The following is a 72,089-nucleotide window of genomic DNA, read 5'->3' as shown; positions in this document are numbered from 1 at the left end:
GACGGGCTTGAACAGGCTTTTTGGCCTGCAGGCTTAACCTCGGGCCAAAAAGCCCAGCCCGCATAAAATTCCAGCCGGGCTCGGGCTTTGTCAAAATAGCCCGGCCCGAGCTTGGCCCGGCCCGACCTATAGTTAAACCTAAGTAAACCCGACCTGACCTATAGTTAAACCTAAGTAAAAACCCTATGTGATGTCCATTTGAATATATTTTTTGATTTGAGAATGTTGTTGATTCACTTGTAGTCTCAGTGTTCATTTAATTAGGGGAAAAAAACATCTAAATTTAAATAGAAAATGTCCATTTGAATAGGGAAAAATTTAAATTTCTTTTATTAGGTCGGGCTTCAGGCTCGGGCTCAGGCCTAACATTTTTCTGTTAATAAAGAGTCAAAGCCCAGCCTGGCCCATGAACAGGTCTATTGATAGCACCACGAGGGGACTCGGGATTCGAGGACTAGTCGGATTAACTCATTTTATGAATCACTAGTCAAGACCCGTGCAACGCACGGGATTTATTTATTTGGGATTAAATTCCTCCTTTCACTTGTCTCTTCGGTAACAAAGACATTAAAGTTATCAAAATACCCTTATTAATACATTATCATGTATAATTTAAAGTTTCAACTTTATCATCCATTAATTTGTTTTGCTAGAAAACTTTTAAAGAATAATTCTATTTATTCTTCTTGGACAAATGTAAAAAGACTGAAGTGAAGCAAAATTAATGCTTTACATCAACATTTTTTATTTCGAATGCTAACTAAAGTAATGTATATGCACCTCTTATCAAAACAATAGGATAGGTTTTTTTTTTTTTAAGGTCAAAACACTAGAGAGTTTCATAGTGATGAGGGCAATGAGGTCGGCTGAAATGAGGTCATATTGCAGAACCCTTTGATAGTCACATCCCTAATAAGGTAGATGACCTCGGGGTACCTACTCATCCCCAAAAATCAAGACGGTGAGGTCCTACTTAAGGCTACAAACACTCGAATTCTTTTGATTTGAGAAGCAAATTGGACCAACGCTTACAACTAAGAGCTCATCAAACAGTCATTCTAGGCCAAAGGAACAATCTACTCCCTTCACCAAGCTACTCTCAACTCGGGAGTGGGGGGCAATTGATGAGGGCAGATTTGGCCCTCCAATGACATCGTGACACATGGCATCTTGAAACAACTGGTTGACACATAGACACCACCTAAGCAATGACTTGGAGTCCCAAATCGTGGTTTCTCTTCTCCCCGACTTGGCAACTTGATTTCACTGCCAACCTAGCGACCTCGACAACAACTCAGATCGGCTAGAAGCACCTCGTCCAGGGCCAACCTGTAGCACCTCGTCACTAGTCGAAGTGACCTCAACGCAAGGAGCAACCTCCCTCGAGGGCTTACTGGCCTAACTGAGGCCAAGGTGGCGACCTGCGAGATGTGCTTGTCGACAAAGTCAACATGCATATCCCAACACCCATGTTTCTCCAAAGTGGGCCCACATACCGAACGTTCCAGAGGGTGGTCAACGTACATGGTAGTTATCTCTGAGGATTTCAGACCAATTAGGCACGACCTCCTAGGAATCTCAGATGCGGTGTGTGAAATCCGCACCAAACAAAGCCTATATAAAATCACCAACCCCAATAACACAAGGAAAGGAAAAAAAAAAATACGCGTGATTATTTGCTCAATAGCATTCTAACACTCAAGCATTCAGCTCACAGCCATAATACAATACTACTTAAGCATGAAAGTGCTTAAATATAAGTAAATTTCAAATTTCTTTTGAAGAAAATAAAATCAGGTGAAATGGGTACAGCTATCAATAAAGATTACAAAGTACTTATAACCCAACCATGAAACAACCAAACATTATACAGGTTACAAAATTACCGTAGCTCTGCAATGACTTCGACTTCTAGGCACGTTCGCGGAACTCACTTATGTGAATCAAATTTCAATAATTAATTGCCAAGATGCCAATAATTTTCTGAATTCTTGTGGGCACCATCCCATACGCATCACGTGTGTGAACGATCCCATCACGTGTAAAGATATAAAATTTTGTAAAAGCAACACAAGGATTTATTCTTTGTGGCAATGCAGTGCAAACTATTGTATATTTCCAAGCTTGTCCAACAAAGCTAGTAGCGGGTTTATTCTTAAGGGTGTGTTTGTTTGATTTTGTAGTGCAAATTAGAACTAATACAAATTTTGCATCTGATTTGGTTTTATGTCAGATTGTTGTTAAATATGATTTGTACTATTACCTGATATAAAACTTGTAGTTTTAGTCTCATTTGTACTCTTTCATTGTGTAAATTTTACATCATAAAACTGCATTCTACTTAACTTGCACTACCACATCTTAAATCAATTGTCTCTCATTTAAAATGGAAATAAAATTATCTTGCTACTTATTCCACTCCTATTTCACAAACAAGATAAAATCAAATTGCACGCCCCAAAGAAAATCAAAAGAGAAAACTAGACAAATACGCAACATCTTCAATTCAATGCACAGGCACATATCACAATGAATTAAGTCTGGCCCTTGTAAATTATATAGATTGGGTTACACGTGACTACCACTTAATGATTCGCACAACTAACAATTTTGCACACTTACCTACAACCACTTCGACTTGATTAAGTAGCCACTGCCCACTAGCTTCATATTTTAATTTAATTTGAGGATTTGGTTTGTGATTGGGTGTTGTTAACTCGATTCCCTAACTTTTGTCAAAGGTGGTTTATACTTTACAATCAATTAGTGTAACGGTTCTCACTTCTAAGAAGCATGTTAATCAGCATACAAGTTGTGAAATCCTCGTATACATCAAAACAACTGCAACTATAACTGTTCATGGGCCGGCCCGGCCCGGCCCCTGGACGGGCTTGAATAGGTATATGGGCTTGCAGGCTTAATCTCGGGTCAAAAAGCCCGGCCTGCAATAAATTCGATCCGGGCTCGGGATTTTCCAAAATAGCCCGACCCGAGCCTGGCCCGACCTGACCTATAATTAAACCTAAAAATCCTAGTCGAATACCCCTCTTTTTTTCACCTCTTTCCCTTATTTTTTCAGTCGAACCCTTCTTCTCCACATCCTTTTCCCCTTCTTTATATTCTTTTTTTAATGTAACTAAATTTTGAATTTATATTCTTTTTTAATGTAAATAAATTCTAATTTATATTGATTATTGAATAGGAAAAAATTCTAATTTTTTTTATTAGGTCGGGCTTAGGGCTCAGGCTCGGGCTTTAGGCTTTTTATCAGGGCCAGGCTCGGGCCCAAGTTGTAGGCCCGTTGGTCGGGCCGGGCTCAGGCTCGGGCCTAACATATTTCCATTAATGAAGAGTAAAAGCCTGGCCCGGCCCGGCCCATGAACAGGTCTAACTACAACTCAAGCATGTGGTTGCATAAGTCAAAATCAATTTTATATAATTAATAATTATATATATTTTATATATTATTTTCATTAATACTTTTATAATACAAAAATAACAATAATTAATTTTAGCTAGGATTATTATTTGATAAAATTGGCCAACCCAACCAACTAAATCTACGTTGGTCACTTTTCTATTATTTTCAATCGGCTTTGGTTCAACAATTATCCAACCCGATCAAATCGGATCACTTTTATTTTGGCCATTTGTAAATAATTAATAATTATATATATATTTTTTATACGAAAAAGTGGGAAAGTTCCCATGTTAGTCTAAAATATTTTATATCATGAATTTATTTTTAATGCCATTATAAATTTTTTTAAATTTAAATTTAACTATTTAGGTTTAAATCTTTTGAACTAACCGACCAAACCGATACAATCCAAGTTGATTAATTTTCACAAATGGTCAATCGGTTTCGGGTGACTAACTCCCCAACTTGACTAAGTCAACTTGGTTGGCCAAATAACCTACAAATGAGCCGAAATAACCTGTTAACACTCCTAAATTCAGCTAAATTAATAGTCTAATATCTAATAAATAACAACAATTAAATCTCCAATAATAATGGAAAATTAATTGCAAAAGTACATAATTATTGAAAATATATTGGTAATGAAAATACAATAATACAATAAATACGACAAATTACACTTAAAAAGTTAAATAACTATAGTTAAAACTCCAATAATTATTGAAAAGTTTTTATCAAATAACAAAAAAAATAAACTTACACATAATTATTGAAAATATATTTATCACAAAAAACAATAAATAATTACTAAAAATACAATAAATATCCATTTTAGTATAGATAAATATATAATAAATATAGATTAAGATTTTAGAATTATTATTAAAAATATTAATATTTTGAAAGTTATTTTATAAAATTATTAAGTGATATTAATGAAATTAGTTATTTACAATATTATTTAGTTATTTACATAATATCATTACTTCAATTTTAAAATATTAATTATTTATTGAATTTAATAATATATAAATTATAATTTTAAATATTATGTTATATTTATTTTTCTACTTTTAAGAAAAATTTTAAATTTATTACATAATTTTTCTATTTTCACTATTCAAAATCTAATTATGTTAAATATTTTTTATTTGAAATATTTACTTATATAAATATTTAAGTAATATATACAATAGTTAAATTTTTTTGATATTTAAATTTTATTTATTATAAATTTAGTACATAATATTAAATATTTTGTTATATAATTATGTAGCTATTTTTAGTGTTTTTTTTATTTAAGATATTTACTTATTCAAATATATAAATGTGCCTTGTATCAATCAGAGGTCCATCAAATTTCAGCTTAATGTTGTAAGCCAACGACTCTCTACAATTGATGCATTTGGAGGAGTAGGCACAAGATCCCAAGTGTCATTCTCATGTAAAGCATGAATCTCTACATCCATGGCTTTCTTCCAATGAGGGCTACTATTAGCTTTCTAGTATGAGCGAGGAACATTTGTGGAGGATAGGATAGTAGAGCTATGGTTTAAAGGAAAATCATACCAGTCAAGAGGTCTATATGAGTAGAACGATGAAGATGAACAAAAGTATGAAGTGTTTGAAGTAGAGGTATCACTTACAGGAGCAATGGTAAGATGATTATCTGAGTTGGGATAAAGGAGAGTCGCAGGCGCAAGGGCTAGAGCATATAACCACTTGCAAGCGAAGACGAGAAGGTCCATATCAGTAGAAGGAGGTGGAGCATCTTGTGAATTCAAAGTTTGGCAAAACAGAAACAAGTGGTGCAAAAAGTCTAGCAATTTCAGCCAAAAAGGAAATGTGCTCAAGGAAAAAACATTATGTCATATACAAATGCAACGAATAGAGGGATCATAACAAGGAAATCCTTTATGGTCAAGACTGTAACCCAAAAAGGCATACATGACAGATTGTGTGGACAATTTAGAACGTTCACGAGAGGGAAGATGAACAAAGCACACACATCCAAAAACATGACGCATAGATAAATCTGGAGAACGACCAAACAACTTCTGAAAGGTGGAGTATGAGACTCTTGCAATCTAGACAACTTTGTTGCACTTGTATTCAATGATTCTTCAAATAGGATAAAAAATCTCAATCAGTGTATTCTCCCCTTGAATCTGAATAGAGAAAACACACTTGTGATTGAAACCAAACCCGTACCATAACATGAAATAGCTTAAATGTTAGGACACCTCAGACTTATGGCAGAGAAAGTATATCCATGTGTACCTGGTACAATCATCAATGAATGACACAAAATATTTATATCTAAGTTGAGAAGCGGCAGATGAAGTCTAGACATCATTATGTAAGTTCAAAGGGAGAGGTAACATGCTCAAATATGTGAGGAAATGCTAAGGTACGACTCTTACTTAAGCAACAAGAAACATAAGATGTATCAAAGGTGTGCAAGGAAGGAACTCTATTCTTAATAAGACCTGAATCAAACAAAAATTCTAATTTTTCAGCATGTATACGATCCAAACGTTTATGCCATAAGTCCCAAACATTATTTCTATGACTCAAAAAGGAATTAGAAGTGGAGGAACCGAAATAAGCTGAAGATGCTACTATTTGAGACTTCTCAAACTCTAATGCAAATAAACGACCCAACATATGCCTCTTCCCGTTCACCTTCTCGATGTTCTAGTCTTGAATCAAACATCCATCTTGAGAAAAGATGAGAATGTTACCTTCATCAACTAATTGGGCAACAAAAATCAAATTTGTGGTGAGATTAGGAACAAGAAGGGCCTTAGTAAAAAGGAAATATGCAGTGGGTGAAAGCTTAAGAGAGAGATCGCTACTACCAATGATGTTTAATTTTTCACCATTGGAAGTAACAATATGTTTGTGATAGGTTTTAGTAAGGTGGGATATGTTTGGTGATCAAGTGGTTGTTAAAAAAAGTACTTATTGCACAAGTACTTCTTAGAAGTGCTTATTTTAACAATCACTTAAGATTGTTTGGTAAACACTTGCCAAATCACTATATTACGTTTTTTAAGCACTTATTGAGGTGAGATGTTTAGTGAGCTACATTCTCCACAAGTGCTTATATTGACACAAATGACAATTTTAGCCCTCACTTCACTCATACATATAAATGGTGCTTTTCACATATTATACTATACATTTTAATGAAAAATCGTCACATCATGACACATGAGAGTCCACGTGGGCCCATACATGGAGCACCTTGTGGACCCAATTAATAATAATAATAATAATAATAATAGAAATAATAATATCATAAATAGTAATCACAAATCAAGAAAAATATAAACATTTAGCTAATTATTAGTACAAAAAAATCAAGAAAAAAATATGTAACCTACATATTTCAGCATATGATTTACATAATTTTTAACAAAAAAAGAAAAAAAATTAATCATGCATAGGAACCATCACATAGACAATGCAAAAAAACATGTAAATGTTCTGGATTTCTCACATGAAAAATCTAAAAAAACAAATCCAGACAAATATTCACCACAGTAAACAAGAAAACAACATCAAACATGGTGGGGAGGAGTTTGGGCAAACTCACCTTCATTCACTGGCGGCTGGATGGTTGGGTATCGCTGGTAAACTTGCCCAATGACAGATTTGCAAACAAAGAGACGAGTGCCTTTTCAAGCATTAAAAAAACTCAAGAAAAATGTTTCAAAATGGATAAAATAAGAAAAAACATAATCATAAAGAGAAAAATGGTAGGTCTACTAGGCATATTTTTGCACTGTCGATCATTATCAGTGGACTTACAATTGGAGGTGTCGCCCTCTACTTACTTTGGTTGAATAGGATGAGAGGAAAGAAAACCCTCGTGTGGGGGGAAAACTAGTATTAAGTAAATTATTTAGGGACTAAATTGTCCCATTCGTCTTGAAAAAGCACTTCTCCAAGAAGTGTTGAAAAAAAAGTCACTATCAGGTCACTTTTTCTATAAGTACTTCTTTTCAAAAAAATTACTTCTTTGTGACTTTTTTAACACACGTGTACTTTTTTACCACATAATGTGAGGTCCCAACACTTAAAAAGTACTTATTAAAAGAAATACTTTTTAGAAGTGAAATTAAACAAGGCCTTCATTGGTTAGGGTAGGCTCTTATCATGTGGTTAGTAGCTCCTGTGAACATCGGAAAAATCTGGGTTCACTTGCCACATGGGCTAGAAATGGAGTCGCCACCCATCAGATTAGGAAATAGAGGTGTTAAGACCCCCGATAATGGTATCAAAACTGTTTTGGTTTAATAGTGACTCCAACAGCCCAAGGCACTGGTTAAACCAATCTAGGTAGGTCTCAGATGGGAGAGTGAAGGGGTTAGGTACCCCTCTCCCGGGTCCAATAGGTGGGGCCTACATGGTGTTTCAAATAAGCACAAGCACAGAAAAAGCAACTATATAAACTGACTAGTAGAGAAAGCAAATCATAAGAACAAGCCATCACAAAAGAATGAAAACTTCCTACATTGTATTATTCTTTTCTTTTATTATTTTTTATTTACATTTTTATTTGTTTTTAATTTTTCATATTTCTTATTTATCATATCTATTTATTTATTTTATTTTTTACTTTCTCTCTCTTTTATTTTTATCTATTACTTACTTTTTATTGTTATTATTATTTTTCTTTTTTTCGTTATTTTTCTGATGAAACCTTATTTATGTATTCACTCACTAATTATTTACTAGCATATTCTCATTATTTCTTGTATTTATTCATTATGTATTTATTTATTTTATTCATTACTTTTTTGTTTCTTTTCTTTCACTATTCTAGATCGATAGCTCACTCTTTCCCTTTACTGATTCACAAAAGCACCAACTCGGCTCCCTTCTGGTGATTCACTTACTTCCCTCCTTTCCCTTTTTTTCTGTTACTTTATCATTTTTTTGTCATTTATTTCACATTCTCTGTGATCAATCAAGTTTCCAACCGAGAGGAGTCTAGCATCAACAGCCTACTCTCATTCTAATATACCAATAGCCTACTCTTATTCTGAACATATCATTAACTATCGAAGCTAAGAACATCACTGCTTTATCAATCCTTAACATGTTAACACAGCAAAACTATCCTAATGAAATGCCTAAAAGAAGGAATACTTATTAGCAGGAATAACATGAGTGGAATAGCAATAATATGATTATCATTAGAGAAAGCTACAACAAAAAAAATAAATAAAATAAAATAAAATAAAATAAACTGCATAAGTTTGAAATCTAAATCTCAAAGAACTAGTAGAAACAGAGATCTTCCACTTGAGATAAAAAAAAAAATAACAAGCTAAAGCAATAGGAAGGAGCTGCGACAAAACTGAGCCAGTGTTGGAGATTGATGATGCGCAATCTGGCCACTCCTAGATAGAAGTGATTGTGCTTCTAGCTGACAACGGGCAAGGGATACCTGCGTGAAAAGAGACGAAGGAACCCGGGGGTTGCTTACCTGGCAAGAACACTCCGATGCTTAAGTTAGTACTCAGTTGCAAGTTAGAAGAAAGCGAGTTTACAAGAAGATGAGAAAGCTAGAGAGTGGTGAATATGCGATACCTTGGCCCCTGGGGGGGTTGAAGTCTTTATATACTAACATTCTGGCAGGTTTGGAGGGGTTGATCCCAAATCTCTTCCGCGGCGATCTATTGTCAGGTAACACCTTGGAGTGATTGGTTGTTATCGTTAGGACTGGGGAGCAGGTGGGCTAATGCGATCGTTGTAGGGTATAGTCCCACCAGGCAGGAGACAACCTCTGGGGTTGGTAGGCACGACGCCGCTAGACAAGAGGCAATGAGTGCAGTCCTCGGAGTTGTCAGATACTGCACTGTCAGACAAGAGACATGAGAGCAGCCTTCGGGGTTTGGCAGGTACAGTTGTCAGACAGGAAGCTTCTCGCGGGACACCGGGCTACTTGATAATGAGCAGCCTTGTAGCGAGCTACCTGGTAGCGAGCTACTTGTGATGAACTATTGGTGACATGCCGAGGTGGTTCTGCCCGAGGTGAGTCATCTCCGAGGCGGCTCACTTGCTTGGGTCTAGACTGCCGTGAACTTGATCATTTTAATTCGCGAACTGGGATAAACTCGTCTTGAAGTACCTTCAGCTTGGGACATTATCGTACCTGAGCTCATTCCATAGCAAGCTGATACTTGCTAAGTTGTCATCTAAGTTGTCATATCCACGTGCTGATCTGCTCATGTCGAGTTGCGTACACGTGTCGATTGATTATGAGGTCGGGCCAAATCACCCTTCATCATTGATTTTACGGGAATTGGCTCAGTGATAAATTAATCGCTAGTTCAGATCACTCACCCCCTTTTCAAGCCTGAATTGTCCTGCAGCAAAATGAATAGAATAATTCATGTTTCCGCCTAACTTCACTACTAGAACAAGGGAGCTTCAGTTGACCTCAGCTCGAACGACGATGATGACTGAAGGTTGTACCTGAGATGTTAATGAAAATAGTGGTAGTTCCAGTGTAGACTTCACCTGAACTTGAGAGAAATGCTCCTGGTGGGTTATGGGTTATATTGTGGCTAGCTCTGAGGGATGGATGTCCTGATCGTAGATTTCTTAAGGCTGCAAATAAGGACCCGAAAGGAGTTCGATATTCTTCGTGGAACAGGGGAGATCGTGGTCTCTTACTGAATGCTAAAGAAAATGTAGGAATCACTGGAGATCGACGAAGAAGACTTCACTGATTCTGATAGCACACAGGCATGTCGCGACGACTGATTCTGCGTGTGAGGACTAGTGAGATTAGCTGAAATGGAATGTTTTTATATGAAAGAGTAAATGAAGGTTGTTTAGGCTGAGATTTCATAAGATAGGGTTTTCGGACATTCCAAATTGATTGGTAGGGTTGTATTGGCCCAACTAGGCCCGGATTGGGAGGACCGGAAGAGGGCTTGGTTCGGTTAATCCAGAAGCTCAAAATGAAATCTTTATGTAATCGAGGGTAAATTGAGGTGTTTGGGGCTGAAATTTCTCAAGGAAGGGTTCTTGGGTAGTCTAAGATGATTGGTGCAATCAGATTGATTCAACTAAGCTCGGATCAGGAAGATTTGGAATCCAGTCAATTTGGAGCCTTGAAATGGAATCTTTATGCAATTAAAGGGTAAACTGGGGTATTTTGGGTTAAAATTTTACAGGTAGATATTTGAGAGTGTTTAGGATTTGATGGTGTGGTTTGATCTATCTTTAAAGGGTCAAGGTCATAGAAATTTGGGTCAATGGGATGTTTCAAAGTGGAATCTTGGTTTGATGAAGGGATAAATGAGGGAATCTAGGGTTGAAACTATAGAAAGGTGTTTTTCTGTGTCGGCATCTAAAGGTGCGATCTGGTCGGTTCGATTTTGTCAAGGTCAAGGTGATCTGGCTCTGGGTGTTTAAGTTAATGAAGAAGGTCAAAATGGAATCTTCGTTTGATGAGGGGGGCAAATGAAGGCACTTTTGGGTGAAATTTCATAGGATAGGGTTTATGGGTAGTCCAAGATGATTGGTAAAAGCATATTGAGACAACTAGGCCCAGATCGGTTAGATTTATAATCTGGTCAATTTGGAGCCTCAAAATGAAATCTTTGTATGGTTGAGGGGAAATGAAGATTTTTTGGGTTAGAATTTTATATGTAGGGGTTTTTTGGTATTCCGAGCTAATAGAAAATTTTTGATTGGTTTAGATGTGTTCGGATCAACTGGATATGGGTTATGGGTGTGAAAATGATCGAAATAAAATCTTTGTTTAACAGATGAGTGAATGAAGGAATCATGAGTTCAAATTTCATGGATAGGTGTTTTGGGATATCCCATGTCTGATGGTTGTGTCTGATCTAAGTTGAGGTATAAGTGGGGTTGATTAGGGCCATTAGATAGGTATTGGGTAGGTTTAACAGTAGATCTGAGGGCTCTCAGGGTAAAATTTGTGTCTTTTGGGTTTGTTGGTGTTTTAGAGAGGTTGAAAGGGTCTGATCGGGTGTTTGGGGTGAATTTGATGCTCAAGCAATGGACCGAGCAAAAATCGGGTGCTAACAACTCTAGAGTCAATGATCCAAATATAAGAAGGAGAAGAATAATAACCGAAAAACTCACCAAGTAAGCCAATAACAGAAAGGGCAGAAGAAATAGCAGATGTTACGAGTTGTTGAATGTTAGAGATTCACCTTTAACAATAAAATCACCACCGGTAGTAGATTTCTTACTTTCATGTGCTACAGTAGTAGTGTCAATTCCATAGGTTGACCATTCTAGATTTAAAGGAATAATAATGTCTCTATCAAAGGCCATTTTAGTAAAAAACAATAGTCCAAGCACAAGGATATTAGAAAAAACCAAATTCAGCAATCAAGAATTCAAGTTGACAGTCCAAAAAAAAGCAAATTTTAAGACTATCGAGTCTAAAATATTTCAAATATGAATTTAAAGTCTAAAGAAAATAATGGGAAGCAAGAAAACCCTAGGATGACACCAAATCTAAGGTTATAGGTCGATCGAGTCAGCCAATTGAGAGAAAACAATGATTTACCAACACATCAGGCATCTTTTCCAAGAATAAGGAGGTATCTTGTGCTGATCGAAACAGCCCTTAGAAATCTCCAAACAAAAACTAAGTGTAAGGTTAAGAAGAGCGTGAGAGAACCCTTCAATTTAGAGAGAAAATCCCAAATCACAAGCTGATGTAGAAGGCTTGAAGTCCGAAGATGTTGTAGTCCAAAAAAGGAAACTATACAATGTTGTCGCCCCAAGAAAAAGATTAAAACTCGTTCAAATGGATCAGGTCTAGGCAACACCAAATCTGAAGTCTGAAGTTGTTGCAATCGAAAAAAGGAAAATGTACAATGTTGTCGTCCCAAGAAGTAGATCAGAACTCTTACAAAAACTTCACTAAATCAGATGTTATTTGTAGGGATAATAGATCAGGTCTAGGTGACACCAGATCTAAAGTTTCGCCTAGAACCAATCTCTCCTATTGGTTGCACAAAGAATACTGAACACAAAAAGGGTTGTTTAAAACAGCCCTAATACGACGGAATTACTTCTTCTAGTGAGATTCAAGAGAGAGAGAAAATTTATCAGAAAGCAGCCTTCTCTGATACCATATAACACTCTTGGTTGAATAGAGAAAAGAACAAGAATTATCTTAAAGGTGTCAAGAATAATCGACCCCCACCTCAAAGAATCTTTTATATATTAAAAGATATTACAATTAAAAGAATGTCCATATAGGGTTGAAAGAAAAAAGAAGAATAAGATGTATAAGTAATATACAATAGGAACTATACTAATAAGACACATCAAGCTACAGAGTCTCCATATCTATTCATTTCATCCCATTTTTCATTTCTTTGTATACATTCTGTAGAGTGTGTTGAGAGGAGTATAGTGTTGGGTGTATTGGGTGTTGGATATGGGTGAGGTTTTGGTGAGGTCATTTTAGTATTGTATTTTCTCTTGTTTATAATGAAGAAGTAAAACTCTAAATTGCTGCCCATGGACGTTAGGCAATTTGGCCGAATCATACTAAATCTAGTGCTCTCTTCTTTCATTCTTTCTTTCTTGCTATCCACATTTTCTTCTTTCTATGCAGATACAGATTATATTATCCACTATGCCATTCTAACATGTTCAATGTACGCAGTGATGAAAACGGAGAAAGGTCAGCCCAAAAATGTTGACAGAATGAAAAAAAATGTCGGATGGATGTAAAATGAAATAAGTAAGAACTGAGAAAATAAATATGAGGAAGCCCTAGTGTACATAAGATCGAATTAATATTGATGGAGAAAGATAGGAGATAGCTCTGCAAGGACTTCAACTTTTAGGCACGCGGAACCCACTTTTGTGAATCAGCTTTCAATAATTAATTTCTATGATGCCAATAATTTTCTAAATTCTTGTAGGCATCATCCCATCACGTGTGTGAACGATCCCATCACTTGAAAAGATAGAAAATTTTGTAAAAGCATCACAAGGATTTATTCCGTGTGGCAATGCAGTGCACACTATTGTATATGTGGATGATTCGGGGTCTACCATGCTTGTTCAACAAAGCTAGTAGTGGATTAATTCCTAAGGCTGCGTTTATTTGATTTTGTAGTGCAAATTCGAACTTATACAAATTTTGCATCTGATTTGGTTTTATATCACATTGTTGTTAAATATGATTTTCTTTGTTACGTGACCCAGAGATTGTAGTTTTATCTCATTTGTACTCATTGATTCTGCTGCTACTTAGGATGGACCGAGGGCAGCAATGTAATTCTGCTTCTGAGACAAGGGTTGGCTGAGTCTGAAGGTTGATAGAGCCAAGGGCTTCAAGATCTGACCTATGAACAAAGGAAGACGTCAGAGGCCTTGGGTGTTATCCCAAGGGAAGAGATTCCGACAGCCAAGTTAGCAAGGGTGTAGCAAGGGGTCAGACGAGGCTTGAATAAAGGTAGCTCAGACGTGGTCCGCAGAGATCTTTAGAGAGCTTAAAGCAATAAATGCCAAGATAGCTTTCATAGGGAGTGACGTCACTTATTTATACTTGAACATGCCTAAAGTTTGTTCTGAGCAGACTGCCAAGATTCGGTCTGGCCTGTGCCACGTGTCTCCATCCTAGGCCTTCCAATGCACCTATGTCATTAGGCCTGCCATGTGCGCCTACATCATTTGCCCCCCTCACTCTCGAGGTCATGGTAGAGGTCTAAGTGGGGACTTCGGCTTCAGCTGAAGAGTGTATCATCATTGTTGGGAGGCGCTAAGTGGCTTGTTCTAGCGAGGACATCAGCTTCGGCTTCGACTTTGTTAGGGAAATCCTCGGCTAAGAATCGCAGAGGCATCGACCTTGGCTTCGGGGGGCTTCCCTTGTCTTGGTGGCAGCTGGTTCGCTAGCAAATCTGCCTCTTGAGAGAGTTATGCAAGGTTAAGGGCTCAATACTATGCCTTGTATGGGTACGAGATGCATGCGCCCCTAGTCGTGTGCATCGTAGAAGTTTTAGTGAAACCTGTGTGCAAGCCAGGCATCGACATCGGCTTGTTGCTGCCATGTGTGGTGCGGGCGATGGATCATCGTGTTGTGGTCGTGCACAAGATGGAAGATGACGTCAACAAGATGGAAACCTTTACAAACCTTGTATAGGTTTTGATACCTTTTCCTTCAAACCAAACATAACCTAAGTGAATTATATATGGAAAACAAGAAGATATTAAAATGTGCTATGGATGAAAACAAAAAAGAGCAATAGTCTTCTGTTTTTTCTCTTGTTGGGCCTCCATATTACTTGTAATGGACAAAAATTGCACCAACTAGTTATGGATGCTATAAATCAGCATCTTAGGCCATGTTTGGTTCAACCCTCATTCTTTCTCATTCTTACCCAAGATGAAATTCTAAAATTGACAAGAATAGGTTAATGTAGGCAAAATGAGAAAATATTGCTATGAACCAAACACTTTTTTTCCTAAAAATGAATTCTTTTCAAATTGACAAGTGCCCTATGTTGCTCATTTTCATTCTTCAAAAAAAAAAAAGTTGTGTTGGTATTCATAAACTGCTAGCCTAGGTCTCCAAAACTATTGGCATATATGCTTACTGGTGGATGACCGACAGTCAATGTTTACTAGTTGGCATTGATGTTTTGTAAAAGTACTTTTATAAAGTATTTTCGTAAAACGTACTTTTATAAAGTATTTTCACAAAAAGTACTTTCAAAAAGTTCTTTCATAAAAACTACTTTCGTAAAAGTGATTTCATAAAAGTGCTTTTATAAATATGTTTTTACTAAAGTGCTTTCATATTTATAAAAGTTTTTTCATGTAAGTGCTTTAATGTAAAAGCACTTTTACAAAAGTACTTTTATGAAAGTGATTTTACAAAAGTAAACATCTATGGAAGCAGTTTTGTAGGCAGAGTTTCCTCAAAGAATCAAAATGAGCAAGAAGAGGCATGATTATTTTTCAAGCCGCAGGCTACTCAATTTTCGTGCTATGAGGTTGATTTTTTATTCTAAAAAGAATGTGGCCCATGATAAAAATTTTCTAACCAAATGCTAATGTTGTTTATTCTTGTCTAAAATGAGTAATAATTAAAAGAATGAGGCCCAGAGCAATGAACCCAACATGGCCTTATTCTTTGCAAAAGCAATAAGAAGCTTTTGCGTACATGGCCTTATTCTTTGCAAAAGCAAGAAGAAGCTTTTGCTTACCATATTACTTACATGCGCTTTCGTCTTTCTTGCGGAACGAACGTACCATCAGCTTTTGCTATAATATCAGATTTTGTCTTTGCATTCTGTATCCTCTGCATTAACCAACAGTTGATACATTTTCACCAAAGATAAAAAAAAATAAATAAATAAATAGTTGATACATAGAACAAAAATGAAGAAAAACAGGTATGCTGGTGGCATACTCAATTGCACTTGAACTACCAAAACAAAACTCTAAACCAAGAATAATGAGAAAACAGCTTCGATCTATTGGTACAAAAATTAATATCAATAACAAGCTATTTTAATCAGTAACAAAGCCAATAATGCAATGGACATATTTGAAGAGAAACATAAATACGACCAAAAAATCATGCAAAAACCTGATAACAGTGTAATTGTCGTTTCAGTTCAAATTGACAAATAAAATGAAAATGTTAAAGAATGAAATGTTCCCATTAATGAATTGACAAATAAAATGACAAATATGGCCATATGGATTGGGAACTAGGTCCCTTATCTTCAGGATTATTTTGTTTTGGATCAAAGAATGAACTGTTCCTCCTACCTTTGGACATTTTGATTGATAGCTAGTGTTTTCATGTGGCAAATAATACCTGAATTAGTAGCAAATCCAGATTTTTGTCCTAATGCATAGCTTGTAACCTTCAGTTTGACACATGAACATAGGTCAATTTTCCTCAACTGCATCCTGTGTATATAATATGGGCCCATAAGCCATTGTTAGTCATCATGTTTTGGGAGGCAAGGCCTGGAATTAGTTAGATTTTGTTGATTAAACAAACTAAGAAGGAAGGGCTGGACAGCAAAAGAAAAAGAAAGTTCCATAGGTTTGAGGAAGCTGGGTTCTGATTTCATGATGTAGACAAAGTTGGACACGTCATTGTTAAAGTGAAATTGGCCTTTATTATTTTTAGTGTGAAAACTGAACTTGGACAAGTCATTGTTAAAGTGCATGCATTATGATTTGAACCCAGTTTTCAATGGACTGGGCAAGGTCTTAAAGGAGTAGCCATCCAAATGTATCATTGTAGAAATGCACTTGGCCTACTAAACCTATGGAGCTTGTTCAGTCCATAAAGGGATAATCTATATATCTTCTCATTGCTTGTGAAAGATTGTTTCCTTTTTCTGTTTCTATTTGTTTGGTCTCAAGAACTATTCTTCTCAAGATAGTAAACCAGAACTATTGGGATGATCCTAGAGTTGGCAAGTTTTCCATGCTCAAAATAGAACAAACTAGGACAAAATACATGAACTACTGTTACACTAGTTCTTGAAGAAATAAACTGATTTTATAAGAAAAAGTACACTATAGAATGAAACTCCTATGTGGACCCCAATCCTATCCATCTCTCCCTGTTACCCACCAAGGAAATGAGGCCAGAAGTCCCTGATAGAAAAAACAATGTTAGTAGAAAACTGGAGATGCTTCAAAATAGTGGAATAGAATGATAATATGTATGGCCATATCTCTACACAAAAGGGTTAGGTACACCCACCCGACCCCAGTTTTTGTATGACTCAAGGCTGTATGTATTAAAGGGCTCAACTGGATGACCGGTTGCTCATCCATGGGAATTAAAAAAAGTGGTTTATAGCCATTTAGATTATCTTTTGTCAAAACACTTAAGGTGCAGCCCAAACTATAAAAGCAATCTTTGATGGAACTCCTGCCTTCCATACCACTTTTGAGGGCAAATTGGGTTCCTCCAACCTATTTAAATAATCCATACACGACTTAACTGAGAATATACATGACTTCTCCCATCCCTATGCTCTTGCATCAAGAATAACAATATTCAGTAGGTACTGTTTGTATTTTCCTCAAAAGCAACCAGCAATGCAACCTCAACAATCTCCCAGTCTTGGAAATTTCTCCTGAACTTTGTACTCCACATAACAAACATGTTCAAGACTTCAAAACATCCCTTACATACACCTGCTTGTCACTTTCCATTTCAAATGGATTTGGGAATAGACCTTTGAGAGGACTTTCATCACATCAAGAGTCTAGCACCATCCCTGAAGCTCCTGAGTATAGAGCCTCTCCAGGCATTCCACACTGAGCTGGTTTTCCAAAAGAATGTATAGACAAGCCATCTGAAAGAATGGATCCACCATGTGAAATTAAAGGGATTGATTGGCTAGGACTCCCAAGCATTAATGTTCAATTGTATGGAGTGTCAGGTTTAATGTTCTAATACAAGGCCCAGAAATTGGGCCTGGTGAGAATAGTTATTTGTTGACTATATGAGGCCGGCCTGGCCCACAATTGGGCTCCTCCTAGTTCAGAGTTGAATGCCAAAACTTGGGCCTAAACCTGTTATTAACTAGTATAACAGATAAACTATCAGATGTTCCTAAACCTGTTATTAACCACAGTCAAACATTTTATTTTGGTAGATAACTGAAAGAACTATATTCAACTAAATAAACTCATTCTATCCAAACAGCACTGGATAGTAGGAATAATAACACAAGGTTATTAGGATGCACCCAGTTAATTGATATCTTTTGTCAGAGGCCTCCACCCATTCAGATTTCAAAAAACCACTCAATGCCCTCTACTGAGAAATAACTATTTGTTTTCAACACATCTGTTTGTAGACCAATAGGCCTTGGGAACTCATCAAGGATAGAAATATTAGCAGCACTACAAGGGTTGATGTAGGCAAAAAGTTTGAAGAACTATACATATTTTCCAATTGAGGGAAACTCCAAGGTGGTGCTGGGCTGGATTCAGAATAAGGAAAGGACTTCTTGGCAGTGTAGAAGGTGTCAAAGTCAGATTGAAAAGACAGAGAGAGAGAGGGAGAGAAGAGAATACAACAGATTGGTAGGTGTGTCACTCAGTGACTGTCGACACCATAAAAGAGAGATCTATATTAAATAAAGTAAAAGGACAAATCTTCCCTTAGTGTACAAAAGAAAGAGTACATAAAATAGATGTACAACAAAAGAAGTAAAAGTACAAAATAGCCCTATGGCTAGATCTCACTACCTCTACACTCCCCTTCAAACTGATGCCTTGGAATAAGTTTCAGTTTGTCCATGAGAAATAGATGTTGAGCCCGAGTCGTTGCTTTAGTCAACAGGTTTACTAGTTGAAGCCTGGAGGAGACATGAGGAAGAGATATAATACCCTCAAGAAGAAGATCATAGATGAAGTGACAATCAACTTCTATGCGTTTGGTGCGCTCATGAAAGACAGTGTTGGAGGCAATTTTGATTTCACTAACATTATTTGCGTAGAGAGGAATAGACAGTGATGGTTCATTAAGTATGTCAAGTAGAAGAGCCTAGAGCCATATGATTTCACTACACACAGAAGACATAGCTTTGTATTCAGCTTTTGATACAATAGGTTATTTCTTACACTTCCACAAGATAAGAGTTGCCTAAGAATACATACCAGCCGTAGTGGATCGCCGGGTGTCAAGGCATCCAACCCAATCAGCATCTGCATAAGCCATAAGGTTAATGGACATGAAGAGGAGAAAAATATCTCATATGAGATAAGGCGCCTTGCACATATCTAATGATTCAGTGAATAGCAAATAGATGAGGTTGTCTTGGAGAAGACATGAACTAGCTCACTAGTTGAACTGCATATGATATATTTGGCCGAGTCATGGTGGGATATATTAAACTACCCACTAGTTGACGATAAAGGGTAGGATTTTCAAGGAGAGAACCATCATCTTTGTTGAGTTTCAAATTCAGTTCTAGAGGGGTGTCCACAATCTTAGAATCATTGAGATTGACCAGTTTAACCAAATCAGCCGCATTCTTTTGTTGGTTAACAAAATAGCCCCGAGAGTTTCGGCTCACTTCAAGTCCCAAGAAATATGTCAAAGGTCCCAAGTCCTTCATCTTAAAGGATTCACTGAGTAACTTTTGCAACTCAACAATTCCTTTTACATCATCCCCTATAATGAGTATACCATCGACAGATCATCACTCCTTGCTTTCGCCTTAAAGTGAATAAAGAATAATCTAAAGAACTTTGGATAAATCCCACATCAGTGATAATAGATTTAAACTTCTCAAACTAGGCTCTAGGAGCTTGCTTCAAACCATAGAGTGACTTCTTCAGACGACAAACAAGTTGCGGGTCTATACAATATCTGGGAGTAGAGGTGTAAAGTGGGTTGTGTCAGGCCAACATGGCACAACCCATGGGCGGCCCGTGTCAGGCCAACACGGCACAACCCATGGGCGGCCCATGCAAAGTGCGGGCCTTGTCGTGCTAGCCCACGGGCCATGCCGTCCTCCCCGGTGAAAAATTTGGGGGTTGGCCTGGCACGGCCCACGGCCCACGGCCCAGGCCTATGCTGTAGGCCGAGCCTTGGGCCAGGTTGGACCATACATCGGGCCAAAGCTATTTATTTAAAAAAAAATTAACAAAATACTTAAAATTTTAATTTTATATGCATTTTGTGTATACAATTGCTTATATATACAATAACTAAATAAATTAGCATAATAAAATTAAAAAAATATATTTATTTTATTAATATATTATATACTATATACTATTACATAATTATAATTTATATAAAATATATATAAATAATATATATGGGTCGTGTCGCGGGCCGCGGGAAGCACGACCCACTCAGTCATGTCGTGTCATGTCAGCCCGTGGACCTAAAACCCCAAGCCCAGCATGACCCACATGATCGTGTCGGGCCTGGCACGGCCCATGGACCGTCGTGTTTGGTCGTGGGCGGCACGGCTTGATTTACACCTCTATCTGGGAAGGGGCTTCATATAGACTGTCTCCTTCAACTCCCCATGGAGGAATGCATTCCTTTACGTCCATTTGATGGATTATCTATTGTTTGGCTGTTAATATAGCCATAAGAAGTTGTACGGTGGTCATTTTTGCTGCAGGAGTAAAGGCCTTCTCATAGTCTATCCCATATTCCTATTTATAGCCTTGTGCAACCAACCTAGTCTTGTATTTGTCTAGGCTCCCATCAAATTTCAGTTTTACAGAGTAGACCCATCGGCTTCCTATGAGAGATATCTCAAGTGGAACTTTGACCAAGTCCCAGGTGTCATTCTCAAGAAGAGCTTAGATCTTAGAATCCATGGCATGTTTCTAGTGTGGTTCTGCTACAACCTACTAGTAAGATCTGAGAATGTTTGTGGTAGATAAAACAAAAGAGAAGGAGCTATGGTCCAATGAAAATCCATAGCGATCAGGTGGGCGAGAAATTCTAGAACAACAACATAAAGTGGGTACAGTGGGTTCAAGGGGAGGGTTAGGTACACTTATTAGGGTAGTTAGAGTGGCTGGATCAATAGCTAGTGTTGAAGCGAAGGGGGCCATTGAGATTGAAGAAGACCATTGCTTCCTAAAGTAGGTTTGAAGTTGCTGCAGATGTGGAATTGGTATGCTTGAGGTACCTGTAGAGTCAAAACTATGCAACAAGGAAGTGGAAGGAGCTAGGAGTTTTACAATATGTTCAAAAAAAGACACTCTCAAGGAAAACTACGTTATGAGAGATTCTAATACATCAGACCAAAGGATCATAGCAAAGGAATCATTTATGTTTAGAATTGTACCACATAAAGGCACACAAGTCGCTTGTATAGTTAACTTTGTGCATTCATGAGGTGGAAGGTGAACAAAACAAGAACAACCAAAAACCCTGAGAATAAATAGATCTAGAGGCTTGTGGAAGAGAGATTGGAAATGAGAAGAATTATTTAAAACAAATGAAAGAAGATGACTTATGAGATACATAGCAATGTTGGCTGCATCTACCCAAAACCAAGACGGTACATGGGAATCTTGTAGAAGTGTTCTAACTACACTCAAAATATGCGCATTCTTCCTCTCTCTACTACCCCTTTTTTTTGTGGGGTGCCTAGATAGGATTTTTAGGATTAAGTTCCATGTTGTTTTAAGTAAATTTGAAAATCCCCATCAAAATACTCTCCCCCTGAATCCAATCGTAGCACACATATTCGAGCATCAAATTGGGTAGTAACATAAGCATGAAAGTGCTTAAATATAAGTAAACTTCAAATTTCTTTTGAAGAAAATAAAGCCAGGTGAAACGGGTGCAGTTATCAATAAAGGTTACAAAGTACTTATAACCCAGCCATGAAACAACAAGAGACAACCAAACATCATTATGTATTAAATGAAAAGGAACTATAGCATGCTCAAAGTGAGAAGGAAAAGATAAAATATGATTCTTACATAAACCAAAAGTAATGCAATCTTTATTAACATTCTTAAAGGAAATAACAGAAACAGGTAAACTACTAGAAGCAAATAACAAATCAAGTTTCTTAGAAAACGGATGGCCAATGCATTTATGCCATAAATGCCAATCATTATTATAATTAAAGGATTCAAAAACAAAAGTAGTAGAAAACAAAGAAGCAGTAAAAACAAGTACAGCCTTATTCTTCTCAAACTCCAAAGAAAATAGTCATCCCAATCTACGCCCCTTCCCAATTTGTTGGTCTTGTATCAAACAACCACCATAAGTGATTGAGATAGTGTTACCTTCCTCTAAAAGTTGGCCAACAGAAATCAAATTGGTGGTGAGATTAGGTACAAATAAAGTTTTGGATAAATGAAATGGAGATGACTTAGAAGTAGATAAATAATAATCATCACATCTAAGTATATCTAATTTTTCACCATTAGTAGTGACAATGTGTTTATTGGGAAGATAGGGTTTGGGATACTGACCAAGTGTGGCCCCTATCATATGGTTAAAGGCTCCTGAGTCAATATACCAGAAGTGATTTGGTGAGGGACAATAGATCGGTGACTTACCAAACAGACCAATAACAGAGAAGGCTAAGGAGAAGACTGAGGATATGAGCTATCAAATCCGTTCTTTTGACATGCCACCAAAAGTGTCATTTTGGCCAACCACAGAAGTAATGGAGGTTGAGGCATCTGATCCATATACCATAGTCTGATAGACCTTGTAGCTTCCTTTCTTCTGATTTGATCCACCGCTTTTTATGAGGCCAAATAGGACATTCAGTAATGATATGGCCAAACTACTTGCAATAAATGCATGTATTCTTTTTTTTGCAATGGGAGACAACATGCCCAAACTCTTTACATTCATAGCACTATGCTTTAGAGAAGTCCTTCTTCCCCTTTGGTTTTGTTGCCAAGAAGACAGTATCAAATGTTGGAATCTTTTCTCCCATCCATAGTACTCTATGTAGCAAATATGGTTTTAGCTCTCAAAATTTCCCCAAGAATAGTATCTAAGTCAAGAAGTGTTCCTTGGCTTAGGATATTAGATCTGACAACTTCAAAATCATGCCTGAGTTGCATTAGGAAATGCATAATCTTCCTTCTATCAAAGTGTTCCTTCATATGCTTCACGCAACATTCCGATGGATCCTTTCCCATGTGAACTAACTCATACTCTGTTTAGAGGTTAATAAGCCTTGCATAGTATTCTTGGACCTTCCTTTCTCCCTAATAGTATGAGAAGATGTCAACCTCTATTCAGTACTATCTAAAGGTGTTTGATTGTCAATATACTTTTTCAAGATGCTCATACATCTCATAGGCAGTCACGTATGGTTGTATCCTCCCATAAGGATTGCAATGTCAGTATCGACTAATCTTATGATCCATTATGCAGTTTTTGCATTATCAATCTTCCACTAATTAAGACCCTTAATATCTGAATCATCAGGTTTAGGTACTCATCCTTCCAAATATCCCCAAAGACCTTTTGCCTCAACATGAAATTGAAAATTAAACTTCCATAGTGCATAGTTTGTACCATTAAACTTAATAGGGAGAACCTTCATCCTTTCTGATGCCATTGAATCACAAGAGATAGAGACATAGAAAATTATTCAAATTGTAAAGCAACCACAAATTTCTAAAGTGCTATCAATTTTCCATTTCTTTGTTCTTGAACTATATTTTAGGGGTGTCTTTGATTGTCTTTCAAAAGTCTTGGAGAAATGATAGTCTTTCAAAAGTTCTATCAATTTTGCCTAATTTTGTGAGGTAACTCCTCATATTTTCTTTAGAATAGTAGATTTCATTTTTGATTGTTGATTGTACTAATTAAAAATAAACAAATAGAGAATTAATTAAGGAATAAAGTTGTGCTTGTAAACAGTTTCTACTTTCTTTGTTCTTTGTACTTTCACAAAAGATCTATAGGTTGTCCACAAATTATTGCAACAAACTATTTAGAGTTTAGATGACTGGAGTCCAGTGGTTAGGTTAATGGTTATGGAGATAATCAAAGTAGGAAAAGTCTAGCTATAAGAAATATTGAAGCATCCAAGTTTTATAATTGAGAATATAGATGGATATATTCCTAGGAGGAGTGGGGGAGAGAATGTTTTTTGTAATTTGAGGCCTATTAGAGTGAAAGAATAAGGTCAAGTAATTGCTAACTTATGGATTTACAAGATCCTGATAGTAGATAGATAGACTCACCAACAAATATGTGATGAGTATTAGGGTATACGTAGGCATGAAACCTAATGATGCGCGATCTGAGCACTCCTAGCTGGTAGGGGCTGTGCTCCTAGCTGGCGACGGACGATACCTGTGAGGAAGAAGGTGAAGGATTCACGGGGAACTCTCCCGACGGGAACACTCCGATGCTTAAGTCAGAACTTACTGGAGAGCTGAGAGAAAGAGAGTTGCAGAGAAATAAGCTAAGAGTGGAGATAAGCAATTACCTTTGCTCATGAGGGGTCGGGGCCCTTTTATGGTGATGTCCTATCAAATCAAGTATAACCGCCTCTGATTCTCTACCGCAGCCGTTATTTGACAGGGCTGAGCAGGTGAGCGCAGGTAACCGTTGCAGGGTATGGCCTTACCAGACAGGGGATGCTTGTCAGGGTCTGGCGGGCACAACGCCGCCTGGCCAGAGATGTGGGAGCAGTCTCCAGATCTGACAGGTATGGTTGTCAGCCGGTACCCCAAGCTACCTACTACTGAGCTACTGCTAATATGCCGAGGTGCTTCTACCCGAGGCAAGTCTTGAGGCGGCTACTTAGGTTGCAGGAGCCTACTGGCGAGCTTACCCAAAGTGCCTTCAGTTCGAGATGTTCCATACCCAGGGATCATAGATCAAGGTGTTCCCTCCTTGAGGAGGAGCTCGGGGGCTCCTTACATGGGAGGAGCTCGGGACTTCTCACTTGAAGGGACCTAGGGGCGCTCCCCCCCTTGGGAGAGAGCTTGGGGTAATCGGAGTACCACTTTTCCACGAGCTGCCTCTTGTGCCGAGCTATCAGGTTGGATCCCAGCGAGCTCACTACGCTGAGTTGTGGCCAGGTTGTCATGCCAAGTTGTCCCTTATGTTGAGTCATGTCCACGTGTCCCCCTATTATGAGGTTGGGCCAAATCACCCTCCATCAATTTCCCCCCACTCCCCATGCTAGGGGTCTTGACCCAGTGCGGGGAGTTCATGGTGTGACGGGTGGATTTGGCTTGAAGTTCAGGCCGTCCAGTCAGGCAACTCGTCGGTCGGACCAATTCGCAACTCAGCTCAATCAAGGGTAACCCGGGTCACAGACAGTTCACGCGCGAACGTCATGCAATTTATAGACTCCGCAGATGTCAAAAAATGCGCTAAACCGATTTCACCTCGGGGTCGCATAGACGGTTTTCTTGAGAGTCGTTAGATCATCTTGATCGTGATCGTTGATGCTCGAACATAGCAGCTATAAATAGGAGGGACCCGAGTCATTTTCTTCACCATAAGTTCACTAGCACTCGTCTTGAGGTCGCGTTTAAGGTCTTCAGCTCGGGTTCTCCAGCTCGGTTGCTTTTTTCCTTGGTGAATCTCCCTAGCTCCTTCTTTCAGTTCGTTTCTCCAGCTCGGGTTCTCCAGTCTTTTTTCCCACAGATGACGCCAATTGATGTAATTGTTTCTGGTCACGTATCATTTTTCTGGCTAAGTACCTCGTCATTTGGTCTGCTCCCAAGTGGCAGATGACTCAGAGGCTGAAGTGGAGCTCCCTAGCGTAGCACAGCCCATATGCTCCCTGCAGGAACTGATCTAGCTACCAGCAACGACGGGAACTAAACCGGCTACTCCTGAGCTGGAGATGATCTGCTCATCTTTGTAGGCGGCGAGAGCTAAGGAACCTGCAAGAACTGAATCAGAGAGCCCGAGGGTGTATACCCGGTGAGGTCACTCCAATGGCTAAGTTAGCACTTAGTAGTGAGCTGAGAATGATATTAGAGAATGAGAGAGTTAGAGAGCAGGGGTTACCACCTCATTTTCTTGCCTCTTTTTGCCCTTGGGGGGTGAGGTCTTTATATATTAGAGTCCTCGTGGGTTTGGTGCAGCAGTTCCTGGATTCCCGCTGTGATGGGACCTGCTTTTGTGTTAGGTGGGCATAAAGCCACCAACCGGTAAGGTTGCCCATTTCCGCCTAAGTTGGGGAGTGGGTGAGCTTATACAGTCGTTACAAGTCACAACCCCGTCAAACGTGGGGTACAGTGGTGAGCTCCTCGAGGTTGTCATGCGGTGGTCGGTCTGATTAGGAGGCGAGCTGCCGAGTGGCAAGCTGCCTAGTGGCGAGCTGCTTGGTGGCGAGCTGCCTGTGCAGTGCCGAGTTGTCTAAGTTTCCAGGTTACATGATGGTGAGCTGCCTATTGGCGAGTTGCCTGAGCCCGTGCTGGGCTGCACCTAGTTGTCAAGCTACACAATGGTGAGCTGTTTGTGGCGAGCTGCCTGTAAGTGCCAGGCGTCATAATGTCATTGGAGGGCCAAATCCGCCCTCATCAAAACCGATATGTAAATTAAGGTAGATGATGGGGAGATGTGGAAGACTTGTAGTCTGGCCAGTAAAGAACTAAGATCCTCCACCTCCCAGTCATTTAAGTTCCTTTGCAAAGAGGGGAACCAAATTGGCAGAGAACCCAATACTAATAACAATCTACCACTACAGCTTCCTTGTTAGAGGAAATAGAGAATAGACTCAAATGTGAAAGACTTGTATGGGCTAAGTTTTTCTTGTACCTTTAGAGAATGCAACAAAGGTTGCATTATTGACTAGAAACCAGCTATTAACTTACTATTATGGATACCATGAAATTTGTCTCAGTAGAGTTGGGTTATTGGTACATTGGGTAGGGGGACGGGCTACCCATTATGGCCCAATGAAGCAAAAAATAAGAGTTCTAATAGTCTAGACTCTAAAGAGATGTCGAGACAGAATTAGGACTATTGATATCATATTTGCTTTGACTAACTTTTTCATGACTGATTGGATAGGCTGGCCCTGGCCAGCACCTGGCCTATTGACAGCCATACAATTGATATAGCAGGTCATGCTCTAAAAGTCTACTACTGCCCATCAAGTTTCTAGTTGGTGAGCAAATGTTAAGTGAGTCATTACCTTTTCTAGTCAATAGTGTGACTTTATTTAGTCTTTGTGAAGTGTAACATGATTAGGATTGTATCTAGTTTCTCCTAAGTATGGCCTTTTGTTTAATTATTTAACTCATTTAGTGCTTTCTAGCTATCAGAAACCTTTAGTGTTAATTAGGACTAATACATTGTATGTTCTACATAGCTATCAAAAACCTTTAATGGCATATAGTGTTATCAAATGCATCTTAATTCAATAAGATTGTTCTCATGGTTTTTTTTTTTTTTTGAAATACATGTTCATAGTTATTTTTGTTTGTATATTGAGATGAATTATTTTTCTCTAAATTTCCTTGTAAGCAAATAGGAAGGATGCATTTTTGTGTAATAGATATATTACATAGAAATGCAATTCTTTTTATCTGTTTTGTTATATATATGTCACATAGCACATCTAAAGATGCAAAAGATAATGCCAAATGGTCAAAAAAGGAAGAAAGGATATTTGTTGAATTAATGGTTGAGCAATGAAAAAAGGGTAATAGGAAAATTACTACCTTTATTTCTATTGGTTGGAAAGAAATCTAGAGGGATTTCAATAGGAAAATAGAGTGCAGCTACATAGATATGCAGCTGAAGAACAAATTTCAAAAATTACAAAGTGTTTATAAGGAGTTCAAGAATGCATGCAAGCAAATAGATTTTAGTATGGATCCATCTAAGATTATTTTGGCAAATGATGTAGTATGGGAGGCCTATGTAGGAGTGAGTCATATGTGTATTGTGTTTCAATTTTTATAAAGTATTAATGGTTAAATATATAACTTATGTAATTACATTTATCCATATTGGATCATCCTAATGCAAAAAACTTGCGAACGCAGGGATGTCCATTATGGGATGAGTTTTGCATAATCTTTGGTGACACCACTATAACTGGTGACCATGCAAGATCTTCTAGGCAATAAGATAAAGAGACTCCTAATGTAGAGAGTATTAACTTTTTATCGGATTCTAGTGAGCACCAAACTAGACATACTAGGTTGGATTCTCTAGATCCCATGCTTACATAAAATGCAATAGATAATTCTAATAGAGGGAAGAGACCAATATCTCAGGAGAAAATCATTACCTCAAAAAGCCAAAAGCACAAGAAAATCAATAATTTGAAGGCTTTTGGTGAAGTAAGGCATTCACTGCAGAGTTAATGTACTATATGAATAAAGATTGTGAAAAGAGTATGCCATTAGTTCCACTACTTGACCCATATCCACTTAGTAAGTGTATTGAGGTTTTAAATGGTGTGTCAGATTTAGATCCAATGCTATATGGGAAGATAATGAATTTGTGCATGCATTCACATTGAAGAGTAGTCATCTACCACATTCCTGTGAAGTTAATGAGTCATGTGATTGAATCTATGTGAGAGCCATAATGATGGGATGGCTTAGTATATTTCACTATATTTTGTTTACTGTCATATTGAACACTAGATTTTTGTTTTATTTAGCTTGTTATTAAACATTATATTTCAGTTTATGGAGATTGTCTAGTGAACACCATATTTTAATTTCTTTTTAGTATTATTAAACACTATAATATCTTGTTAAACAATATATTTTAGCTTTATTTAGTATTGTTGAATAATATATAATGGTAGGATGTGATTTAATAGGATGAATCATAATGAAAAACTTGGCAATGAATGCAAAACTGATTATAATAGTGATGGAGTAAGTGATGATTGGGATATAAGAAGAATTTAATTTATAATGCTTTGTTATATGGGAATGACATATGATAGTATCTATAATAGACAAGTTAAAAGGCCTGATAAAGATAGGATATTCAAATTCATGTGAGATATCTTAAATGGGCATGAAAGACCATCTATTGATGCTTTTCAAATGGAAGCACATGTATTTCGTAGTCTCTGTTCAGTTTTAAGACAAAATGGATGGGCTGAAAATACAAGGAATTGCTCTATAGAAGAACAATTAAGGATATTTGTTATAATCTTGGAACAAACTTTATCAAATAGGATGGTAGTTGAAATCTCCCAAAACTGAAGAAATTATTCGCCACCACTTTAAAAGGATGTTGAAAGTTATTCTTAAATTAAGTCGTGAGATTATTGCTCCAATACAATATGAAGGTGTTGTGGTAGAAATAACACAAGATTCAAGATTTTTTCCATATTTTAAAGTATAAAGCTTTTAATATTTATTCATTATTAATTTTTTTATATTTGTTAAAAGAGATTAATATTTTTATGTAAAATATGATTGCATTGGTACTATTGATGGAACACATATCAATGCTTATGTTCCAGTTGACCAATAAATCTCATATCATTGTCAAAAGATTATGACAACACAAAATGTGTTATGCACTTGCTCTTTTGACATGTCTTTAACATTTGTGTATGTTGGATGAAAATGGTTAGCAAACGACTCTAGAATTTTTATAGAAGCATTAGCAAGGCCTGAACTAGAGTTCCCTATGCCTCCAAGTGGTATGAAAATAATTTTATGTTCAATTTTAATTATATAGAATATAAAATTAAAGAAAAAACTGTGCAAGAATATAGGACAGTGAGACGACAACTAAAAGATGCTCGTTAACTATTTAACATTCATCGTTCATCACTTCATAATGTAATAAAACAATGCTTTGGAGTGTTGAACCTCATGAAGCCTTATACTATTGACACACAAAGGTGGATAGCCATTACATGTTGTACACTTCACAATTTCATTAGGCAAGAGACATTACTTGATCAAGAAAATCCATTGTCCGGCTTCAGTCTAGGCTCGTAACGTATGTGCATTCGGAGGATGTGTCGCGTGTCCTCTGAATCGTGTGCGGTGCTTAAATGTCTGAAGAACGTTTAACCCCGTTAAGCCTATTTGCCGTTAATAAGTATGGGGGGTTAACCTAGACATGTATGCGAGTTCTGCTCTCCTCTCTTCTACTCACGCTCTCTCGCCTCCGCCGGCGGCGACCGTAAAACCATCACCACCGGCGGTTGTACAACCATCACCGGCGACGGATCAAGAAACCTCAAGTATTAATCCTCAGTAATTTTTAGGGTTTACTCCTTAGTAATTTTTAGAGTTTACTCCTCAGTAATTTTTAGGGTTTAATTGTTAGTAATTTTTAAGGTTTACTCCTTAGTGATTTTTAGGGTTTACTCCTTAGTAAATTTTAGGGTTTAATCGTTAGTAATTTTTAGGGTTTAATCATCAGTAATTTTTAGGGTTTACTCCTCAATAATTTTTAGGGATTAATGCAATTGTGGTTGGTATTTCATTCTTATTGAAACAATATTGTTCTTTGGGCTTACTAGATATCTATCTCATATCATGAACTTAAGCATATACTTGTAGGCTTCAAATGGCAAATTTTTTCTTTCCCAAAAACATTTTTCTTTTTTTTCACCAAAGCAAGAAGAAAAATTTGATCTATATATTTTCACCCCAAGTGATTTTCTTCTCTTGTCAATTACATAAAAACAAATTAAAAGGAGCTGAAAACAAAGCTCTCAATAGGACAGTTAACGAGTCGGGTTGGGTCAGTTTACTAGTATTTTTTCAACCGACCCGACTGGTCGGGTTACCTATAGATCAAACTGAAACCAACCCTCTATTAAGTAAAACCGACTTGGTCGGTTTGAGTCGATTTGGGTCGGTTTGGGTTTCAACCAACTCCAAGCTTGCACAATGCACATGAAGTCAAAGTGCTAATATTATATATAATATTTCAAAATTTATTTTCTGGAAATATATATTTAAAACCAAAACATATATATCAAAATATATATTTCCTAATTTCTAGAAATATATATTTTGGAAATATATATTTAATATATTTCAGATATATATTTATTATTTAAAACTAAAATAACTATATTTAACAGATATTTTTTCAGAATATATATATTTTTTCACATAACTTGGTTCGGTTCGGTTTTCATATATTTAACAGATAAACAAACCGAATTATTTTACAACCCGAAACCGACCGGTAGTGAAGAAAAACCGACCAACTCGGATTGGATCGGGCCGGATTGGTCAGTTTAAATTTATTTGTGAACAGCCTTAGCTCTCAATTTAATGAGGGTAGAAATGATAACTAAAAAAATCAGTCTGCAAAATTTTCATCCATTTTATAGACAATAAACAAACACAGGCTGAGAAGAAAGAAATAATTTATATCATTAATTATTAGGCCCTCTTGTATATACGTGATGGATGCGATTCTCCTTTGCATCCTAACAGTTCATTGGATTCTCCAAGTTTAGAATAAGCATCGGACTCTCCATCCAATGCAGAAAATGGATGCATTCAACCATCTACAAAACTCTTCTCAAATCCGGTTCTTCTTGTAGACATTTGAGAACTTCCACTATAAGATTGGACTAAGTATTGATTCCTGATTCAATAATGAAATTTGATCACATCCTCCTTAGACCATTCCTTCCGTGTTACCATCACCAAGCCATTAGTCATTGGTAAGTGGATATAGCTGAATCACCCAGGTATCCCAACCATCCATGTAGACAAATTTCAAAATGTCAGTATCATGTATCAAGCAGAAAATGGATACATATCGCAATACAAGTAGTACCCATCAAAATTCAAAATTCATGTGGGGTTTAGCTTGGTTCAAGTTCTTGTGATATCATACATTGTCACATTAAGGTCAACTGGAATCATAATCATGATAGCCAATCAGGTGTTATTTATCAAAATTCATGGGTGAGTTTTGATTGGTCAAAACTCTCCTCATACCATTTCTTTTCCGCATCATAGATTTCCCTAGATTCTATGGAGACATACACAACAATTAAAGATACATCAGATCCTTCAAAATTTACAGAACCCATAAACTAAAGAGTTCAAGTTATAAATCAAAAAGCAACTGTTATATTTTAATTATTTTATCAGTTTTTTTTATTCAACACTTTTTAACTTTGTAAACTACCAAAAATTTAAGAAAATGAGTTTAAGTCTTTAGCTTCTCAAAATTTACTAATGTGGGTAAATCAACTTTGTAAATATTAATATCTTTTATTCCTGTAAATAATCAATATGTTGTTATTTACTTTAAATTATTAATTGATAATTTACAGAAATATATAATCTTAATTATAAAAATATCAGATCCATTAGAATTCCTACGATACATATCATGTCATACAACTCAGAAATTTACATTACTAAAATAATTTTCCATTTTTATTAATTTTATTTCTTTAATTTATCAAAAGGTTAAAAAATCATTTTTTGACACAAGTTGTTGATGAACCAATGGATTTGACATATCCTTCATATATAGATCCATTTTATAGCTTTTTGCTTACCATCAAAACCATTAAAAGTAGGTTTTTACAATGCTTGGATGCCCCCAATTTTTTGGAAAAAAAAATTCCATAGATCTACTAATACGAGCAAAAACATCACAAATCCAACAACAAATAATATATGATTGCATTTAAAGCACCAAAATATTTAGACATACTATTGAAGAATTAAATGAAAAAAAGTGCATTCTTCCCCTTATTCTTGATTCTAATGAGATTTTCTTCCTTCCAACACAAGATCTAAAGTGATGGAAACTTTTCCACAAGTGCCTGGGATAAAATGGGAAAAAGAAAAACATATGAATAAGTGAAACTAGCAAACATAAATCATTCCACTAAGGCCTCATTCGCATTTCAGTGAGTTATTTACCTAGGTAAATGTAATTACCTAGGTAAGTGTTTGCTGGAAAACATTTACCCGGGTAAGTGCATTTATCCATGTTCTTTTATTTTCCAAGTAAATAATGCAATGACCATTTTAGCCATAAAAATCCATTATTAAAAGGGGCATTTTTGTCCCATTCAAGTGTTGGCAATTTTTCCTCTACATGGAAAAGTTATTTACCCACCTAGTGGATGGGTATCACTTACCCGGGCAAGTGATACCCAAGAAAATAAACTTTCCCTGGTCCCTACATAAATCTGAAAAAAGAACATACGGTTCTTGGTCAATGGGAACCAAAATCCCATTGACCAACTTTCCCCCTCTCAAAATCTCAAAAAAGAACGCCCCCTAAAATGTAATATCGCATTACTTTCCTCAAGGTTCAAAGTATCGACACGTATCGACCGATACGTATCGTTCCGGAATCCCTCCGATATGCCCCTACACTGGGTGTATCAGAGGTCTGACCGGTTCAGGGGGTAGAGGAGACCTAAATTGCCCCCCTGAACCGGTTGCAAAAAAAAAATAAAAAGCCTGAAACATTGTATCTATTCACCCGATACACCCATATTGACGTATCGGATGTATCAATATTTTGAACCTTGCTTTCCCCCCTCTCAAAATCTCAAAATAGAACACCCCCTAAAATGTAATATTGCATTAGTCTGCATGAACCAATACCATTTTACCCATGTCATGTGATAGTCCTTGTTGAAATGGATATGATATGTATGTGATAGTCATTTTACCAATACCATATATGTGGTTCAGCTTCACATCTACACAGTTGATTGGATGGAAAAAAATATGTTCGAGTTATTAAATGAACATAGGGGGCGTTTTTTTTTTCAGATTTTGAGAGGGGGGGGAAGTTGGTCAATGGGATTTTGGTTCCCATTGACCAAGAATCCCATGTTCTTTTTTCAGATTTATGTGGGGACCAAGGAAAGTTTATTTTCCTAGGTATCACTTACCCGGATAAGTGATACCCATCTCCTAGGTGGGTAAATAACTTTCCCACCTGGGGAGAAGTTGCCAACACTTGAATGGGACAAAAATACCCCTTTTAATAATAGATTTTTATGGCTAAAATGGTTATTGCCTATTAACATGAAAAATAAAAGATAGGAAAAAGACCACCTTCAAGAGGGTGTATCTGGATTCTTGCAGTAAGATTAGAAAAAGATCTACAAGACCCAAAAGCCAAAAGGAACCCGCGTATTTGCACTTCAAGACCACCTTCATAATAATGTAAGGGAAATTTGGAATATGGTTATCAAAGTCCATGATAGCTGAAAAAGGTAACCATGAAGTCTCATCCTTGTTATTATGGGGAGGATTTCTCTTTGTAACAATTTGTAGATGAAACTTTACCTTGTGAAAGTCATGTGTTTAAAGCCATCTCTAGACTCTGGTCCAAGCAAACCTCCATACAGAACTTATGTACTGTGGTAATAAAACCAGTTCCCTACGTGATTCAGTTAACTTCTTGCATTTTACACATCTCCAAACCACGCCAACGCCAACGCCAATCATAAAAGTTGGGAAGAAAATCGTCCTTGTACATGTCATGGCACTGGATGGATGATTGCATGGCCTAGATCCATTGTCTCATCCATTTTTTGGCACAGGTATATAAAGTGAGAATCTGGATCTTCCATAACAAAATCTGCTGGGAGAAGACCCCTCTCTGTCAGAGGAACAGGTTCCAGGAATGATTTCCATGATGAACTACAACCAGCAGGCCTTTCAAATCCTGGTCTGGCTGCAAAACAAAAACAGAAAGATACTAATGAAATTAATCGTAAGAAGAAAGAATATAAATCATAGATGAAAAAAAGAAGGAAAAACCAGTCATAATCTCAGGTGGCATTTGGTAATGTTTCAGTAGAATGTTTCTGTTGTTCTGTGAAACAGAAATACTACCAAAAGCCATCTTATTTAGCAAGAATAAGATCAAACATGAGAATGTTAAAGAATCAAAAATCTTGAATTCATTTTCAAGAAATCCCACGTCCAAGCATATGTAAGTTGAAATTTTGAACAGAGAGACACGGTTCCAAAATGTTATCACCATGTGGCAACATGGTTTAATATCTTGCTAACACACAGAAATAAGAGAATGTATTCTTTGACAACAAAGGGGCTAGCATTACCTACAAAAGTCAGTCAACTTTGCCTACTCTGGACTATTTGAGGATGGCTACACAAATCTTGTCCCACCATTGTGCTCTATCAAGAGCCATGTTTTCTGGCCGGACAAAGGAATAAATTTCATGGCCAAGCAACTATGTTTGAGAATATCAACCTATTCAAGGACCTCACCTAACAGGTAACAGCTTAAGCTTTTAGGTTGAATGGTTCTTTGAGATGGTATCAGAGCCACTTTGACCAAGTGGTCTAGTGTTCGATCCTCATTACCCCATACCTAACATGTATGGGTGGGCCTGTGCTTGTTCACACTTCAAGCCCAATGGACTTTCATGTGACGGGGTGTGTTGGAGAATATCAACCTATTCAAGGACCTCACCTAACAGCTTAAGCTTTTAGGTTGAATGGTTCTTTGAGAAACTATAACTAAATGATATTCATCATGCCAAAAATGTAGACTCTCTGATCAAGTAATTAAGTGAAAACAAACCAGGCATGGCCTAATGCAACCATCCCATGACAATCCCCGAGTCTCCATACTACGTCCACTCTACCAAAAGCCAATGTCTGCCTGAAGCCTTGTAACAAGGCCAAAATCTCCATTCTGACCAATGTTCCCTAAGTTCATCATGAGTTCAAAATAAGAGCCTTTTTCTTATCGGTATTAAAAGTTACAAAACAGTGAAGCTTTTTTCAAAGAAAAAATAAAATAAGGTTTTAAAAGATTTATGTTCTTCACTTTGTCCGCTAAAAAATAAGTAGCAAACAAGGACAACTCATCACCATATGCTGAATAAGATTTTACACATTGGGCAATGAAACCAAAGACCATATTACTTGGAATATATTTTCAGTTGGGCAACAGCTTTTTCATAGAACAACTTATTTGGTTTACAAAAAATATTTTCCAAACAACTTATTGAATGGAATCACTGAATCAAGTAATTAAGAATTTTATGGTATAAAATTCAATATGTGCTTTATGTTGTAATGAGGCTATATCAGAACATATAAATCCGTAAGAGGATAAAGATCCCTTTTCAAATGCCAAGTTCAGTAGACGAGGATATATATATATATATAAACTTTTGTATGTTCAAAGAGACATTGAGATTGCTCAGAAAATAAAGATGCCCTTTTCAGTTGGATTTAATCCCAATAAAAGGCTAAAGAGGACAAATGCTTCCGTCAAGAGTACCTCTAAGACTCCAAAAGATGGCATCAGCCCAAAAAGGTTAGTTAAACATCCTTGACTACTGGTTATGGATTGATTTGAAGATTTGGAATTGAAATCATTACGGTTTGTTGATCTATGAAGCCTGGATATTGATACTCACATGGACAGGGATACCAGAAATGGGTATATGACGATTCATTTCCAAGATCCAACACACATATGGGTATGAGCATCTGATTTGACAAGTTTTTTAATCTAATTTCTGAATCAAAGTTGCCATTTCTCAATAATTCAACTTCAATTAAACCTTTGCCAAGAAAAACATTAAATTAAAGCTCCAACACACAGATTTTCTTTTATAGTATGTTTTTTTTTATCAGTTTCTTTTATAATATGATTTTTAAAACATGTCACTTTACATATTTTAATAGCATTGCATCGGACAAGTATCATGTCTACAGGATGCTAAGCATGTAACTGGGTATCATAGTTTGTAATCCCTGCTACTAATACCCAAGTCAACCAGACCTGTTATGGAATTACCTTCCAAGTACTGATTGCGCACATGCAAGTTTTGGCAGCATTGTAAAAACCATTTATATGTCATAGTTTCTGCATTTCTAATCAGGTTATATACATAGATAGATCCTATTTTAATGGTATCAAAAGGCTCAATATAGGGATTTCATTCTCACTTTTTATTGAAAATGGCAACTCCATTACTCATATGGTAAAAGGAAAGTATAAGAGCAAATAAAAAACTTTTTCGTTTTTTTTTTTTTTTGAGAAAAGGCAACATATAGAATTTCATTCAAAATGTGAAGCCCCTGTACAAGTGGCTGTACAAAGGAAAGTTACAAAAAACATCTCCCCCATTTTCTATAACAGCACATGTTCCTGGTTGTTTACAAAGAGAGAATCTATACAAAAAATGAACCAATACTTCCTTTGTAAAACTTATAAATAGCTAATCATGAATACATTTTTCCTACAATTTTCTGTACCAATGTGCCTGTCTCACTGTGCTTATTTTGGAATTTCCTATTTCTTTCCTCCCAATTTCCCCAGAACATAGCAGTAGGCATTATGTTCCATGCCATCTTTGCCTTTCTAGCTTAAAACTTCACTACTACAGTATGCCTTCACCCTACCAATAGAAGGTCATGATACTTGTTTCAACTTTTCACCTAAATCAAGTAGCAGAAAGAAAATATACTGGCCAACTCTAATCACAATCTTTTTAATAAAAAATTATCAGCACCCCTTGATTTTTTATTTTTAAATCTTATGGTCCCTTCTTACTGCCTAGTGAGTTTGTCAAGTTTTCAAATGATGATGGTATTGTTTCTAAATAAAAACATTATCAAGGCTGCAATATTTCATGTCCGGGTTAAGATCTGGTCAAGTCCTTACCAACCCCAAGTTTAACACTGCCCCCCCCCCCCCTCCCGGAAAAAGAAAAAGACACAAGAAGTAAGAGAGGAAGAAGCTGGCAATACTTAATCACAATGATTTATGTTATATGCATTCAGTGCCAATGATGTGGCTTCCTCATGAGCACAATTATAGCACAAAAGAACAGTATATTATTTTTATTATCAATAACAATCAGTTTTATTAAATTAGAGGGAAGCAATTACAAGATATAGGGGAGGTAAAATGACTTAACTCCCCATCAACAAATTACAAAGAGAGAAAATTATAAATTAGGCCAAAACAAAGACACCCTATTCACCCCTTGCTTAGCTAACCCATCGGCAAATGAGTTGGCATTTCTTTTCACCCAGCTGTACTTCACCTCAATGTCCCTAGCAAACCATTTGAATTTTTTCCTTTCATTGCTATAGCTCCACATGCTACTGTTGTCTTCCTTTAGCCATCTAACCACCACCTCTGAATCACCTTCAAGGACCAATCTTCTAATGTTCAATTGTCTTGCTCTTTGGATTCCTTACAAAACCGCAAAGATCTAGGCCCTGAGAGAGTCACCTTCTCCAATTGGGCCTGAAGACAAGGCCAGAATAGACCCTTCCTCCTTCCTGAAGAACCCCAATCCCAGATGGCCCTAACAGTATATTATTCAATATATTTTCTTGATAGAAGGTATTTTTTAACTTCATCAATTGCATGACTATTCTAAAAGTGCACTCCATTAGGGAAGAACAAGATTATATATTATGGATTTACACATTTCAAATTTCCTTTTTCTTAACTTTGAGGAGAAAACGTTGCTACATATCCATGTTATAATCAGGCACTCGAGCATACATAGATATATAAGACCATACAATGTAATCTTTCTTTTACGCTCATCTGAGATGTACAATCATAGCATTGTCTGACATCCCCAACATCCCCACATCTCTTCAACATTCTTTTTACTTTTCACCAAAATACACTCCACAAAATGCATTTCATTAAAACCAGGATTTCCTTGTTGAGTACATTTCCACAAAGACTTGGATGCCACACTAAATTCCCCACATTGCCTATCAAACAAATCTACAATACCTCTTCTTTTCTTCCTTCTTTCAGTAACAGGCAGCACCTGTAATCTTCTTTTCTTCCTTTATCTCTGTTAGCAACTAAGAGCAAATAACAGAGGTAGCCTGTATTGCAGTTTGATTTCTAACAATCTAAACTACCACTAACTATCTTCCCAAGTTTTGAGCTCCTGAGCTAATGAAAGTCTTTTTTTCTTTTTTTTCTTTTTCTTTTTTTTTGGGGGGGGTCCTCCCTCTCTTAAATTCTAAACTTTCATCTTCCAAAACAGAAAAACAAATGTGTATATATAATGTATACATATATTGTGAGGTAGTGTTTTAAAAGCGCAAGGCGCAAAGAAGGCATAGGGCCCAATTTGTGCCCGAGGATCAAGGCACAAGGTGAGTCGCATGCCTCAAAAATACAAAAAAAGAATGTCAGAAAAATTCAAAAAATAAAAAAAAATATATTAAACATAATATTAATAAAAAATATAAACTTAAATTTTAAAATATTTTTTTAAAAAACCTATTATTTGAAATTAAAATACATAAACATAACATGTACAGCATATTCAAACGAGAATTTAAAAATAAAATCAAACATATAAAACATCTTCAAGCATGTAAAACCCACAATCTATTTTTTTCCACAATTGCATTACTCCAAGTAGCTAATGGGATGTAAAACATATTACATTCCTGATTCTACGAGCTGCCTTTGTGCCACACCCCTTGAGGCAAGCCCAAACAAGCCCATGACTTGTTTGTTTGAGAACCCCTTATTTGCTAATGTTGTTCATTCATCCATCCTAATAAAATATTTTCTTAAAAGGCAGTTAAAATTATAAAATCATTATTTTTGTGTGAGAACTAAGAATTTGAGACCCTAACATGGACTTGTTTGGGCTTGCCTCAAAGGGTGTGGCACGGGCCGCCCCCAACCCAGCCGCTAGGTTCAAAAACAGAAAAAAAAAAAAGCATGAAAAGGCACACACCTGAGTTGTGTCTCGGAGTTAGTGGAAAAGGTATCTGGGTTGGAAGTCAATGAAGCCAAGTGCAATTTGGTGGGGATTAATTTGGAGAGATTTGAGGTGGAGGGGTGTGTAGGTATTCTGGGTTAGGGTACTTGGGAGTGACCTCTAAAATATTTAGGCTTACCTTTGGGGGTTCTTGGAGCTTCTGTGAGCTCACTTCGCTTGCTCACCAAGTGGAGTAGAAACCCCTATTTGCTAATGTTGTTCATTCATTCATTCCTATAAAATATCTTCTTAAAAAGCAATTAAAGTTATAAAATCATTATCTTTTATGTGATAAATGAGAATTTAAGACCCTAAGATGGACTTGTTCGGGCTTACCTCGAAGGGCATGGTCAGGGGTCCGGGGCGGAGCCCCCGGACCAGCCCTTAGGCTCAAAAAAAAAGCAAAAAGCGCAGAATTTTAAAAAGGTGCACATTTGGGCTGAGGTGCAAGGCACATCAGGCACACACTTAGGCACACCAAGCATGCGCCTTTTGAAAGGGGTGCGCCTAGGACCTAGGCGAGGCACATACCCTAAAATGCGCCTCGCCTATGTGCCTAGACACGCCTAAACCATATCTTTTAAATCGCTGCCCACATCTTGAAGGCCCTTGAACTCCCCTAAAATCAGGGTATCATCTGCAAATTGCAAATGCAACACCACCTGCTCTTACCTGCCCACTCTAAAGCCACTAAATAATGTTCTCATCAACTCCTTTTAACAGTTTACTCATAACCTCCACCACCAAAATGAACAACATAGGAGATAGTGGATCACCTTGTTGAATTCTCCTAGTTGCCTCAAAAAAAAAAAAAAAAACGTTTTGGGAACCATTAATTAGGATAGAGAAATGCATGGATTTTAAACACCCTATAATCCACTTCATCCATCTATTCCCGAGTCCCATTTGTCCCATTACCCACCGCAATATATACATAGCTGTCAAGGCAACGCCTAGGCGACAAGGCGCCCTTTGAGGCTCACCTTGCCTAATCACCAAGCAATTTTCTACTTCCTACCTTAAAATACTTTTTTATTCACTCTTTTTTGAGATTATAATTATAAAATAGACATTATTAAACTAAAATAATCATTTTGTGTGTTTATATACTAATTTCTTTTTATTATTTTCTTATTTATTAGGGTTTAATCAACACAAACATTGCTAAATACTGTATTGAACCCTCAAAGACTTAAAAACCTGAACCAATAAGTAAGGAAGAACTTAAAATTTTATCTAATCAGCACATTTTCTACTTCTTCTTCTTCTATTACTACTACTACCAATACTTTTTATTTTCTTCTTTTCCTATAACAAAAATAAGGGTTCAACCTCTATATTTTTTGAATTTTATTTTCCTTCTTCCTTTTCTTCTCATGAATATGTTGATTTTCTATACTTTAATATGAAATTTATACTTTTCTTATGAAAATTATGAATAATTATTAAAGAAATATGGTTATGGTACCTAGGGAACTACCCTATAATCTATGTTTTTAACATAAAAAAATCCATTGCCTAGGCAACAAGGCGCCCCCCAGTCACCTAGCCTCGCCTTATATATATATCCACATGGTCATAGCCTTTCTCCAAAGTAATGAAGATTTCATTTCTAACAGCTCAGCGGCTAGGAAAGTTAATATCCATGTACCGATTGAAGTTGGTATATCAAGGACTACAGAATAAGGAAATGATGTAAAGTCGGTCTCATTTTTACGGTTTTGGATTTTTTATTGGGATATTGTTATGTTCCAATCCCACCCACCCATCCCCCACCCCCTAAGCTGGAGTAAATCAGGGATTGAAAGAAAGCATATCTTTTATAATTAAAACTGATTTGCGTGTCATAGAAACTACATGCTGGATAAAACCAGAGTTTATTTAAATAAGGAGTAAGATCTACATTACAATAGATCACCATCAAGTTCTCTCCACCTTGACAAACATTACATAGAATCCCACATCAAATGATCTCCAAATGGATAATCAGCATGAAAGCACAAAGAAATTGACCAATGATAAATAATAAAAGTAAATGGAAAATAGAAAATAAATATTTTGGACTTTCACTTGACAAACAACCAAATCATGCATCAAGAAGAAAAGGAAGAATGATTGGAAAAGAATAATTTTACTGGTAAAGATCAACTAAAATTCAATTGTTAGAGATTTAATATTTCCTAATCAAATAAAATGGGAGGGAGGGAGGGAGAGGAAGAGGAAAGGAGTGAGAACTTGTTTGAAGGAAACTTACGTATAATGTACAATGTTATTTTCCAATTGAATGCAGGCTTATTCAGATGAGGAATCCTTACTGTTGGATCACCATAGGTTATCTGGAAATTGAAACAACAATGTAAGGCTTGAAAAGCATTAAACAAATGATAAAAATTGGAAACAAAAAATGGAAAGGATAAAAAATAGACATAGAGTTTCAACTTCAAAGCGCACCAACATATAAACTCCCCCAGGTTTAAGAAGCCTGCAAACAGCAGGAGTAAACAGTACTTATTGGTCATAAAATGCAATAAAAAAACATAGGGAAAAAATCTAAGCAGAGTGACCATTGGAATCCTATAACACATAAGTATTCACAAGTTCAGTCCTGGATGATAAAGTGTAAACCTGCTAACTTCTCCCAGCATTTGGGCAGCACTAATTTGAGCATTATTACTACACTACAACACAAAACCATAACTTAGAATATGCCCAACAACAAACTGGAGGGATCATAAACATTGGAAGAAAGAACCTTACCATCAAAGAATCAAGGGTTCCTAAACAGCAACAGCAGGGCAATATTTGGCAACAGCAACAAAGAAATATCAGCTTATAATACAACAGAAGTGCGATTTCAATGAGTTCAAAGGAAAGCAAACAATATGGCAGATGCACTAGCCAAGCAAGGGGTGGGAAGGGAACAGATGTTCTGGGTGCAATTGTAAGAACTTTGATTGGGGAGATGAAAGCTTTTTATCTCTCCTAATGTTGTGACTATTTGACTTAATAAAATGCTTGGTTATTGATCAAAAAAGACCACTAATACAAAATTAGAAATTTTGAAATTTAGACAAAGCATGGACACCAGGAAGACAGATTACAGTACCTTTATCAAGGACACTGTCAAATGATTCATCTGGAAAGAAGCTCATATCTCTGGCATCCATTTGCATGTCTATTGACAAAAATAAAGGATAGCAAAAAGGAGATTTGCAGTTTTTTTTTTTTTGGCATCAATAAGAAATTTGCAGTTTATGGAAACAATTGTAAGATACAGTTTTTCACAACATGATACTAGAGCAGAACACTTTTTCTTTTCTTTTCTGTAAGGATACATTTCAGCTGAGGTATATACTCGTATTTCCTTTTCATCATGTCAATGGCCACAGATGAAATATCAATATTCATTATGTCTTCATACCCATCCTTGACCATATCTTCTGACATAACTGCAAAATAGAGTCTTCCACACTAAAATATTGATACTAACATTCACAGAGAAGTTATAAATTAACCAAATTATACATTGGAAAGTTGGAATGTAAGAAAACTAGATGCTTCCACTTCATCAAATAGAGTTATATTATATGCAATGGAAACTGGGATATTCCATACACATAAAAGAAATGAAATTGAGAAGTTTGCAAATACAGATGGAAATTTAAAATGCTTTACTGACATCCTTGCTAATATAGAATTTATTGTTTTTATCTTAACACCCAAAGAACCCTCAATTTTTCATCAATAAATATAACTTTTGCATCTAAAATGTCTTTTTTTTATTCTTTGAAGACATCAAAGATTTCCAGATTGAATGATTCAGTAATGCCTAATCAATGTGTCACAAAAAAATATATCTAAACAGTTTTTTTTTGATAAATAAAATATCTAAACAGTTCATCCCGAAATAACAAATGAGAGTAATAATTAACTGTTACTTTCTTTGAAAAAGCAAAAATAAAGAGTACTAATCTATGTTACCCATATTTTTTTCATAATAAAAGAAAATTTATTAAAATAAAAAGAAAGAAGGATACAATTTGTGTTGATGAGTCATACCAACAAATCCAAGAGTGAATAGAATAGCACATCACCTTCTTTATAATATAAACTCAACCCACCATGCCCAAATACCAAGAAAAAAGAAATAAATAAATAAATAAATAAAAAGAAAAGTATCAGATATAGCATCCAGTACTGTGGTTTAACCCCCCCCCCCCCCCCCCCCCCCCGCTCTTGAGAAAAAGCAAATTATATTGTATTGATAAACAAAAATGCTAACACCCATGTACAACAAGAGACTGTACATTGGGGAAGATACAAACAGAATTAGTAGACTGTGATTAATTACAAAATAGAAACCTCTTAGGAAGAAAGGAATCAAAAGAGCTCCCCCAAAAATAAGAACTAGAGGCCAGCCAAGATAGCAGCATTCTTTTTACTTGCCCAGCCACCACAATTTCCTCACTTGCATTGTTATCAAATATTCAACTATTCCCCTCACCTTAAATTGCCAAAAAGACAGTAGTAGGAAACAAAGTCCATATCACTTTTCCGGCTCTACTAAACCCATTAATTGTTTTTATCATTTTTCATCAATGGTTTGTCATCATTAAAAAGGGGAAGACTATTAACCCTATGTGTTTTGATGATAACAAACTCATTGAGAGTACTAATGGTGTGATTAAATATGCGGCTATCTTAAGAAAAATTCTCTGAGCCTCAATTGTATTAAAGCAAATTTGCTACCAAAGATGAAGAAGTAGAAATCATACTTGATCAACTGCATGAGCTTCATGTTCTTATCACCATCACTAAATCTCTCCACATGAGGATGCTCCAAGAAAATTCAAGAATGACAAGGCTACTACAAGAATTCAAAATATTTGGAGCTGCTCAAATGGTTATCTACTGCAACAACTCATTAAAGAGGATGACTACATCAAATTGTCTCCAAAGTGCCAGTCTTTTAGGATCTTGATGTAATCAGTTGCATAAGATGTATTTTCTATGATACTCAACAAGAACTAACTTGGTTTAGGCAACCTTAGAGACCAATGGCTAGAATAAGTTTGGTTCCTAAGCTTTCATGGACTTGGTGGAAAAGTTTGGATGACCTGTTTTGATATAAAACCTATAAAAGAAAGAAGAAAAGAAAGAGAAGGAAAGGTTTTTTGCTTAGAAAGAAAGAGAAGAGAGATAGAAGAGAACGGGAGAAGCCAAAATTGGGTCTGGCCACCCCTTTCATTAGATTATATACTCACAAATAAAAGAGAGTACAAAGACAAGAATACCCTTAGTAAGTTGGCTACTTGCAAAAATTGAATAAGCAATCTTAACTTAAAACATAAACTAATGGGCCTAAGTCCCAATAACTCCCTAACTATGCTATGTAAATAAAAACAAGTAATATCAGCCCAAAACTCAACACTCCCCTTCAAGTTGGGAATAAATGTCACACATTCCCAACTTGCGTAGATCATGCTCCAACTTGTTTCTTGCAACACCCTTTGTAAGAACATTAGCAAGCTACAAGTCAGATGCAACATATGGTAAGCAAACTTCTCAAGCGCACTGTAGTTTTCTCGCTTTCTTCGCTCCGTAGTTTGCTGCCTCCACGTCCTCAGGCAATGCACTATGGCTGTCATCTCCTTCTCTTGGACCGCGGCTCTCGGTCTCATTGAGCTTTCGGCTCTCATATGCAATAGGGTGACCTTGACAAAAGACAGCGCCGATGGCATAGTCTGACGCATCCGTGTGTACTTCAAATGGCTTAGTGTGATCTGAAAACTGCAATACGGGGCCATCAATCACTGCTTGCTTTAGGTCCTCAAAAGCTCTTTGACACTCTTCCGACTAGTGCAGTGCCATGATTGGTCCGTACGTCCTTTCCTTCTTTAGGAGATTCCGAATGTCACCCTTTCCCTTATAAAGTGTCTATTCACTTCTATATGCTTCGTTCTATCATGCTAAATTGGGTTGTGGACCATGTTAATTGCTGCTTGATTGTCACAATATAGCATCATAGGTTCTTCGGCCTCAACTCCAATCTCTCCTAACAAGGAACGGATCCAAAGGAGCTCTGAAACACCCTGTGTCATGGCTCTGTATTCAGCTTCTACACTTGACCTTGCCACAACTGTCTATTTCTTACTCTTCCATGAAACTAAATTACCTCCAACAAGAGTGCAAACACCTGATGTAGATCTCTTGTCATCTAGACACCCTACCCAATCAACATCTGTGTAAGCCTCTAACTTCAATTGTCCTTAATTAGCAAACAATATGCCTCTACCTAGGTGTCCCTTCAAATAAGAAAGTATCCTATCAATAGCCTCTCAATGCTGAACACGTGGGGCATGCATGTATTGACTCACCACACTCACTGCATAAGAGATGCCTAGTCGTGCCATACATAAGTATAGCAACCACCCCACTAACCTCTAATACCTTCCAACATCCTTCACTAGTTCACCTTCTAAAGCATTTATCCTATGGTTCTGATCAATAGGTGTATCAACTAACCTTGCCCCAAGTTTTCCCGTCTCTTGTAGTAGATCTAGAACATAATTCCTCTGTGAAATGAAGATTCTATGCTTGGACCTTGCCACCTCAATGCCCAAAAAGTACTTCAGCTCCCCAAGATCCCTAACCTCAAACTCTTTACACAGATTCTTCTTCAAGGTATCAATCTCGCTTAGATCATTTCCTGTGACTATAATGTTATCCACATACACTATCAAAACTAACACTAGTGACCCCCTCCTTTTCACAAAAAGAGTATAATCAGATTGAATTTTGAGTATAGCCAAATACAGCCAATGCACTTCTAAACCTATCAAACCAAGCTCTGGTGATTGCTTCAAACCATATAGAGACTTCTCCAACCTGCATACCTTTCCTTTTTCCACATCATTGTAGAAGCTAGCTGGAAGATCCATCCATATACACCTCCTCTTGCAAGTCCCCATTGAGAAAAGCATTCTTCACATTAAGTTAGAAGAGTGGCCAAGAGCATGTATCTGCTAGTGATAGAAGAATCCGGATTGAACTCATCTTTGCCACTGGTGCAAAAGTTTCCAAATAATCTATGCCATAAGTCTGAGTGTACCCTTTTGCAACCAGACTCGCCTTGGACCTTTCTAATACTCCCATCAGCCTTGTACTTCACTATATAAACCCATCTGCATCCTACTGCCTCTTTGCCATCAAGTAAATCCACAATCTCTCACGTTTGATTTTTAATCAATGCTTTCATTTCCTCCTGCATATTTGTCTTCCACTCAGGTTTGGAGAAAGCCTCACTAACACTCATGGGTATAGACACAAAGTCAAGGGAGTAAAGGAAGGCTCGGTAGGAAGGAGATAATCCATTGTAGGAAAGATAGTGTGAGATGTAATGAACGGTACACTTCCTCTTCTCTTTCCTGAGTGCAATAGAGATATTGAGGTCATCTGCAATGGTGTTAGGAGCAAGGGTAGTAGTATCAATAGGAACTAAACCATCAGAGGAAACAAGAAGCATACCTAGCTCTATGTCAGTCGAACCTAGAATCTCTGATGAGCCGATAGGAAGTGGCGTGGGTTCCTCTACTGTGGAATCAACCTCCCTGTGTTGTCGTAGGCGTTATCGTGTAAAACATTGAGAGACAGGGTGCAATGAAGGTGGCAAAGTGGATGAAATAGGTAGGTTAGACACTAGATTGGACAAAGAAGCTGGGGCAAGAAGTGGTATAGATTGCTCACTTCCTTCCCCAAAACACTCCCCATGAGAAGAAACCCCCGAGAAAAAAAGTGTGGACTTAAAAAAGGTGATATCCATAGTAAACTCTCGGAGACTGGATCATAACAATAATATCCCTTTTGATTTCCTACATACCCAAAGACACACTTCTTCACCTTAGGATCCAACTTAAAGCGGTGAGGACCAAGCCCATAGGCTGTACTTATTTCTTTATGTTTCTATCTTTTTGTTAATGGGCCTTTACTAATGGGCTCTTATGTTTCTTGTTTAATTAAGTTAATCGCCCAATTAAGGGCCTACTTGTAAATATAGAAAAATTGTAATTATTTTTTAATGAAAATATTAGAGAAGGGAGAGATGTTAGAACAACTCTTCTCCTAAACCCTATTACAGCCGACTTCTTCTTCTCTCTTTACTGCTGATAGCTACCTCACTTCCACACTTTTTAAATCAGTCCTCTCATTCTTTTGGATTGTTTTTCTTCTTGCTTTTAGAGCGGGTCCCTTTCTTCTTCCTTTTTTTCCTTTTTTTCTCATACACAATGTGTATGGTGGCGTAGTACGGAAACGAAACACATTCAAAAAAGCTTCAAAGAAAAGAGCAAAAGTCGAACTACTAGGAAGAAGAATTTTTCACTGAATAATTAAGAGAAAATTCAATATCAAAAATTGTCTTAGCCTTCCCCTAGTTACTCTTTATATAGGCCTACACCCTTATGGATCCTATTCCTAATCTGAAAACACTTCACAATAGAATCCTACTAAAAATCCTCAAAAAGAAAGTCTTAATTGAGCAATCCTAATCTAAGAAAACACTCCATAATAGAATCCTACTAAAACCCTTCAAAAGGAAAGTCCTAATTGAATATAAATTCGAAATCCCACTATAATGCTAACTTTTTAAAAACGAACTAAGATAGAAACTTTGTGATGGCACCAACTTGGTAAATATGAACTAAGATAGAAATTCTGTGACGATGCTACATCAGTAAATATTTACTAAGTTGGGTTGGTGGTGTCATCTCTACTTATGTGTCTTGGAATGGTCCCAACTTGCATATAACTTATTAGCCTTCTCCTGTACGACATCATCCTCCCCGGGTTGGGGAGAATCTATCCTCGAATTCAAATCATCATCTGACCGATCGCCAACACAAGGTACCAAGTGTTTGACATTGAAAACATCATGGGTACGTATATGTCTGGGTAGCTATAGTCTATAAGCATTTTCATTGATGACTTCGACTATCTCGCATGGTCCTACCTTCCTTGGCGGTTGCACTTTGAATATCATAAAGTATGTCCTACTACCTGCTTGCACTTCCTTTATGATAGCAACAAAATAAGGGTCAGTGAAAAATCATTTATGAAAAGTATCAAACCCCGGTACCTGTGCTCGGAATGTGAATAACATGGCTCTCCTTCGGCTGAGTGCATCCGCAACTTGATTGTGCACACCTGACTTGTGTTTCAACACAAACAAATATTCTTGGAGGTATGCTGCCCATTTAGCATGCTTCGCATTCAACTTATATTGGCCCCCAATATGCTTATGTACCTCATGATCTGAATATAAAATGAACTCTTTATAGATGAGATAATGTCGCCAACACCGGAGCGCTTGTACTACAACATAGAAATCTACGTCATAAGTTGGGTAGTTGAGGCATGATCCATTCAATTTCTCACTATAGTAGGCTATGGGCCGGCCACCTTGGCTGAGAGCAGCACCGATTCCAACCTTAGAGGCATTACAATCAACTTCAAAGGGTTGCTCGAAGTTGAGAAGGGCTAGCACAGGTGCAGTTGTCAACCATGCCTTAATTTCAATGAAGGCTCTTTCTGCTTCAATGGTGAACACAAAATTGGTTGTAGCCTTCATACAATCTGTGTATAGTGCCATAACAGTGCTGAAGTTGCTAATGAATCGTTAGTAGAATCTTGCAAGACCATGAAAACTTCATGCTTCAGTAATTGTTTCGGGGATGAGCCACTCAACAATGGCACGAACCTTATTTGGGTCTACAGAAACTCCTTCACTTGAGATGGCATACCCAAGGAATAAGACCCGATCTATCGCAATGATACACTTCTTCATGGTTGCATAAAGTTGTTCCCTATGCAAGGTCATAAGTATATCTCGAAGATGTAACAAATGAGAGTTCATATCAGTGCTATATATGAGAATATCATCAAAGTATACCACAATACATTGACTAATAAAAGGCTTGAGAACCTGGTTCATGACCCTCATGAATGTGCTCGGTGCATTGGACAAACCGAATGGCATCACTAGCCAATCATACAAACCATCCCACGTCTTGAACATTGTCTTCCACTCATCACCGAGACGAATTCTAATTTGATGGTAGCCTGATTTCAAGTCTAACTTAGTGAACACCTTGGCCCCAAAAAGCTGATCCAACATGTCATTCAAGCGTGGAACCAGAAATCGGTATTAAATGGTTATCTTATTAATTGCTCATCTGTCAACGCACATTCTCCACGTGTCATCCTTTTTAAGTATTAATAAGGCGGGAACTACGCATGGACTCATACTGTCTCATATGAACCCTTTAGCAATCAGTTCATCTACTTGCTTTTGCAACTCCTCATGTTCAATGGGACTCATTCTATAATGGGCCTTGCTGGGGAGACTAGCACCCGGCGTTAAATCTATGCAATGTTGGATATCCCTTAATGGTAGTAATCATGCCGGTAAGTCTTCGGGAAACACATCACTAAATTCATTAAGCAAAGGCCTCACCTTCTCTAAAGCCTCCACACCTTTCTGCTCAAGCCCCTTGTTAACTAAAGCAAATGCAACATCAATCTCTTTTAAGGAACTTGTGAATTCAGTCATGGCAAAAAGGCTAGACCCTCCTCGGGTTTCGGTTTAGTCTCTTGTGATGGACATAAGGTCGGCCTTTTCCCTTTAAACTCAAAAGAGTAGGTATTGTTTCGTCCATCATGAACTACGTGGCGTTCATATTGCCACAGGCACCCAAGTAGCAAATGGCAAGCATCCATGCATATAACATCACACCACACACGATCACTATAATTGTTGCCAATAGAAAAGCTCACTAGACACCGTTGTGTGACTGAAACCTCACTCTTACTTTTTAGCCATGCAAGCTTGTAGGGGTGAGGGTGTTGTTGAGTTTTTAGGTTCCGCTTGTGGACGGTTACTTCCGCTATAACATTCTCACAACTCCCATTATCAATTACAAGGCTTGCAACTTTCCCACCCATAGTACACGTGGTGTGGAAAATATTATTTCTTAGCCAATCCGATGATTCATCCCCAGGAGTTAGGAATGATCGCTGCATCACCAAGGCCTCTCCCACATCCCCATACACCATTTCTCCCTCAAAGGTTTCTTCATTATAAGAGTCAAACACAGCTGGGGCTGAGCAGTCAAATGCTTATAATTGGATTTCTCTCATCTTCTACAAACATCGCCCCTTTTCTTTTATCACTCCTCACACATTCAACAGATTTATGGCCCGGTTCACCACACTTAAAACACTTCAATCCACGCCCTTGGTTTTGGTTCAGCCCACAGGACTGTGGTTGATATAGAAGCGGCTTAGGATTATCACATGGGGGTGGTCTGGCCACATTAATTTGGGTCCAGCCTAATTGGTTAGGTCGGCTGCTTTGTTTTTCTATGGTTAGAGCATGTTGATGTGCCATAGAAACATTATAGCAGTCAAATAGGTCTAATATATCCCGAATATTTGGTCTCAGCCCACCTATAGCCACCAATTGGTCTTCGGTTTCAGCTAACTCATTCCGGGCCACTAATAAATTAAACTTCTTTGTATATTCATCCACTACATCAGTTCCTTGCTTTAGATTTTGCAATTCTTGATAAAGTAAACGAATATAACTATGGGGTATAAATTCTGACCTCATCTTTGCCTTGAGTTTTTCCCATGTCTTAATCTTTTCCTTTCCTCTTCTCTGTCGTATAACCTTCAATTGATGCCACCATGTTGTTTCTCGTCCTCTAAACCGAGTGGTTATTAAGGACATGATCTTATTTTCCAGAATTTCCTTGAATTCAAGGATTTCTTCTACCACGAAGAGCCAATCCATGAATTCTTTTGGAGTCATACCTCCTTGGATCTTTGGTTACCACCCAAAACTACAACCAATAACTTGAGTTTTTCCCATGTTTTAATCTTTTCCTTGCCTCTTCTCTGTCGTATAACCTTCAATTGATGCCACCATGTTGTTGCTCGTCCTCTAAACCGAGTGGTTATTAAGGACACGATCTTATTTTCCGAAACTTCCTTGAATTCAAGGATTTCTTCTACCACCAAGAGCCAATCCATGAATTCTTTTGGAGTCATACCTCCTTGGATCTTTGGTCACCACCCGCAACTACAACCAATCCGGTTGCTTGCCTTGATGATGAAAGGGAACGTGTGGAGATACTTGCGTTGGAGTCATTGTCCCTTGTTTCCATCTGGGAACACAAAGATTTCACCTCCTCAGCAAGTGCCTCGACTTGTCTTCTCAACACCGCTATCTCTCCTTGTGTTTTGTTGTTGGATTCCTGCTCCACGATGTGAGCTACTTGTTTATTCTTAGGAGTCACAATCCGAAGAATGATCAACTTGAGCTCTGATACCAACTAGCACAGTACAGAAACAAAACACGTTAAGAAAAGCTTCAAAGAAAAGAGCAAAAGTCGAACTACCAGGAAGAAGAATTCTTCACTGAATAATTAAGAGAAAATTCAATATCAAAAACTGTCTTAGCCTTCCCCTAACTACTCTTTATATAGGCATACACCCTTATGGCTCCTATTCCTAATCTGAAAACACTTCATAATAGAATCCTACTAAAAATCCTCAAAAAGAAAGTCTTAATTGAGCAATCCTAATCTAAGAAGACACTCCATAATAGAATCCTACTAAAACCCTTCAAAAGGAAAGTCCTAATTGAATATAAATTCAAAATATTGCTATAATGCTAACTTGGTAAAAACGAACTAAGATAGAAACTCTGTAATGGTGCCAACTTGGTAAAAACGAACTAAGATAGAAATTCTGTGACGATGCTATAACGGTAAATATTTACTAAGCTAGATCGGTGGCGTCATCTCTACTTCTTATATGTCTTGGAATGGTCCCAACTTGCATAGAACTTATTGGCCTTCTCCTATACTGCATTATATGGAGAGTTGAATCAAATAAGTGATTAAAGAAAGTATTCAGCCTAGTTGGTAGGTGGCCTTTTGGAGAAAAGGAAGTTGTCTTGTTCATTATTTTGATAGTCCTTGGAGTTTGTGCCCAAAACCCTAATCAACTGGAGATTTCTGATTGTGGACCCCATAGGGAACTTCACCTTGGCGCTCAGTAATTGAAGGGGTTCTCTTTATTTATCTTGAAGACCGATCCAAGTCTTGTGCAGTTTTGTGAAGCCTACAAGGGCTTTGGGCTTCACTGCTAGTGAGGTTGAGGTCCTTAGCAGGGCATTAGCCCGTCTAAGAAATAATTCTTTTGCTTCTACATCTCTTGCTAGATCAGGTACAGCCTCTGCCTTCAGTGCCACTGGCTCTATTGACTCTACTTCTTGGGTTATTGATTCCGGTGCTACTGACCATATGACACATATGTCTTCCCTATTCTCTTCATATCATTTGTTGTCTAGCCAGGATAAGATGAGAGTTGTTGACGGGTCTTTCTCCACTATCTCTAGAAAGGGAATTGTTGACCTAAGCAAGGACCTCTCTCTTAAATCAGTTTTACATGTTCCCAGTCTTACATCAAATCTTTTGTCTGTTTCAAAACTTACCAAAAATTTGAACTGTAGTATAACCTTTTTTCCTACTCATTGTGTCTTCCAGGACAGATTAACAAGGAGAACGATTGGGTGCGGTCATGAGTATGGAGGCCTCTACTACCTTGATGCAGACATCGGCTCAGCCTTACAAGCATCTGCTGCTAGTAATCCGGAAAGTGTGGAGTCAATAGCTAAGCTGCATCTTTGGCATGCTAGGCTAGGTCATGTGTCTTTCTCCTCATTAGAAATGTTGTTTCCTGAATTGTTTAAGGGCATTCCAAGTCAGAGTCTAACCTGTGAAGTATGTCAAATGTCAAAACAATGTAGAACTGTGTATCCAATTTCCAGCAATGAAATTTGTGCTCCTTTTGATTTGGTTCATTCTGATGTCTGGGGCCCTTCACCCATTGTTTCCTTTGATGGCTTCCGGTACTTTATCAGTTTTATTGACCACTACTCTCGTTGTACATGGATCTACCTGTTAAAAGGACGAGATGAAGTACCACGGATAACCATGGCATTTTGCAAGATGATTGAAACACAGTTTAATAAGAAGATTAAGCAATTCAGGTCAGACAATGCTGCTGAATACTTTGAAAAATCCTTGAACTTATTCATGGAAGATGCTGGCATACTACATCAGTCATCCTATGCTTATACTCCTCATCAGAATGGGGTTGCTGAGCGCAAGAATAGACATCTATTGGAGACAGCTCGAGCCTTACTATTCCAGCACAAAGTCCCCAAGTAATACTGGTCTCAAGCTGTACTTTCTGCATCATATCTGATAAACCGGATGCCATCTAAGGTGTTGGGTATGAAAACCCCTTTCTCTGTTTTGTGCCCCACTCTTCTAGACTTTCCCCTTCCTCCTCTGGTCTTTGATTGTATATGTTTCATACATGTGAAGGATCCAAAGAAGACCAAGCTGGATCCTAAGGCTACAAAGGGAATATTCTTAGGGTACTCTCCTACACAAAAGGGTTACAAGTGTTATGACCCTGTCTCCAAGAGAAAGTATGTCACCAGAGATGTGGTCTTCTTTGAGTCTCAACCCTATTTTCAGTCTTCTCAGAATCCTCTTCAGGGGGAGACTAGTGGGATGGAAGAGGATTCTCATTCTCCCTCCTTTTTTGTTCCCCTATCTACCTCGGGTCTTCCATCCTCTCCTCCTACTCCTTGTTGTGACATTCCGGGTCAACCCAGTGAGGCTCCCACTGTGCCGGTTACCTCTCCTGATGCTGCAGATGTTCCTGAAGGCTCCAGTAGGCAACAAAAAGAGATACTTACATACAACAGAAGAAAAAGGGGCCCTCAACCTCATGACAGCAACTAGTTGGACTCGGATCAATCTGTCTCTACAATCCAAGGTAATTCCAATTCTCATACTTCTTATTTGGATCTTCCTATTGCTCTCCGTAAGCCTATCCGCTCTTGCACCACCCGGCACCCCATTGCTGATTTTGTTTCTTACTCACATTTATCTCCTGCCTATCACTCCTTTGTGTCTGCTCTTTCCTCTGTGCGTGTTCCTTCTAAGTACTCAGAGGCTGCGTCTGATCCAAGGTGGAAAGAAGCTATGAATGAAGAGATGAAAGCCCTAATGAAAGCAAGAACTTGGGAATTAGTGGATCTGCCAGAGGGGAAGACCACTGTTGGGTGCAAGTGGGTGTTTACTGTAAAGCACAGGGAGGACGGGTCCATTGAAAGGTACAAGGCCAGACTTGTGGCAAAGGGGTTTACTCAAAAAGAAGGGATTGACTACAAAGAAACCTTTGCCCCAGTAGCAAAGCTCAACACAATTCCGGTTCTATTATCACTAGCAGCAAATTTTTCATGGGAACTTCATCAACTGGATGTGAAGAATGCCTTCTTAAATGGTGACCTTCATGAAGAGGTATTTATGGAACCTCCACCAGGCTATGACTTTAGTAGAAAGGTGTGCAAACTGAGGAAAGCATTATATGGGTTGAAGCAATCTCCCCGTGCATGGTTTGAGAGGCTCTGTGGGGCCATGAAGAAAGTGGGGTACACTCAGAGTGGTGCAGACCATACCTTGTTCATAAGGAGACAGGATAGCAAACTTACTACACTCATTGTTTGAGATCAAAGACTTGGATCATTTGAGATATTTTCTTGGGATTGAAGTTGCCAGGTCGAGAGAGGGAATCTACATATGTCAGCGGAAGTATGTTCTTGACCTCCTAGAGGAAACAGGCATGATGGGGTGCAGGCCAGCAGATACTCCAATGGAACAGAATCATGGCCTGCAGGAATCAGTAGGGGAGGACTACTGTGATAGAGAGAGATACCAAAAATTGGTAGGGAAGCTGATATACTTATCCCTCACTCGACCAGATATTGCTTATGTTGTGCATGTTGTCAGTCAATTTATGCACTCTCCAAAGATCCCTCATATGAAAGCAATTGAAAAGATTCTCAGGTACTTGAAGACTTGCCCAGGGAAGGGAATTCTTTTCAGGAAAAAACAATAGAATTGAAATTGAAGCCTACACTGATGCAGATTGGGCTGGGTCTATTGGAGACAGGAAGTCAACCTCGGGTTACTGTACATTTGTGGGAGGAAACCTGGTCGCATGGCGCAGTAAGAAGCAGAATGTAGTGGCTAGATCAAGTATAGAAGCAGAGTATCGAGCTATGGCCCACAGGGTTGCTGAACTCTTATGGCTCTGAACTCTTCTTAATGAACTTGGCATTAAGGCTAAAGGTCCTCTCAGGTTGTATTGTGACAATAAAGCTGCCATCAACATTGCCAACAATCCCGTGCAGCATGACAGGACAAAACATATTGAGATTGATCGGCACTTTGTTAGAGAAATAATTGTCTCGGGTGAACTCTATGTGCCTTATACTCCATCTGAGATGCAAATTGCATATGTATTGACTAAAGGGCTGGCAACAGCACAGTTTAGGGACATGCTTGGCAAGCTAAACATGATTGACATCCATGCTTAGCTTGATGAGGAGTGTTGGATTGAAGTCTTTGTATGTATGAGTATTCGGCTGATAAGAGTTCTTATTAGCCTATACTTAAGTTTAAGTTGTCCTATACTGGGCCTTTGTTAATGGGCCTAATCCTATTTAATGTTTTAAGTTGTCTGGGTGTCCCATCACTAATCAGGGGCATTCTAGTAACTTCCTGTATCATTGTACTACATCATAATATAAATAATAGTACTGTCGACTGAGCAGCACAGTTCGACATTCCAGCATCTCTTCTTCTTCTTCTTCTCTTTTCTGCTACTTCGGCTACAGTAATTTAGCTTTCATAAATGATTCATTGTCATACCATTATTCAAGCAAAGTCTACAAAGGTGTGAGGATAGACACGAATTTGGTCTCTTTCTTTGAAGCACATCCAAAGTATTATTTTTTGGAGAAACACTTCCCAACAAAAAGCCCTAACCTTTGGAGGTACAGGAGCACAACAAACTTCTTTAATAGGAAAAATGAAGCCAAGTTGGTAGATTGCAAAAGGGCACTAAAAAACGAGGAACAAAAAAAGCAACCTAAAGGGAATGCTATCCAAATTCTACAATCAAAACAAAATTAATCTAGAGACACTAAGTTTAGAAGAGAACCTCTCTCTCTCTCTCTCTCTCTCTCTCTCTCTCTCTCTTACATATATTCCAAGAGTCCCAAAAACACAAAAAGAAGAAATAACTTTAATTTGTTCAAAGAGAGATAATAGATGGTTAGAAATCTATCCTTAGGAGTGTCCCCAATCCATACATCCTCCCAAAAGAGAACTTTATTACACATGCAAGCAGCATACCTGATAAAAGGACAAAAAGTAGCACCCCTATAATGTCTTTCTAGGGAGAGGAGCAACAAGTCCTAGGGTCAAGACTAGCATTCCATCCGTTAGCTACCAATCCATGAATACTTTCTACCACTTTATGCCAAAGACTTTTCCACTCTGGGGAATCTCCACAACCACTTTCCTATCAGCACTAAGCTTCTGAGTCTAATATTTCCAATGCCTGAACCCCCTTTATCTTTCTTCCTTGAAACCACTTTCAACTTCACCAAATAATTTGCAACCTTAATAGGTAATTTGAACGTAGAAAAGAAATACACCAACAAGTTTGCTAGTATAGACTTGATTAAAATGATTTTACCCCCTAGTGAAATGTAGTTTATCTTCCATCCTACTAGTCTCTTTATGAATCCTTCCAACATTGAAGACCCTCTCAAAAAGAATCACCAAAGATCTCAAATTTCCCTTTTCCTCTAGTTCTCCTTTACAAAAAAAAAAAAAAAAAAAAATTATATCATTTGCAAATTGTGAGTGACTACTACTTCTTGCCTCCCTACTCTTTTTTTTTTTTGGAAAAAAGGTAACTTTAATCCAAGGAAAACGGAAAGATGTACATGAGGTGTACAAAATAGGACTTCTAAAGCAAACAACCCAAAATCCCCCCTTTACAAAATTGGAAAAGTATTTGCACTATACAACATATTCCTTCCCACCCCACTCAACTAAAGCATCAGCCAAAAAAAAATGAGACTCCTAGGAATACATCTAAAACAACAAAGAAAGGAATCCGAAAATGTCAAATATTTCATCGCAAGAAATGAGCAATCCTCCAAGGTCCTGCACTTCTCTTTTTAGCCCAACGAATAAATCTTGAACCTTAGCCTCAAATGCATCATTAGTCCAGACCAAGCCACTAAACGCCCAAGCTATAGCACCATCTGAATTGTAAATGACTCCTACACCTACTGCCAAAGAGGAGTCTAAGGCTACCATCAAACATCAAAATGAAAGCAATCTCAAGCCTTGGGCAAAAGGAGGGCTAAGACCCAATAGGAGGAGATTGGAGGATGTCTAAAATATTTCTATTTAAGTCCCAAAAATTAATCCTTGTGAAGGCCTTGTTAGTCCTCATCCAAGAAATCAATTGAGTCAAGACTCTATTCTTTAAGCAGGCTACCAAGGAGGCTTTATTTTCGAAAGTTCATTTGTTTCACTCTTTCCAAATGCACCACATCGTCGCATGGATAGAAACTTTCCAGAAAATCCAGCCCCTTTCACCTAAACTTCTAGCTTTCCATTGCAGGGAAAAATCACAAACTGAATTAGGAGGGGCCCAAGAGAAGTTGCCTTATGAATCAAATCTAGCCAAAATTTTCAAAGGATATGAGCCACCTTACAATTGATCAAAAGATGGCCAATGGACTCCCCAGTCTCTAAGCACAAAATGCAAACATGGGGGGAGGGGGGAATGAAGCAATGTCCTTGCCTCTTCTTCTGCAAATTATCATAGGTGTTTAACCAGCCACAAACTGCTTCCCAAATAAAAGAGGAGATTCTTTGTGGGACCATGGGAAGCCAAATCCTACTAGCCAGAAAAGAGGACAAAGAGGACCCAGAGACCAACTAAGAAAGAAGGATTTGGTAGTAAAGGAACCTTTGGGGGTAATGGACTAAACTAGCTTGTCAGGAAAAGGAGAAATATACACGTTAGATAACAGCACAAGGAAGGAAGACACCTCAGCCAACTCGGAGTCATTTAGACCACTTCTGAAATTAAGGTTGAAGGAGAGACCATGTCCATCAAAGGAAATAGTTGAAGAGACTAATACATGCTTATCACGCACCAAGTTAAACAAGTTAGGAAAGACTCACTCAAAGGTAAAGAACCCCACCAAATATCAATCCAAAATTTAATTAAATACCATCCCCCAAACTGAGTCTTAAATTGAAAAGAGGGAAGGGACTGGATGATACCTTTCTAGGGACTGGTAGAGGAGGTCCTTTTGGCTCAAGGGCCCCTGTCAGTTCTTGTCCTTTCATATTTACTGCAGATTATTGAGGCCCACAGGGATTGAGGTTCTTTCTTGTATCTACAAAGCCACACGCCAAGAAAACTTGTATTGCTTTCTAAGATGCACCCTATACCCAAATACCATCTTTCTTGCCTTACAGACCAAGTTCCACCTAACCAAATGATCTCTCTTATCACCTCCACCACCCCAAAGGAAATATCTTTGAAGCTTTTCAAGTTGGTTTCTAACTCTTGCAAGCACTTTAAACACTGACGAAAAGAAGGTTGGTAAGTTAGATAGAGAGGCCTTGATTAGGGTGAGTCTACCTCCTTTGGATATATATTTCTTCTTCCAAGTATCTAGTCTCTTCACACATTTTTCTAATACGGGAGCACAGAAGTCTACCTTCTTAGGATTACCTCCCAAAGGTACACTAAGGTATTTTATAGGCCAATTTTCCACTTTACAGCCCAAAGCATTGTTGTAATCCACCAACCTCTGTTGGGGTACATTAATTCCTACAATACTACTCTTCCCTAAATTGGTTTCTAACCCTGTTAAAGCTTCAATACCCTCTTCAGGTTGAGGAGGAACTCCAATTTGTCTTCAGTAAAAAAGATACTATTACTGTGTACTGAAGATGAGTAAGCTGAATCTTCTCCCTGACTACCACAAATCCTTTGACTAAACCCAAGCCAACCGCTTTCTGGATAAAGGCATCAAGAATGTCAACAACCAAAGAGAAGAGAAGCAAAGAGAGGAGACAGCCTTGACACAAACCCCTAGTTGCCTTAAAAAAACCTTGGGGAGAGCCATTAATGAGAACTAAGAACCAAGCCCCCTGAGCACAACCCTTCACCCAACTAATCCATTTCTCACTAAAGCCTTTTAACTCCAAAATATTCCATAAACAATCCCAATCCACCCTGTCATAAGCTTTTTCAAGATCAATATTGAAGACTAGACCTAGCCAACCGCTTTCTGGATAAAGGCATCAAGAATGTCAACAACCAAAGAGGAGAAGCAAAGAGAGGGGACAGCCTTGACACAAACCCCTAGTTAACTTAAAAAAAACCTTGGGGAGAGCCATTAATGAGCACTAAGAACCAAGCCCCCTGAGCACAACCCTTCATCCAACTAATCCATTTCTCACTAAAACCTTTTAACTCCAAAATATTCCATAAACACCCCAATCCACCCTGTCATAAGCTTTTTCAAGATCAATTTTGAAGACTAGACCCCCAAGATTGCTTTTCTTCCTTTCCTCAACCCATTCATTTGCAATTAGAATGCTATCCACTATTTATCTTCCTTGAATAAAGGCACTTCGCATAGGAGCCACAACTTCTCTAATCTATTGGCTAAAAGTTTTGCTACAATTTTATAGAAGCTTCCCATAAGACTGATATGCTGAAAATCTCACCCCTAACACACCTTTGTTTTTTGGAATCAATTTAATGAAGTTTGATTTGTTGCCCTTATTTAACTTAATCTAATAAAGTTTGACTTATTGCCCTTGTTTAACTTAGCTGATTTGAAAAAAATCATCAAAGGCTTTAAGAAGATCAACCTTGATAGTATCCCAACACTCCTGATATAAGGCCAAAGAGAACCCATCCAGGCCAGGGCCAGGGGCTTTATCCTCATCCAGAGAAAAAACAGCTTCTTTAATTTCACCCTCTCTAAAAGGACTTTCCAACCAACTCCTACTATTAGAAGGGAGGGCTGGGCCATCCCAAGTGACCACTAAAAGGACTTGCCTCCCTACTCCATCCTCTAATTAGATTTCCAGAGTCAGCCCTAGAGATTAGGACACTCAATACATCCACTACCAAAGTGAAAAGGAAGGGGGATAGTGGGTCTCCCTATCTGAGGCCTCTCTTAGCAAGGAAAAAATCCCTAGCTATACCTTTTACTAGAATGGAGTGGTGACAGGTAGAAACACAACCCTTGATCCATCTACACCATCTCTCTCCAAACCCTCGGTTTTTTAGAACTTCAAATAAGATATCCCAATCCACCAAATCATATGCCTTTCCAGGTCAAGTTTACAAATCAAGCCCTTCTCTCCTTTCCTTTCTCTGTACAACCCACACACTCATTAGTAAATAGGGTTTGATCAATGATTTGTCTCCCAGACACAAAGGCACCTTGGTTTGGAGAAATTACGGAGGGGAGTACTTTTTAAATTGTCACATCCAAAACCTTGGAGATGACCTTATACAAACTCTCAATTAAGCTTATGGGCCTAAAATCCTTAAGATGATTTGCATCCACCTTTTTGGGAATCAAAGTTATGAAAGAAGCATTTGCACCCAAATTGATCTTGCCCCTCTCAAAGAACTCCGAAAACACCTTCGCCATATCCCAACAGTCTTGGTAAAAGGCCATCGTGAAACCATATGGGCCCAAGGTTTTAGATCTTTCCATCAAGAACACAAAATCTTTCCTCAAGAGTTCTTTCTAACACATCCATCAACTCCCCACTCCTTGCTTTCCAATCAAAATCAAGAAGGTTCTCTCTCACTCTACTTGGGCTATCATAAATGGTTTTAAAATGCTCCACAAAAGTTTGCTATCTCTGCCTCCCTTGTAAGAAATTCTCCATTCCATTCCAGTCTTTCCACAAAATTCTTCCTCTTTCTTCCATTTTCCAAAATGGGAAGAATTACCAATCAAGCATAATTCTCTTCTTCTTTCTCCCCTTCTCTTCTTGTTTTCTGAGTTTTTCTTTCTTTTTCTAGGACAATCTTCTTGATGCAGATGATACTTTCTTTCTTTTTCTGAGGCTACCTTCTTAATGCAAATTGTACTTTGGTTCTTTTTTCCGGGACAATCTTCTTGATGCAGATTGTACTTCTTCTCATGAGTATGTCGATTTTCTATGTTTTTCATATGAAGTTTGTGCTTACTTGATGAAGATTACTGCTAATCGCTAGTAAAAAATGATTTCTTGTCACTGTGGAAATTAGGGAATTATCCTAGCCAAGTTGTAAAATAAAATACCTGGGTGGATGCCTAGGAGGCTAGGCACTCCCCCTATTGCCTAGCTTCATCTTGGCATATTGACAACTAAGCATATCACACATTGGAAATGGAAATATAAGGAAGTATTTATTACTTCTCTACATCTTGAGACATGTATATTCACATGCCATTCAGAAGCAAACATAAGGAGCTAGACATGGAAAGCTGAGAACCTAAAAAATGAAGGCACAGTTAGTGAGAGGAGAGACAGAGATATACATGTGTTTTGAGTTTTTTAAGAAACCAAATGCTAAAAGACAATAAGCATGGCCAATTGCATAACAAAACTACACAAAAGATGTCTCCATGCACAATCTTAGAACAAAATAAAGATAGAGATTTAGAGACATTCATGTTTGAAGAGCCTTGTGCTTGGAAATATGCCCAGGATAAGTGTCCCATTAATCACAAAAACAAGTGCAAATCTGTGTCTCTATACGTACAACTCAGGATATAAGTGTAACTACTACCTCAAATCATATATCAAATAACCCAACTGGCATGAACAGAAAAAAATGAACAAATTGGTTACCACTTTCACATGAAAAGAAGAAACTAACAAAGAGGAGCAATCCGAATTGTTATACCAACTACTTCCACTCATCTGCAACCATGTAAAGCCAACGCAACCAATTGAAAAGGGTGTCATTCAATAGAAACTCATCATCATCATCTAAGCCTTGTCCCAACTATATGGAATGGGCCACATGAATCCTGTTCTGTCACCATTTTGTTCAGCACCATATTCATTGTTAAATTATGGGCCCTTAAATCATTTCTCACTACTTAAGCCCATGTCCCTTATGATCTAGCCCTAGCTCTGTTGCAGAAAAACCCAAGAAAACAGATTCGAAATGGCACTCAAATGAAAATAAAACAGAGATAAAGAGAAAAAAAGCACAGAGAACACACAGATTTACGTGGTTCGGCTTATAGCCTACATCCACGGGCAAAGGAGGAACAGAAATCCACTATGAAGTAGGTAATGGAGAAGAAATACAGAGTTGTGCTCTCACAGAAAACCCTAAGCCCCAAATACACCCAATGTCTCACTCGTCTCTCACAAGACTCAAACCTCTGTATACAAGAGAGAAAAACCCCTGAAATACATGACTCTTCATATTCGGTTAAGACAGCCCAAGCCCTACGCATCCACCAAAAACCACTATGAAAATTTACCTTCGGGTTTTCTCAAATTAATTCGGAACGGATTCATGAAGTGAGTCGCCACAAAGAATTCAAGCACAAACATAACAACCTCTTATAGCCCCCTTCAACTTGTAACAGATCACTTCTTCTCACTTGTGCATAAGAGTTTGGCAAAATTTTTAATGCCAGCTGCCAGCCTAACACAATTCTCCTCCCTCTCAAGGCTTGGGACCAACAGTTTAAGGCAAACTCACAGTGGTAGAGTTTCATTCAGAACCCTTTTTTATAATTAACATCAAACATTTCATTTAAGAAAACACCATGTTGCTAATAGAAACGGCAGCAGGCCAATAAGTACAAATCAGGACTCCCAATAAGGGACCTTACAGCATAATATGAAAGGATACAGCAGTAATCACATAGCATCCATGTGCTCATTGTAGAATTAACAAATGCAGTCATGAATCCTGATGAGCTCCCTTCTGAATAATCTGACTGTTGAAACCAACCAGAACATTAGGGGTGCTCATGGTTCGGTTCAGTGGCCTATTTTCCAAACCGAACCAGTAGTACCAGTTTTTGGAAAACCAGTAAGTGAAACAGGACCGAAGCCGACCGGTTAACCACCAGTTTGGTTGGTCGGTTTTTCGGTTTTTTTTATTTTTATAATATAGATTATAATAAATATAAGTATATAATAAAAAATTAGAAATGCATATCAAATATTATGTTATACATAATGAATGATATATTATATATTATAAATATATAATGCATATATTCATTTATAATATATAGATAATATAAAACATATATATAATATACATAAATATAATATATATATATAAATATATGTATACCGGCTGGTTCGGTTAACCGCCAGTTTTTAATATTGGTTAACCAAAACCTAACCGGCACCTTCAGTTTCTTGAAAATACCAAACTGATCGGTTCAGTTAACCAGAATTTTCAGCTAGGTCTCGTTGGTTCGGTTGGTTTTTCTGTTTTTCATGATCACCCCTACAAAAATTGAAACCTGTCCATCCAAACTTTGAATATGATTCGTTATGAATGATTCATCAATCTCCTAAGCAAATAATATAAATCGGTGCCTCAAGCTAATTCAGGTTTCAGAATGGTTCCAGAATCCAAGTAGTATATCATTGGACTAAACGATGCAAAATAGTAGAAATTAGTCAATGATATAGACCTCGTATTCTCCAAGTTCTTAGAAAATCCAAAAATTTTCCATGCCTGGAAAACAAAAGAATTAAATAGATAGGGAATTTATGTGAATTAAATCAATATGTATCATGGCTGGAGCTATAAAACAACCTATGAATCATATTTCCCAACAGTGATTACTAGCTCAAAAAGACAACACCCATGTTTGAAATGTCTCTCTTCTAAGTTCTAAACGCAGAAGAACGAGCATCCCCCTCTGTTGGTACAGAGACAATTCACAAAATTATTACAGACCTCAAGTTGTTCATCAATTCCAACAATTCCAACCTGAAATGGAGGTACCAATGTTTGAAAGCAGTTTTCCAAGTGACAAACCACAAAAATCGACCTTCTGCTTCGGAGACGGGTATAAGAAACTACAATTTCCCACTTTGAGTGTCTCTATTTTCACAGAAAACCCTAACTTGCTGGATTTTCAGTTAACAAACCAGAAAAGGAGAATCCTTTTCCTATCAAACTTTAATTGAGAGAAGGGATGACGAGAATACCAGCATTGCCGCATCCGACCATGAGAACACGAGAAGACGTGGGGATATATTTCCGGACAAAGGGACGCAGAGCCGTGTAACGCTGGTACCAATCGAAGGATCCGGCCTCTTGCAGGTACCGGCTGTTCCAATACAAGGCGTCCCCATAGTTGTAAGTATTGCAAGCAGACACGTCCCTGTACATTCTGAATCTCTGCTGTCTGGCTTGCTCCCTTCTTTCTGCTTCAGTCTTCTTCCTTCTTCCCAACTATTTATTATGTGGAGTGCATCAACGAACAAGCACCAACAAAACCGAGTTTCTGTCCCGTTCATTCTATTTTAAGGCAAGTGGACGAGTTGGGACTTCAATCCGGACCCGTACATACCAAAAGAGGAAACTGGGAATAGTGCTCAACTAACTCAACAATCCATCTAAAGCTTCCAAAAATCCAAATTGATCTTCTGATCATTGATGAATGTACTACAATTATGGAACAATTCTATTTCTTTAGTCACAACTCACAACCCAGTACAGATCCGACTTGGTCCAGCAAATGGGTTCCAAAGTCCAAACTAGTCCATTTGGTATTATCATAGTTCAGGGTCACATCTGGCCTGATCGCTTGAAGGATTTATACACTTTACTGGTAGCCAGATTCAACTTGGGCTAACAAATCTGGATCCGTTTTGTTCTGGTATAGTTTCATTTAAATCATCCAAATTGGCTAGATGTAGATTGGCAACAGAAGAGTGGCGGTGCTGTACTGTATCAGGACCCTACCCGTTCCCAGATTTCAGACACTGTACTGTATCAGGGATGAGTTTATCTGAACACTGAACTCAATTCAGCTTGTCCCAAATTGTTGGTTCATCTAAATAATGCAAATTATAATTTTTTCCCCTACCAATTCACGAGGAAATCAAAATGGAAAGTTGGGCTTGACTCAGTCTGCCTACACTTGGCACAACCTTATAGGGTCAGTTTTCTTTCAGAGGCGAAGGCGTCAAGCTGTGATTTATGAGAAAACATCAATATGGGGACCCCATTGAAACAGTAGAAAGAGCAGTGATGCTAAGGGACCATTTGGTAACAGCTGAAGTGATTGAATTTAACGATTTATTGCTTTCTCTTTTAGTGGATAAAATAGCTAGTCATACTGTCAAATAATAAAATGTTTTGGGCATAGTGATTAGCCTAATTAATGGCTTGTTCACTAAAAGACAAAGCAATAAGATATTTAGCCATTATCAAATGGCCCAAAATTACTGGCACAACCGCACAAGAACTCTAGACAATTTCATCTTTTTAACATTGAGGCTTGGACCTTGGTGTCAACTGTTAAGAGGACGACTCCACTGACGATATACAGACGTGGGTTTGACGTAGGGGTGTCAATTATTGGACTGGATTTGGTCCAATCCGATCTAATCTAATGTGAGCCTATTATAAATGGATCAGGTCTAATTCAATCCATTGAATGTTTTGGACCCATTTGGATCGGTTCAATTCAATGTTTAGAACATCCAATTCGTTCGAATTCATTTTGATTTAGATTGGTTTCAACCCAATTTCAGTCCATTAATGCATACATTCTTACCATTATATATCAATGGACCAGATATTGGCTTAATCCAACCCAATCAAATATATATTTGTTACGGACGGATCAGATCTAATCCAATCTAATAAATATTTTGGATCGAATTGGTCCAATCCAATGTTTTATTGGTCCATCCAATCCGTTCAAATTGATTTTGGACTGAACGGGTCCAATCTAAAACCGTTCCATTGACACCCTTAGATTTGACTGTTAATTAGAGTTAGAAAATAATAGTGTTACTAGAGTTGATGTAGTTACACTATATCATTGCTTGTCTGGAATTTCCCTTTTCACCCATGATCCATTAACCACTTTACTGTGTAATTAACTTCATTGTACAACGGCATTTTGCAACAAAACTCTTGCAAATAAAAAAGGGTTCAAGCTAATGCAAGCTGATAAGAATCATTTATGCAATGGAAATTGATGGCTACATATATACCCACACTTGACCTTATCAAATGTATCGCTTTCAGGTCTTTATCAGGTTTTGATGCACCAACTTGGATGAACCGAGGTGGAAAGATGATGAGTGCACCAAGTAGAATCTACAATCAAAGTGGTCAAAGGTCCCAAGGAGAAGGTCTCTGGGGAAGGTACATCGACACTCAAATCAATAAGTCGTGGGTAAAGGTGAGTCGGGGCCAAGTTGGTCTAGACAGAGAGAAGAAGTAGGAGAACAAAAGGGCTGAAGAGCGGGAGATTCGAGATCTCATATGTTGAGGGGAGATGCCTTTATATAACCATGTGTTAGATCATCAGGCCCCCAAAAGAGGCCAAGGTATAATATCCAATTCAAATCATGGTTTTTAAAACCGAACCAGTCAAGGGTCCGGTTACCAATTCAAACGGTCCAACCGTTCGACCCGAATGGTCGGTTCGTTCTAACAAAAAAATTAAAAAAAACTAAAAATTTGAAAAACGGTCAAAACTGTTCAAACAATTCGAACGATTAACCGATCAGTTCAGCAGTTTTCTGACCAAAATCAACTATTTTGGAGAAAAATGAAACCAGTCACCTAACCGGTTATCAGTTTTTATGGTCTGACCGTCCGGTTTTGAAAACCATGATTCAAATACAATCTATTTGTAGCCCTAAAGTCACCTCCATAAGAAGGCCTCTTAGAAATGCTACCATGAGCACATCACATGCATTTGTCGACCCCCCTTTTTCTTTGCAGTTTTTGTTGGTTTCAAGGGGAATTTATGTTTTAAATTATATGCTATGAGTTAATCGTACTTTTTAATTTATGAAATATGGAGTTCCAAATTGATTAAGACAAAAAAAATATGGTCATGTCTGTGCTGTTATGGGCAACTTTCTCTTTTTATCTTTGATTATTTGGTTTTGGGTGATTGGTTTTGTAGTTTTTTATTCAATCCTTATATGCCCATAAAATTTGAAAGAAAATGGAAATGGTTTTGTACAGCCTTTTAAACAACTTTTGCATTAACTGGTTGGAGTAGTACGTTTTACCTTGTCATCTATACTTCTGTCCCTACAATTGTTGTTGGTATTTTGGATAAGGATCTAAGTCATAAGACACTACTCCAGTATCCAAAGCTTTATGGGGCAGGGCCTAGACAAGAAAGTTATAATCTGCACCTCTTTTGGATTACAATGATTGACACCCTGTGACAAAGCCTTGTTCTATTTTATATGCCCCTCTTCACTTACAACACCTCCCTTAATGTATTATTTTATATTTTATATATTGTTTATTGATATCTCATTTAATTTACATTCTCTAACAGGTTCAACCATTATGTTAAATGGATTTGCATTGAAATATGTGTTATATTATCCGAGAAATTGATTTTTTTTAAGTCCTTGAACTTTTATATGTCAATTAGATATTGTATTTAAACAATTTGTTTTGCTATTATAATAATTAATAATTCAATTAATAGATTTTGTTTTTAATTGCATTTTTATTTAAATTGTTTTTTATGTATCAATTGTCATGAAATTTGTACTAAACAAGTATTAAATTGAGATTTGTCATGGAATTAAGCTACTATAAAAAAAAATGCCAAAGCCAATGATCATACAACCGCTGGCTTAGCCATAAACAAGCTTTAAGGCGGTGGTAAAATAGGAGCTAAGCCGGCGGATCCGACCACCACCTAAGAGGACAAGTAGAGTTTTGATTGACCTAAGGCGGGGGTTAAATATGATCTAAGCCAGCGGTTCAAACCGCCACCTAAAAATGGAAGAAATGAATTGATAAACCTAAGGTGGCGGTCGAAACGGCCACCTTTATTAATGCTAAGCTGACGGTCCTGACATATTGCCGCTTTAAGTTCATTGAACTGCTTCAGACCGGTCCTCAAGGGTGGAGGCCTTTTCTGTCTAAGCCGACGGTCTTACCCTAGGCTGACAATGGCTTAGGGGGGCGGACTGATGACCGCTGCCATAGGTCTAAGGCAGCGGTCTTAATGCCTAAGTCGATGATCTTTCTGACTTGAATCCATCAGTTGGAATCAAAATTTGAGTGGTCTATTCCTATGATTTGTTTGTTTCAAACAAACAAACAAAAAACAAACAAAATGGAGATTGAAATAAATTGGAATCAGATTTCATTCCCAAGAAAGGGGGAAGGGAATGGCCATTCCCATAAATGGAAAAATGACATTCCATCAAAAATGAAAATAGGATTCCAATTCCAATTAACCAAACAATTTCCATATCACTCTCAATTACAGGCCCCTATTCCCACGAATGACATCACATCAAACTTCAATTTATGATGCATGTTCTGATGCCCTTTTGTTTTGAGTTCGAATCTATGCCCCATGGGCTAGCACCCCAAAAACATCCTGCACAATAGGGCCTCACCATGTGTTCTCCCACATGCATCCCCTTTTGAACTTGTAATACCAAAACTCAAATGTTTTCCCCCATTCCCAATCATTATCGGCCTACCCTATTCGTGTAACCTTGCCTACCTCCTCCATCCCCCGATGTTGACACCGCAACCATTTTGTCAACGATCGTTTTGCTGATGACCATCCTTCTCATCTTATTTGTTATTTCATGTTTGTACTTATTTCAATACAAATCACAGAAGGGAAGGATCACTGACAACCAAAATTGTACCCTCTTCTCTCCAGCGTTGGACAACTAATTCCAACGGTCACACTGTTGTTCGACGATCTCTAAGGTAAAGAGAAATTTGACTCTCTCATCTCTATCACCAAGGGAGGTATCCATCACCGACCATCATTGGTGATCACTTGCAACATTCAATAGGTATTTTTTGTCGTTTCCTTATATTCTATATTTCCTTTTTTTAGGGAAATTTCAAGAATAGTACACTAAACTTTGGGGTTGTGTCAAGTCAGTTCTGAACTTTAAAACACGTGTCTGTTGTACTTTGAACTTCCAAATTGTGTTAATAGGTCTCTACCGTTAGCTAACCATCAATAATTAAATGAAATGACTAAAATACTCATCATATTTTGAAGAAGAAACCGAGACTTTCTTTTTTTTTGGAAAAGTGGAATTGCCCTTGCCTAAAAACCCTTTATGCATTGGACGCCAGCACTATTCACTCAAAACCTTGGTTTCATTTAGAGCTTATAGTGGTCGTCGTCGGTGTAATTACTAGGGAAAACACCGTCAAAGACCTCTTAGTGGTCCTTTGAAGTCATCGTTGATGCTTCATTCTCTCTGATGTATGGTAAAGGTTATGTCTACTATGATTGTTAAATGGGGAAGACAATAATCTCAGTCCTTTACAGTCGCTAAAAAGATAATAAACCCTTGTCGCCATTGTCGAAAAGAAAGGTAAAAAATCACATTTTTAATCATATTTTTGGCAAAATTCTTGATAGGTACCCTATTCTTTAGGTTGAGTGTCAATTTAGTAATGGAACTTTAAAACATGACAATCTAGTAGCCGATGTTTCATTTTACCATAATCTAGTACCTATCATTAATAGACCGTCATTTATGTATACCATGTAACCTCATGTGCAATTTAAGACTTTTAAAAATGTTAAAATTACCTTTGAACACTGTCCATCATCTTCTTTCTCAAGAAAATGAAACAAAGACCAAATACATTGTTCATCATCGCCTAGTTCCACCCAACCAGCCAGACGTTTTTTGCCCCCAACTAACAGAGCTACATCAGTTTTTCGCTGGAGAGGTGCCGTCGTTGCTGCAGATCTGAACCAACGAAAAAGGTGTGGTGGTGAGAATAGGAAAGAGTACCTGGTGACGTCCTTCCGAACCTTTGGGAACATTACAGATCCCATAGGCTCCGCCATGCTAGTGCGGAGAATTGACACTATCAAGCTAGACGCCGACGATCCTAGCGTACAGTTCATCATTACATGAAGCATGAAATTCGAGAACGACATGGGTCCATGGGGCTGGACAATCGGAGGGCGGTGAGTATGAGAACGAGAACATGGATGATGCAATGGGGCGGGCAAAGCACACTTGGGGAAGCTGGAGAGAGCAAGAAGGAGTAAATACGTTAGATGAGAGTGGCTTGGTCAACTCGATGTACTCGTCCAATACGTTCTGACGAAGAGATGAATGCATGAACTTGAAGTAATGGTCTAGGAGGGAAGAGTACAATGCATAGGTAAAGGAGAGATGGAGAGAAAGGAAAATGAGCGATTGAATCAAAGAATGATATTGCATTTTCTGGGATTCTCTGTACTGGTTCTTGTCTGGTTGATGAAATTATGGACTAACGATGGGTAAGGAATCTAGTGGACCAACGAACAGAGTTGCAACAATTAGAATTGCACATTGTGCCCAGTTCCACCCCAATGAACAGAATTGCAGCAGTTCTATCGGACAGCAGCTAGACGTTTTTCGCCACTGCAATTCTATCGGACGAATAACCGCTGCACATCGTGCTTGGTTCCACCCCAACAAACAAAGTTGCAGCGGTGACGACACTCCTCTCAGTCCAATCTCTTCTCCTTCTCTCCTCTCTTCTTCTTCTTCCACCATCAAATCACCGAATTCATTTTCAAACACTGTTCATCTTCTTCACAGAGAAGCAAAGCGGCAGCAGATCTGAACCCATTCAGCATTCCTCAACTTCTATTCAATGCTGCAACTTTCGGTGGCAGATCTGAACCCACGATGGTTTCTCCGTCGTTTCTTCTACCTTCCTCTTTCTCTCCCACATTCTCATTTCTCTCTTTCTCTCTCTATGCCACCCATGTCCCCTGTTTATGGTCTGATCAGCATCACCAAGTTGGAGCGGAAGTTCAACCATCGAATCGTCTTCGATTTATCTCCAGATCACCGTCACAAGGTAATCTCTCACTATAGTTGCTGGCCATATCCCGAATCCGAATCCCAGTGGAATAGTAGTCATTTGGGTGGCTGGCAGGACTGGTAATGAAGCATTTGCAGAATCAGTTTCGTTATGTAGACGATGAACAAACCAATGACTATGATTCCAATGACGTTTGCAATGGTGATTAATATTATCAAAGTTGCCGAAGAATTTGTTAATGGAGAGAACAAGCCTCTTTAGCTGAAGGCGGGGGAGATGGTAGATCGAAGGGTATTTTTGTATGTCATTTAATGGTTGGTTAACGTTAGATTATCGCAAAATAAAAGTTCAGGTACTAAATTGTCACAATTTAAAGTTTGGGTACTAAACTGACACTCAGC

The 72,089-nt window shown here is 37.8% G+C and overlaps 1 protein-coding gene across 3 annotated transcripts; it reads right to left on the bottom strand.

Moving 5' to 3' along the window:
- Positions 1 to 31,247: 31,247 nt before the first annotated feature.
- LOC104606306 (uncharacterized) lies at positions 31,248 to 65,690 on the bottom strand. Of its 3 annotated transcripts, none has more exons than XR_736753.3 (9): positions 64,860 to 65,690; positions 42,951 to 43,064; positions 42,722 to 42,790; positions 42,373 to 42,392; positions 42,241 to 42,293; positions 42,067 to 42,097; positions 41,870 to 41,951; positions 34,157 to 34,547; positions 31,248 to 31,559 (listed from the first exon to the last, which is right to left on the bottom strand). XR_736753.3 is itself a non-coding variant. In XM_010271433.3 (8 exons), the coding sequence occupies exons 1-8, from the start codon at positions 65,041 to 65,043 to the stop codon at positions 34,351 to 34,353; spliced, it is 750 nt and encodes a 249-aa protein (XP_010269735.1). In that variant the 5' UTR covers positions 65,044 to 65,690; the 3' UTR covers positions 34,053 to 34,350. The 3 variants fall into 3 exon arrangements, 1 of the variants encoding a protein (XP_010269735.1); XR_736754.3 differs by lacking the exon at positions 31,248 to 31,559 and adding an exon at positions 32,315 to 32,667; XM_010271433.3 differs by lacking the exon at positions 31,248 to 31,559 and having other exon boundaries at positions 34,053 to 34,547.
- Between the last annotated feature and the right edge of the window lie 6,399 nt (positions 65,691 to 72,089).

This window comes from Nelumbo nucifera, chromosome 2 (genome assembly GCF_055504915.1).
Source record: "Nelumbo nucifera cultivar China Antique chromosome 2, China Antique-T2T, whole genome shotgun sequence".
NCBI lineage: Eukaryota > Viridiplantae > Streptophyta > Magnoliopsida > Proteales > Nelumbonaceae > Nelumbo > Nelumbo nucifera.
The sequence above is the reverse complement of the archived record's forward strand: the minus strand, read 5'-3'. Positions and strand labels throughout refer to the sequence as shown.

Coding starts and splice junctions, on each gene's coding strand:
- LOC104606306 (XM_010271433.3), bottom strand. CDS start 65,043: ATGTACAGGGACGTGTCTGCTTGCAATACTTACAACTATGGGGACGCC. Junction 43,065..64,859: donor GGTCGGATGCGGCAATGCTG/GTATTCTCGTCA, acceptor TCTATTTTGCAG/TTATGTCAGAAGATATGGTC. Junction 42,393..42,721: donor TGACAGTGTCCTTGATAAAG/GTACTGTAATCT, acceptor GTTGCTGTTTAG/GAACCCTTGATTCTTTGATG.